Below are 72089 nucleotides of genomic sequence, written 5' to 3'. Positions count from 1 at the left end.
CACTGGACAGCAGCCTTGATGTCTGGGTCATACATACTGTCGGCCCAGGTCTCCGTGAGGAAAATAATGTCAGGATCATACTGGGACTATAGAAACAATGGGATGGAAGCGCACTCCCTACTTAAACTATTCAGAAAAATCATACAAATTATACTCTGTTCTTGTAAAGGTGCTGCAGCGTTGCACTTGCTGCCATACAAGTGCTAGGGAACTAAATAAAAAACGTACCGCCAAGGTTGGCAGGTCACGCCGCGCACTGTGCTTATATGGTCCTTCAAGACTTATGATAAAATACTCAAGATCAAAACATAAACTTAACAGGTACAATGAATCAAGCCAATATTGTCACACAAAATGCTTAATGTATTCTTTTATGTGCATCATATATCTTTAAACCAAATGCTTAGATTTGTTCAAAATGACCAAGTACATCTGGTTCAAATGAAAATTGTACATTCAGTGATAATAACATAACATTATGATGTAATCTCATCTGGTTATGTCTTCATAGTGATACATAACATGATCAAAATTATTGATGAAGTGAAACTTTTGTTTTGTTAAGTTTTGTTATGTTATGTTAAGTTATGTTATGCTATGCAATGGTATGCAATGCTAGGCTATGTTTTAATACCAGCACAAACCCATGATGTGGCACCTATAATGTCAGCACCACCGAATGCTGTTGCACAGACTTCATCCTCGGAATGCCTGTGTGCCGCCCAGCTCTTGTGAAGACGTTTCCTATCAGCTTGTTAAATCAACAAGCTGATAAGAATTGTCTTCACGGCAGCCGTAAAGCAGGCCATGATGTCCGGAGGGGCTGTCAGAAAAGCGGACAGGGCGGCAACGAAAAACCCTCCTTTCCATTGGGAAGCCAGCGTTTATCATAAACGCTGACGCTACCCAATAGAAAGGAGGAGCGGGGCTTACAGTACCCTTTTTCTTACAATATCTCTCGCAGAGGCGGGGCAGCGTCGCTGCCATGCCCACACGCGAGACCTAAAAAACAGCAGTATGTGATTTCTGTGATGTTTTGGCATTCCAATATCAGGAGCGGTAAAGCTTGGTATTGTAGAAATAGCTGAGCATAGCTGAGAACATTGAGCCTAATATAGATCCATCAGGGATCTGTGTAAGCATTCTTGAATTTTTTAATTGAAAGGCCCACGCGTAGAGCTGAATGTCAGGTAAGGATAAACCCCCCTTCTCCCTTCTTCTACGTAACTTCTTCCAAGCAATCCTAATCCCTTTATTAGGCCAAATAAAATAATGAATTGCTTGCTGGATACTGTGTATGGTAGTTTTGTTAAAATGTAACGGAGGTGAATTAAATATGAAAGTGATTTTCGGCAGGATACTCATTTTTACCAGGTTGACTCCCTAGAATCGTAAGGGGCATCCAATTTTTCATGAATTGAGTTGTCTCTTTGAACACTCGTCTTAAATTTGTGTTGGCGATTTGATTGATGTCCTGGACTATTCTAAGACTGAGATATTGTATCTCCTTTTTAACTAATGTATTGCAGCTCACTTGATTCCATATCATAGCCTCGGTCTTAAGTTCGTTTACAGAATACTCCGATATTCTTCCAAATTCTGTCACTATACGAAAAATAATGGCTAGAGACACATCCTTGGATCAACATCATGTCTAAGAGGAAAAAGCAGGGGTGGGTTCTCCAGGGTAGTGGGAGCGGGGGGAGGGAAGGGTGTCACAGGGAGGGGAGCATATGGAATAAAACATAAAAAATTCCTCAATCACCTTAGTCTTAGTTGTTACATCAAAAATTATAATATCAAAGATATGTCCATACAGGTATTAACTTGGAATATCAATGAAGTACGAGTGAAGGACCAAAGAGCTACACTACTCCAATACCTAAAAGACTCCCCTGTGCAAATATTGATCCTACAAGAAACACACTTATTAAAAAAGGAGTGTCTAGACATCTTTGGGAAATTAAGATGGGTCCAACAATTCTTTTGTACAGATCAAAGTGGGAATATCAGGGGAGTGGCCATAATAGTAAAAAACAGACAAAAGTCTGGGTAACACGCACAAAAACAGATAAAATAGGCAGATGGATCATTGCGGAAGCTAAAATCGATACTAAATCATTGACCTTAGTAGGCTATTACGGCCCGAATCACGACGATTGTGAACCATTGACCACCCTCTTCTCTAATCTTTTACATTTTTCTGGTCCGATAATCATGGGAGGTGATTCTAATGTTGTATTGGATTTAAATTTGGATAAATCAAGCAAAACTAGAACTATACCAACCCCAAATTCATGTGCTTTATTAAAAAACTTGATGACCCTACATACAATATGCAACCTTTGGAGAGAAAGAGCAGGGACCACACAGGGAATATCTTTCCACAACAAACAATATGGCAGTAGGTCAAGAATTGACTACATTCTTGTGGATTGGGGTCTTAGGGAAGATATTCTAGATATAGAATGTAAGGCGGCTCACTTATCGGATCACTCTGCGGTACTCTTAACTCTAAAAAATAGTAGTGAGTGTGAAGAGATTAGGCGGACATTAGATCGAACTATACTAACAGATAATGATGCAACGGGAAAGCTTAAAGCTGACGTTAGAAATTTCATAGAGATCAATATTGGTTCAGCGTCGAATGGAATGGTGTGGGACAGTCTAAAGGCCTATATAAGGGGTAAAATCTCCAGCATAACTACGCATAGAAATAGGACATACAGAAGAGAAATTTCACAATTAGAGGAAAAGATGAAAAACATAGAACTGAAAATAAAATGATCTAAATCAGAGGAGAACAGAGAGGTGTTGGGAAAGCAGCTACTACTTACGAAAAATCTACTATCAGAGATTCTCCAATTAAGAGTAAAAAAAAAGGTGGGCGACCAGTAAACTGGCACACTTTGAATATGGTGAGGGAGCAGGAAAATGTTTAGCCTGGAAAGTTAAGACAGAAGGAAATAGGAATAGGATCAAGGAGATTAAAGAAGAAGGGTCTGGAGTCACACTAAGCAGGGAGACGGAGATAAGAGAAACCTTCAAAAACTTCTCTAGTGATTTATACTCAGAAGGATTAGAAGATATTGTAGGCTCCGAGGTAGATGATTGGCTTAACGAATCCATTAGCCCTATAGATTCTACTCAACAGAATATTTTAAATCAGGCAATTAGTAGGGAGGAAGTAGTAAAAGTAATACAATCCAGTAAAGGAGGTGGAGCGGCAGAGCCAGATGGCATTCCGATTGAGATGTACAAAATCTTAGTTGACGAAATTGAGTCCCTCTTAACATCAGTGACAAACGAGATTTTGAGCCAGGGAATATGTTTACCTACATCATGGAATGAGGCCACAATCACCCTCATTTTGAAACCGGGGAAAAACCCTGTATCCTGCGAGTCTTATAGACCAATATCACTTCTAAATTCAGATTATAAACTTTTCACAAAAATGTTATCAGACAGGTTAGCTAAAATTGCGGGGCTTATTATACATGAAGTCCAGAGAGGGTTTGTAAAAGGGAGATACTTACATGAGCTCTCCTATGAGCTTGTTGGGGCTATTGATCTTGAAACCTGCTCAGGTACACCGTTAGCTATAACAACAGTCAACACCTCTAAGGCATTTGATAAGGTTCGATGGTCCTACCTGTTCTCTGTTTTAAAAAGTTACAATTTGGGTGATAACTTCTGTCAAGCTATAAAATTAATGTACAAAGACCCAGTAGCAAGAGTATTGGTCAATGGCAGATTATCTTCCTCCTTTAAAATTCTTAGAGGTAGAAGACAGGGTTGCCCCCTCTCCCCTCTAATATTTAATTTATATATGGAACCCTTGGCTTTTAGAATCAGACATTTAATAGACATTTCACCATTCTGTCAGGGTAACTGGTTTAAAGAAGTGTCATTATATGCTGATGACCTTATGGTATATTCCTCCAATTTTGATGAGAAAAAAACATAGCATAACAAAACACAACAAAACAGCATAGCAAAACAAAACATAGCATAGCATAGCAAAACATAGTATAGCATAACAAAACAAAACATAGCATAATAAAGCATAGCATAGCATAACAAAACACAACAAAACAGCATAACAAAGCATAGCATAACAAAACACAACAAAACATAGCATAGCATAAAAAAACAGCATGGCATAACAAAACATAGCATAGCATAACAAAACATAGCATAGCAAAACACAGCATAGCATGACAAAACACAACAACACATAGCATAGGATAACAAAACATAGCATAGCATAACAAAACATTGCATAGCATAACAAAACATAGCATAACAAAACAAAGCATAGCATAACAAAGCATAGCATAACAAAACAAAACAGCATAGCATAACAAAACATAGGATAGCATAACAAAACACAACAAAACCTAACAAAGCATAACAAAACAAAACATAGCATAACAAAGCATAAGATAACAAAACACAAAACATTGCATAACAAAACAAAGCATAACAAAACATAGCATAACAAAACAAAACATAGCATAGCAAAACAAAACATAGCATAGCATTACAAAACAAAATAAACACAGCATAGCATAACAAAACACAACAAAACATAGCATAGCATAACAAAACATACCATAGCAGAACAAAGCATAGTATAGCATAACAAAACACAACACAACATAGCATAACAAAACATAGCATAACAAAACAAAGCATAGCATAACAAAGCATAGCATAGCAAAACAAAACATAGCATAGCATAACAAAACATAACAAAACATAGCATAGCATAACGAAACATAGCATAGCAAAACACAACAAAACATTGCAAAGCATACCAAACATAGCATAGCATAACAAAACATAGCATACCAAAACGAAGCATAGCATAACAAAGCATAGCATAACAAAACAAAACAGCATAGCATAACAAAACATAGCATAGCAAAACAAAACACAAAAAACATAGCATAGCATAACAAAACACAACAAAACATAGCATAGTATAACAAAACAAAGCATAGTATAGCATAGCATAGCATAACAAAACATAGCACAGCATAACAAAACAAAATATAGCATAACAAAGCATAGCATAACAAAACAAAGTATAAAAAACATAGCACAACAAAACAAAACACAGCACAGCAAAACACAACAAAACATAGCATTACAAAGCACAACAAACACAGCATAGCATAATAAAACACAACAAAACATAGCATAGCATAGCAAAACACAACAAAACATACCATAGCATAACAAAGCATAGTATAGTATAACAAAACATAGCATAACAAAACACAATAACATATAGCATAGCATAACAAAACATAGCATAGCATAACAAAACAAAGCATAGCATAGCAAAACATAGCATAGCATAACAAAACACAACAAAACATAGCATAGCATGACAAAACATAGCATATCATAACAAAACAAAGCATAGCATAACAAAACAAAGCATAGCATAACAAAACACAACAGCATAGCATAACAAACCATAGCATAGCATAACAAAACAAAGCATAGCATAGCAAAACACAACAAATCATAGCAAGCATAACAAAACATAGCATAGCATAACAAAACATAGCTAGCAAAACAAAGCATAGCATAACAAAACAAAACATAGCATAGCATAACAAAACAAAGAGTAGCATAACAAAACATAGCATAGCATAGCATAACAAAGCATAGCATAACAAAACATAGCATAGCAGAACACAACATAGCATAGCATAGCAAAACAACAAAACATAGCATAACAAAACACAACAAAACACAGAATAGCATAGCATAGCATAACAAAACATAGCATAGCATAAAAAACAGCATGGCATAACAAAACATAGCATAGCATAACAAAACATAGCATAGCAAAACACAGCATAGCATGACAAAACACAACAAAACATAACAAAGCATAACAAAACAAAACATAGCATAACAAAGCATTAGATAACAAAACACAAAACATTGCATAACAAAACAAAGCATAACAAAACATAGCATAACAAAACAAAACATATCATAGCATTACAAAACAAAATAAACACAGCATAGCATAACAAAACACAACAAAACATAGCATAGCATAACAAAACATACCATAGCAGAACAAAGCATAGTATAGCATAACAAAACACAACAAAACATAGCATAATAAAACATAGCATAGCATAACAAAACAAAGCATAGCATAACAAAGCATAGCATAGCAAAACAAAACATAGCATAGCATAACAAAACATAACAAAACATAGCATAGCATAACAAAACATAGCATAGCATAGCAAAACACAACAAAACATTGCAAAGCATACCAAACATAGCATAGCATAACAAAACATAGCATACCAAAACAAAGCATAGCATAACAAAGCATAGCATAACAAAACAAAACAGCATAGCATAACAAAACATAGCATAGCAAAACAAAACACAAAAAACATAGCATAGCATAACAAAACACAACAAAACATAGCAAAGTATAACAAAACAAAGCATAGCATAGCATAGCATAACAAAACATAGCACAGCATAACAAAACAAAATATAGCATAACAAAGCATAGCATAACAAAACAAAGTATAAAAAACATAGCATAACAAAACAAAACACAGCAGAGCAAAACACAACAAAACATAGCATTACAAAACACAACAAACACAGCATAGCATAATAAAACGCAACAAAACATAGCATAGCATAGCAAAACACAACAAAACATACCATAGCATAACAAAGCATAGTATAGTATAACAAAACATAGCATAACAAAACATAATAAAATATAGCATAGCATAACAAAACATAGCATAGTATAACAAAACAAAGCATAGCATAGCAAAACATAGCATAGCATAACAAAACACAACAAAACATAGCATAGCATGACAAAACATAGCATATCATAACAAAACAAAGCATAGCATAACAAAACAAAGCATAGCATAACAAAACACAACAAAACAGCATAGCATAACAAACCATAGCATAGCATAACAAAACAAAGCATAGCATAGCAAAACACAACAAATCATAGCAAGCATAACAAAACATAGCATAGCATAACAAAACATAGCTAGCAAAACAAAGCATAGCATAACAAAACAAAACATAGCATAGCATAACAAAACAAAGAGTAGCATAACAAAACATAGCATAGCATAGCATAACAAAGCATAGCATAACAAAACATAGCATAGCAGAACACAACATAGCATAGCATAGCAAAACAACAAAACATAGCATAACAAAACACAACAAAACACAGAATAGCATAGCATAGCATAACAAAACACAGCATAGCATATAAAAACACAACAAAACAGCATAGCATAACAAAACAAAGCATAACAAAACATAGCATGACAAAACAAAACATAGCATAGCATAACAAAACACAACAAAACATAGCATAACATAACAGAAGAAAACATAGCATTAAGTTTGATAAACTCATAGTAGCGGGCTAGCTAGCTTTAACGGGCAGTGACTGTAAATAACACGTCAACCCAACAGCTGTCACTTACTCACCTTTGCTCTTGTGTTGAAGTGGCTTTGTTTATTAAACAGTGCCCATATTTATACTGTTAGCACTTTACTTGTTTTTATTGCTGTGTTATGTAACGCGGACGTTCACGTCTGAAAGGGAGCGTGCTTTGTATTGTGGAAGGGAGTATGTTCTGCTCTTCAGGAGCTCTTCTAAGATTCTGTTTTTGTGTTTTTTAGAATAGTTTAGAAACCGTGAAAGAGTGATCAGTACAGTATTTGCTGGAAGTGTGGTTCTCATGGAAGCTTCCAGTTAGGTGTACTTTTCTGCACCGTCACCCTGCGACGTGTGCCTCGGTTTCGGAAAGAGGCTCTGCTCACTGGCTCGAGCTGGATTCTCACAGAAATTGACACTGAGTGCGTTTTTACGTCTGACGTTTCTATTTACAAAGATAATGGTGCGCTCAGTCAGCACCTGAACACAAACCCTCCTCTTCTTCCTTCTTCTAACCAACCAGTGCTTAATTAGAGCTGGGTTCTACTGTGAGCACAGAAAATGTCCCGAAACCATTGTTTGGCAGTAGAAAATATAAAATAACAAAAAACTGCTATTAATTGCGTGTGACACCTCACTGCCCCCTCCACTCTGCACTATTGATAGCTGAGCCATTGGTCCAAATATACAGTAAACGCGCACTTAAAATACAATCTTAATGTCCTTTTAAGCGAGTTTCGTGAAATAGCTCCACTTGGAGAAACAGCTGTCGATTCTGGATTTGTTGGGTGCACAACAAACAGTGACAGGCACATGCTGATGAGCTTTGCGGGGGTCAACAGGGGGTAAAAGACATTGGGCCAGATGTAGGAAGCGGTAACTGCCGAAATTACCGAATTTCGGCCGTTACCGACCGGAATTAGGCTTTTCAGATCTAGGTGGCCAAATTGTAGGATTCTGTAATTTACCAAATCGGTAACTTAAGGAATCAGTAAATTACCGAACTCCTAACATACCGATTCGGTAAATTACCAAATCCTTAATGTAGCGAGCACTCAAGTGAGTGCTTTTTACATTTAAGGATTCGTTATTTACCACCAACTATTAGTTGGTGGGTAATTCCGAATACCTTTCAAAAATCAATTTTTAGCTTTTTATTCAGTGCCATGTGGTAGACATACATGCCCTTGAGCATGTATGTCTGCCACATGTGCACCCATGCACTATGCAGAGGTGCAACAGGGTGTCAATGTGACACCCTGCCACCCTTGTAGGTCTACCCCATATTACAGATTTGATATTTACCGAATCGGTAATTCTCATTCATTCCTATGGGCCTTCAGGCCCATAGGAATGAATGAGGAATACTGATTCGGTAAATACCGAATCGGTATTTACCGAATTTTACCAATTCAGTAAAATTTAACAAATCATTACCTACATATCATTTACCAATTCTAAAATACCGAATCAGTAAAATTCAGTATTTTAGAATCGGTACATGCTATTTACCTACATCTTGCCCATTGTCCTTTACAACGCCATTACTTGATTAATGCTTCACGAAGGGGAAAAAAAACAGTAACATTTTCAATGCCAATAGCTCAAAACAATGTCATTGTGAGACCTATTGCATTGTAAATGCTTGTTGTTATTTAAATGTTGCAAGTGATTCTGATATTTAATCGCTTAGGAACACATTTAAGCATCATTTTAGAATTTTTTGTCACAGCTTGCTGCAAGGAAAATGTTTATCTATTGCTGGTGTTTGCAATGACCATATATACTAACACAGGCATTAATTAAGTTATTTTACTACCCGGTAACTTCTAATTGGCTTTCAGAACAGCCACAAGCAGCTGTATTCAAGTGTAAAGTGTATGTACATTGTGCCACAAGATGTACCTGTAACAAGAAAATGCGAGCTAACATAGAAGATTCACTTTTCTCCTCATATTGTATAGTTGAAACAAACCTTTACTGGCTCTGTACAAATTGATTGTATACATCTCTTCTCTTGATGTGACCAATATACTGAGGAATTGGAGCAGCCTTCCTATTAACCAAAGCCAACATTTGGTCTTTTTAGGAACTTGAATTGAGCTTCATTGGATATTCTTGCAGGTTGGAGGAACTTATTTATTCTTCATCTAACTTTGAACATACTGTCATTATATCATGCCACATTTTGGTCCTTCTACTGCAATTGTTGCCAATACCATATCTTTACTCTAACTTTTTGGTGTTTCCTTTACATATCACTATGGCTAATGATATTCACTCTGCTAGATCTTCTGGATCTGGTACAAAACCAAAGAGGCATAGAAATCACCCGCCTTCTCCCATACATTCGTCTCAGAATCCTGTTTTGGACTCTATATTAGATGAAGTCTGTGGTCTTCAACCCTTTATGTCCACAACAAACGAAAAACTAAAACAGATTGAGGAGAGATGGATTGTTATGGAAGGCAAAGTACTGCAATTGGAACAACGTGTTAGCGACCTACAGGATGTCTCTGCTAAGATACCTTTATTAGAAAAGAAAATTCACAACCTAAATTTCCATACTGAGGACCTTGAAAATCGGAGAAATAATTTACGCCTTTATGGTCTGCTGGAAAACATTGAAGGTCAAGATATGGTATCATTTCTACAAAAGTTTCTTCCAGAACTCCTAGATCTCCAAGTTTCAACAAATCCCCTCAACATACAAAGAGCTAATCGTCTGGGATGTCTAAACCCTAAAGCTACTAAACTACGTGGAATCATAATGCTCTTTCTTGAATTTACCGAACTAATGCAGGTTTTGAAGGCTGTAAAACTCAAACGTCGTCTCATTTGGTCTGGTCATAATCTCTTCATCTCTCAGGATATTTCTAATGCAACAAATGCACGTCACAAAGAATTTCTTGCCTTGCGTCCTCAGATGAGACATCTCACCGTCCAGTATGGAATCCTCCATCCATGTCTCTGCAAGATTGCACATAATGGTCAGTCACGTTCATTTGATGATCTGGAAAAACGTAAACTCTATCTTCACGATCTGTCATCGAACGTAATGGATACTAATGTTTGACTTTTCTCTTTGTTAGAAATGTCACTTTGAATTTACCATACATGTTTACTCATTGTTCGCAGAATATTTGTTTTCTCCTCATTTTCATGAGGCTCTTCTTTTCTCCTCCTCTTTGTATTTGCTTCTGAGGTCCATGTCCTCTGGCGTCACTATGCTCTTCCTCTCTCGACTTCTTTTCTTTTTACAGATCTGGATGTTATTCCTTGATCTGTTTGCTTGTTTTTCTCTTCTGTTTCTTTTCTCCTCTTTGTCCCTTCATTTTCTTTACTTTTCTCATTGTATATCACTTTTAGTCTTATGTTTTGGTAACTGCTTGACTTTTAATAATACGTCACATTTTCTCTCATTCTAACCCTTGCTTTTTGATACCTACTTCTCTTTTCATAGTATGTCTTTCTTCTCATATATTGAACAATATCTTTCCATTTTTTCTCTTGTTACTTATGCAGTTTCGTGTCCCTGTTCCCTCCTGTACCCCATACTCCAGCGTCATGGTTAATGTGGTCTCATGGAATGTTTGTGGTCTTGGTCATCCTATCAAACGTCAAAAGGTATTGTCCCATCTAGCTAAACTTAACACCCAGGTGTTTTTTTTACAGGAAACCCACTGTAATGACAAAGAATCTCTTACATTTTTTTTCTCCTGCTATTGATCGTCATGGTGGTGTTGCTATATTGTTTCATAAATCTATCAATGCACAGATTCTCTCATCAGATTGTGATCCCTTAGGTCGTTGGGTAATGGCTGATGTTATCATAAATAAAAGACAAATTACCTTCTTTAATATTTTTGGACCTGTAAAACCAGATCCAGAATTCTGGCAATCTATAACATTTAAATTATTATTTGAACGCAATTCTAACATTGTGGTTGGTGGTGGTTTTAACAACTGGTTAGCCCCATTTTCAGACAGACAATCTAAATGCAAATTTAAACCAGATAAAACTCATAAATCATTTCAATCAGCCAGTTCCTCCCGTCCACTATTTGATACATGGAAAACGTGTAATCCAGATACCACAGAGTTTACTTTTTATTCTCCTGTACACCACATTAGATCTCGCATTGATTATATTTTAATTTCCAAATCACTGTTACCTTGTCTCCAAACATCTGAAATTGGTTCTATTTTTGTTTCTGACCATGCTCCTGTATCTACCTCTATTGATCTGTCTATCTCCACCTGCACACAAGGTCGATGGCACTTTAATAACCACCTCTTATCAGATCGTACTTTTATGTCAGAAGCCACATCCTTTATTAAGGAATATTTTGTATTCAATAATTCGTCTGATACATCATTATATAACAATTGGGATGCATTTAAAGCATCCTTTCGAGCCTTTTCTATTGCATACTCTTCAAAGACAAAAAACCAAATGAATGGTAAATATGAGGAAACGCTAGCTCGTATCAAAACATTAGAACACAATTACTACTCATCCAAAGCCCCTTCTTTTCTACAAGAATTAATTAAAGCTAAGTCCACCCTAAATCAAATAGTTAGTACAGATGCCTGTAACATCCTCCTTAAGAATAAATCAAAATATCACGGAGGTCAAAACGAAGCAGGGAAAATGCTAGCAAATTATTTAAAAATCAAATCAGAACGTAAAACTATCGGACCTATTCACTCAGAATGGGATAACTCACTCCTATCAACTGACTCTGATAGTATTTCTACATTCCAATCATATTGCAATCTTTATATACAGAAACTACTAATCCCTCTGAAGAAGACTTTACCTCTTTTTTCCGAGATGTTCCCAAACCTAAAACCTCCCCGGATATTTTCAAACAACTTGAGGAGGATATTTCTCTTCAAGAATTATCTGATGCTCTCAAATCCTTGAAAAAAGCAAAGGCCCCCGGCACTGATGGTTTTTCAGTGGACATATTTGTAGCCTTATCCTCAATCTTTAACCCTAAATTATTAGAACTGTTTAACTCTTTCATATCCAACTCTCAGGCCTGTGGCTCTTTTTTGGAAGCCCTTATTATTGTAACCCCTAGGCCAGATAAAGACCCATCCTTTTGCAAAAGTTTTCGTCCTATTTCACTAATCAATTATGATTGTAAAATTTTTGCAAAGATCTTGGCTTCTCGATTAGAGAAAGTTATACCCTATATCATTAACCTGGATCATGCTGGATTTGTTAAGGGGCGTCTGGCTCCAAATAATGCTAGAATGTTTTCCAATATTCTGGCTCTTAGTAAAAAATATCCTTCTCCACTGGCAGCACTATCTTTGGATGCAGAAAAAGCCTCCAATCAAATTAATTGGGATTTAATGATTCATACACTAAAATGGTTTGGATTTGGCCCAAAGTTTATCTCATATGTCAAATTATTATATACAAATACAAAAGCTTGTGTTTTTGTTTATGGTATTTTTTCTCCATATTTTTCGCTCCAAAGAGGTACTCGTCAGGTTTATATCCTCTCCCCGTTACTTTTTTTATTGTGTTTAGAACCTTTTTTGGAACGCATCAGAAGTAATCATCTCATTACTGGTTTTAAAATAAAATCCCATCAAATTAAATTGTCGGCATATGCAGATGATGTTCTTATTTATATGTCCAATCCTATATCCTCCTTACCCCCTTTCTACAGGAGATCTCTGCATTTTCTAAGATTTCAAGCTATAAATTACATTTTTCTAAAACCTAGATTCTACACTTAAACCCTTCATGTTACAGACATATGTTTGATTCGACCAACTTCACATGGTGTCCTCAAAAAATTAAATATTTAGGCACTTGGTTCTTCTCTAGCATTCAAGATACATTACTCTATAATTTTACTTCCATAAAACATAAAATTACTAATTTGTTGAATCTTTGGTCACCTTTATTTTTATCATGGTGGGCAGGCTCGATACAATTAAAATGATGATTGATCCCCAGATACTGTTTTTATTATCTATGTTACCATTCAAAATCCCTAAATATTAGTTTACTTAGCTCAATTCGTTATGTATTACATTTCTCTGGAATAATAAACATGCACGTATTGCTATATCCAAATTGACTCGTCCCAAGAATGAGGGCGGTGTAAGATTTCCTGATTTCGAGATGTACCATAATGCTTTTCGGATTCGTCAATTTTACGGTCTATCTGAAGATTATCAAGATCCACCTAAATCTTCATGGATTAATGTGGAATGTTCGTTGCTAAACGATTTTTCAATACGGGATATTGCATATATGACTAATTGTACTTTTATTTCTAGATACCCAATTTTAAACCATTTTCAATACCTCTTGCATACACTTTTCTTTTAAAAAGTTTGACCAATATCAATCCTTTTTAGCCTCCTCACTATGGTTTAATAGATTCATTAAGTTTTTTTACAAATCATTCTACTACAAACAATGGAAAGTAAAGGGCCTTTTTTATGTCATTCAAGTGATTGTTAATAATGTGATTTTATCCTTTCATCAGCTACAAGAGTCTTTTCACTTAGCCGACTCCTGTATTCAGCAGTATAATACTTTAGCTCCCATATTACAAGATTGTCTACAGAAATTTCTTTCTCACCCAACCCCGACTTCTTTCACACCTGATACTCCTTTATATCACATTTTTACTGATACTATTCCTAGTGCCTCCTTTATATGTACAATATTATCTACACCAGATGGCACAAGGAGTAAGTCAAAGATTGAAATGGAATGGGAACAGGATCTATCCCGGATATTATCTGTATTTCAGTGGGACAGGTTCTGGCAAAAATTGTTCAAGACTTCCAAAGCTGCAAATATCACGCAATCTTTATATTTTATTTATAATAGAGTTGTTCTTACTCCCCTAATTTTACATAAATTCAACCACTCGATCACATCAAGTTGTTGGTCTTGTTTTAATGCTGAAGGTTCTCTAATTCATTTATTATTTTATTGTCCTAAGGTGTATACTGTGTTCTTTACCTTCAATAAAAATTATTTAACAAAAAAAAAGAATTCACTCTGAACTAGAATGAACAGGAAAAATAGAAATTACTTGCTTTTTATAGTGTTTCATACCCCTTGTAATGCTCATCACTTTATCCATCTCAAAAGAGGAGGGATATTCAGCCTTGCCGGGATTCCTATCTGTGACCTTCAGAGCACTGCAGATGTAAGCAATGAACATTATCTCAATGAGCCATCTTCCTGGCATAATGCCCCCTTGCTTTCACCTAAAGAATTCTAAAGTAAAACAGTAGGACTTGAATGTCCACAATTGGTAGAGATGGTTGAATTTTTCAGGGATCTTCTATTGGCTGTCCGAGACATATATGCATTCACATGCTGGACCGTCTTGACCTTCTTATGTGCCATAATTTTATTTATGCGGATGCAGGTGTCCCGCATTATATTACAGTCAATTTGCAGATTCAAATGGAGTTGGGTCAGACTCACAGATGTGTTGGAAGAAGAACTCACTTGTCCTCTATAGGTGTAGAACTCTCTGCTTATAATTAGGTCATAACTTGCAACGGTGGGTTCATGCAAGACCAACAGTGTTTGAAGCAAAGCTGGTGCTGATGTTGCAAATGTATTCATAAATGGCATCCTGGCTGTGGCTTTAGTGGTTGGTGCATGGGATTCATTAGTTTGCAGGAGCTCTACCTTCAGTCCAGGAGCCTATTTGATGATCTTCAAAGAGGTGGCATAGAATGTACCACTAAACAAGTTGCTTGTCATGAAGTGCACCACCTTGAGTCACATGTGTGGGGGTAGATTTGTCCTCTTTGTGCCCTTCCCTGATTAACCACCAGCTTGTCTGTACATGTTTCTCATGTTGGTTCTTTTGGTTCATGTGCTGTGTATTCTTCTGTAACCAACAACTATGCACAGAAGCATTAAGGAGGTTCAAATCCATTTTTTTCAAGTTTTTTCTTGATTGCTTGTTCATATGTGACAATGTGTTTATTTGTTGTCTTGGCTTTGATATGGAGCTGTGTGTAGGATGCATCTTGAAGCAGATGATGACTTCCGTGGATTAATGCCGATGTGAGCATGTCCGTGTAGGAGTATTATGACGGGTAACTAGTTATTTTATGTTAGGGCGTGGGGAGGCGCATCACTTTGGTATCATTTTGTTGGCTACAGAGGATTAATTTTAACCTGTTTGTTCCTACATATTGTCTTTTGTACTTCGCATGCCAATATTTGTTGTAGTTTCCTTCTTGCTGGGTGTGGTCATGTCTGCACACCAGTACCCATGTAGTGCATGATTTTGGGGGATTCTGATCGACATTGTTTCTGAAGAGTTTCTTTGTGAATGATGCAAATGAACTCCTTCAGATAGAAGCCTTAACACCATGGGCAGATTCACTAACATGTTGCCATAGGATTCCATCATAAAAGTAATAAAAAACATACGCAAAATGGTTCCTTGGGATTGACTTTCCAAGGCAAAACTTGTTTTTCCCTGGAAAGTTGTCTGAAAGTAATACAAAGCAATGCTGCTGCTTATCATTATTTTGCATCAAGAAGGTGTTCCATGGGTGTTAAAAGGGCATTCATCTGTAACCTGTTTTTTTTTCACAAAACCCTATCTTCTAACAATGTTAGACAGGAGTTTGTGCCAAAAAAGAATGAATCTTTGAGACAGACACTTTTCTGCCTTTGTATGTGTGCTGCAGTGTACAGCAAACTTCCACAGTGAGATATGTTTCAAAGCTTGTCAAAGCATAGTATGTTGTACTGCAAGGGTACCCTTCCAGTGCAAAACCATGTTAACCATTACTCAGATACTTTTACATTCTAGTACAAAGGTGTGTGTGTGGTCCTAGGCAGCCCAAGCGTGCACCAGTGCTAGAGAAGAGAGCAATAACTCAATATATTGATAGATATGGTGCTGCCCTGTTTCTCCCTATCATGCAGTGCTGCGCAGCAATTTAAGTTGCTGCACTGTGTTGCATGACAGCTTTGTAAATCTAACCCCCTGCATGAGAGAGTAAATATAGACAGAGTGCACAACATAGTCTATGAGATGCTAGAAGGACATGTAAAGAAGGAGTGAACCATTCTGTTGACATCTTCTGTGATCCCAGAGCCTGCTGGACTCACTAGCAGATATATTTGTGTTGGTTCCTGCCTGCTGCTGAACTTCCAGAGGAGAGATCATTTGCTCAAAGAGAGGCCATTGCCATCCTTGATGTTGGTGAAAGTAAGCAATGGAAGTTCCCTAACTTGAAATGACCTCTTACAGGCATTTGCTTACACCCCACTGTGGGATAAAGGGGTGTAAACAATGTTTGAAAGTCTTAGGGATTGTTTATCGGTATTCTACTATAGGGTCCTAATTTTATGTTACATCTTATCATGCTACACACACTCACGCTTTTAAATACAAGGGCGTATCTGTACTACTGATGTTACTCCCAGGCTGGTGCAAGAACTTTTGAAGCTGTTATTGCTATCCTCCAGAAGATGTGCGGAAGCTGACAGAGCTTGTTAGACCCAGTCCAGGTTACCTCCAAAACAATCTAAATACCACTGGAATTACTACCTAAGCCTAGCCAAACTATCATTTTGCAGCTACTGACAATTTTCCTGAAAAAGTGGCTGTTTGTGGAGAATCACAGAAACACTAAGGGGACTCTACCTATCAGAGACAAAATGAACTGAAGTAGTCCATTGGCTGGCTGGTATAATAGCCAAACCCACAAACCTACCATGCCAGATCGCTTATGATTAATACCAAGGTTTGTATAAAAGGTAACTTGAGAAAGCTGTCAGAAAGTACAGCAGGCACTGGATCTGATAGTATTTTTGGCCCAGAACTAGGTTTCTGGGCAAAGATCGATTACCTGTGGATCAACCTGGTTTTTCTCCTGATTGATGTCCCGAAAGCCACATAGGTCCAGATTTATCATGGGATTAAGTTGCCTTTCCGTCACGCAGAGTGTCGCAAGGGCAATCAATCCTTAAGTCAAATTTACCAAGCCATGGAAGGCTTGCGTGGCTCTGCGTTGCTTAGTAAATTTTCATTACACTGTGCCGGGAAGCCATTACAGGGATAGAGTGTGGGTGTTCCCATGCGTCCACTTATGTAGTTTGGCATATTCACATTTTTACCAAGACTCATAAATCAGGGAATGAGTCAAAGTTATACGCATTCTGCAGCAGACTAAGAAAGAGAAAAACATCTCAAACTATTGTTTTTGTGCAGGAAGGTGTCTTGGGTGTCTTGCTGCATTGTGATGCATCAAATATTGATAAATCGGGCCCTGATCGTAGAATCCGCATCAGGTGTGGTAGCGCCTGTATTCATGTCTTACCCAGAATAAGCAGCCTTTGAGCAATATGTAATGTTTGCTTTGTGCAGCCTTTCCTTATGGCTACTAAACAGACACAAAAGGATCATATTATATCAAAGTAATAATACGCATCATGACTTTGGTGATGAACTGGTGCAAAGAAACAGTTCTCATTTTAAAACTTCTCTCAACCTTTCTACCTTGCTAAAACTTCACTTATTTATTTTTGATATGCTAGTTCACGGACAAAAAATTCAAAATGTTTTTGCTGTGGTTGGAGGACAGTAGAGAAAATACTGCTCGTTATATGTCTACTCTGCAGCTGTCAAATGAGTTTTTTCACAGGAGGAGTAGCAAAACAATAAACAATACCTAGATGCTTTTATACGCTGACATATGAAAGATATATAAGCCCTTCCTCTAACTGTTCAGAATCTGAGTTTTCTGCTGTCCTTTTTTATCAAGACAGTACATAAATGTCAGGCCTGCATATTAAAAATCGTGTAAGTATGTTACTTCATTAATAACCTTTAAAATCCACTAAGTTGAATGTTGAAAGCTATCTTTAGCCATAGTTGAAAAGTAGCACAGAGGAACAGGTAGCAGGTATCCTACCTCCCAATCCATGGAACAACTTTTATTATTATCATATTCAAATGTACTCATTTTGATCTTGAAACTTGTAGACCTAGACTTTCAACTAGGTCTGCAATGGGAACATATACATGAGGTGGATAAGAAAAGCAGGGTTTGGCTAATTCCGCATTATAATTACACTTTTGTGTTACGTCGAGTAGAAAAGTATAGCAAAGTTTTTATTATCAACTTTAATGACCAATAAATAAGTCAGAGCAGTTCTGCCATAGCATTTATTTTTTATGGTAATTGTGTTGAAGGTGGCAGAGTTGGTACAAATAACTCATTTGAACTGTCAGAACCTCGACCAATGGTCACTAACTTTCTCCATCATGACTTTGCCCTCTTTCTGTGGCTCTTCTCAAATGTGTGAGGTCCTTGGTGTATGTTACCCATATCTAACAATGAATGTTGCTCCATTACCCAGAAGTGTATACACCCGTCCTACATTATCCAAAGGAGCATCCACCAGGAGCATTATAAATTATGGGGTTTCTTATCATTTATAATGTCCACAAGGAGAAACCCCAGGAAGCAAGGAATCATCAGCATCCAACTATTTTGTATCTTGAATCCTCCTATTTCTCCCAGCTGCAGCTTTTTGCTTCTGTATTTTCCTCTTTCATAAAGCCCATTGTTCATATTGTCTCATGATGGTGGAGCATCTCTAGTCCTAGCCCGCAGCCTCATTGCTTTGCGTTAAAGAATAAGAGCCTGTCTTAGAGTTTGGTTATATATAGAGGACATGGTAAATCCTTCATTGGTGAATTCTCCACCATTAGAGTATCTTCCACTGAGATTACTTATGCTATGTAATGGCAAACATTTTGCCAGCAAATCTTCCACCAGTACAAAATCTGATGATATTAAATTTACCACTCCAACCACAAATCATGGGATTTTCGGTTATTGCCCAACTCTAAATTAGACCCTATGTCTGAGAAATCATCATAAACTGATAAATCCTGTCCGTTCAGATGCCATGGGCTGCATCCTTCAAGCAGAACAATTTGAGGGGCCACAGAAAATCCCCTGATTTGCAGATAAAGTGGTAAATTCTGTATTGGAGGATTCTCCACTGGTGAAAAATCTGCCAGTTGAACTGTCACAATCATTGGAATAGTGTGGCGTCTTCAATCCCACCAGAGGATCTGTAGTCATTAGAGAGTCATCTATTGGAGGATTTAAAACATACTCCATAAATTGGATGATTGTTTTCAAGTTCCACTAACCTGAGGATCCAAATCTGCAGGAGTGAAGATGACCCAACCAATCCCCCAGAATAAGCCCCAACACTCAACCCAAGAATACAACGAGTGATGGCAACTGCTCCTAAGGAGGAGAATGTAGAACAGGAGACCACACTGGATGGAAATGGTCCTTGGGATATCACCACAACCAAACAGCACACAATTTACTCTGTGTATGCCCTCTTTATCTTACAGGTATTTTCTGGAAGAACAAAGACACACCTATTAGTGCTCAATAATGTTCATAACCCAAAACCCCCACACAAACAATATCTGTGTGCCAGACTCCTCCAACAACACTCTCCATGTAAAGACTCACGTAGGTATCATACAGAGAAGAGCTAACCTCACTCGCCACAACACTTTCAGTTCCAGGTATAAGGGGGTTCAACAAAAACTACTCCTACACAGTTTAAAGCGTAGCAATATCAAACAAAAATAGTGTTCACTTTTTTAGAAAAGGGAGAAAAGAAAAACAAATAGCAAAATCACATTACTCTTCAAGTTCCATATTCCTTTCATCAGTGCTCTGTCCTTTATATACAAGCCCCAACGTAGAAAAATCTAAAAAACAAAGGCCCCCATTAGGATGGCGGGCGGACTTTGCCCGCCCACCATCCCTGTGGAAAACAGGACCGCCCGCGACCTGAGCGGCGGTCCCGCCAGGCCTATTATGATGCGCCCGCCACACTGGCGGGCGCATCATGCATTTTGAACATTGCGGCGGGCGGTCTGAAAGCACCGCCCGCCACAATGTTAAAAATGGATGGCACGCATTTGCATACACAAACCGGCAGGCACCGTGCGGTGCCTGCCGCTTTGTGTATGCAAATGCAGGGGGGTCCCACAGGTACCCCCATGTGCACCCCCCACCTCGACTTCACCATGGGGGCCCGCAGCGGGCCCCCAAAGTAAAGAGCGCATGCCTTTCTGTGGCGGCAGCATTTGAATAAGGCCATCATAATATGGCTGGCGGTGTCTGATAGACACCGGCAGCCATATGAACCCTTTTCCGCCCCAGCCGCAAGGCGACCGGGCGGAAAAGCAGCGGACGGTGTTTCCGTCCACCGAGGTCCCTCCCCATTGAAATATGGCGGGGGGGAAATAGGTGGCGGGCGGTCAAGGATGTCGGGCGGATCGCCACCGCCTGCATGGCGATGGCGATGCGCCCGACATCCTAATGGGCCCCTAAGTGTGAGATGGAAAAACGCTAGTATGCGTCTCCCCCGAACCAAAAACCAGCTACGTGGCTGCAACAGAAAAAACAGCAACAGCAATGATCTGCGCTCAATGACGGTGAAGGGTAAAGGGGCAAATGGGGGAAGGGCAGCACAATGCTGCAATCATCAGGCCATGCAATTGCCAAGGCTAGGGTTAATACAACGAAATGTTGGATTTGTAGGAGACGGGAGAATGTCCACACATGGATAGCTGAAATTGACAATTTCTCATACTGTGTTTGACTGGGGCAAGAGTGAGAACCTTTTAAAGGATGACCCACAACTTTTTGACTTACTGAGATATATTCAGCAGTGTTTCAAGACTAGGTAGTCATTCAAATCTGCAGGTTTTGGAGTGTGCCAGCTACCCATAGGATTTGATTCCATTCAGGCCGAATCATTTTGTTGCATACAACAATGTATATGTTCAAGACATTTGGTAATGCTTGATTGACTATCCCAGTCAACAACAAACAGGATTCGAATTTGGGTTAGAAGTGGATCTGATAATTCTGAAACAGTTGCATTAGTGGACATATGCAAATGTTGAGCAGTGGAGAATAGAGAAAAGAACCATCTGGCACACAGAAAGCCACCTTGCGTGTTTTTTAACCTAAGGAGCCAATCTCCACAAGCTGCACCTCTTGACTATCATCGGTGAGGAAGGAGCAGATCAATTTCAAGAACTGGCAAACTCTTATTCCAATCTTTTGTGAGCAGTGGTGGGATTTACCCTATTGTAAACTTGCTGGAGATCAAGTAGCATCAGGGTGGCTTGATTGCTTTCATTCACAGTTGCAATAAATTCAACTCTTCTGTTTGTTAGATGAGTTTCAGTTCAATTCTTTGATTGAACATGACAATATTGTGTTCAATGTGATCTTGTGGTTTTCTTGTTACCTCTTTTTCAAGGCCTTTAGCAGTATACATTAGATTTGAGACTGGATGGAAATATGATAAGATTTGGCTGTTTATTGTGGCATTCTTCAACACATTGCATTAGTTCACGATCACCCTTTTAGAACCTTTTTAAAACGCCGTGACGTTTTAGATAATATGATTTGAAAATGTGATTTAAAATATATATTGAGTTTAATGGTTATAAAGGCTTTTAAATGGAAAGGGACATCTCTTTGTCTGAAAGCTCACCTTGGAGGTGCTTGGTTGCTTACAAGCTTAACTTGCTCCATGACTTGGGCTGTTAGCAACCCATGTAATTAGAGCTATTGACACTTTACTAACTTTTATCCACATGAACCCCATTTTCAGTAGAGGAGGATATCGGAGGTGCAGTGTATGAAGTGTCCTTTAAAATTGTAGAATAAAACCCCTGAGGGTGTATCACAACCGTGTGTTCTGGCACAGAGTCCTGCACCTGTTTTTATTACACTGCACTGTCTAAAACACATAACCTTAACTCAGAGATTACCACTGTCCCTGTCTGAACTGCAGATGGCACAGATTGCAAAAAGGGAGAGACAATCAATGCTCCCTATTTATGAGATGTGGTATGCAATGTCCTAATAGCAGGCAGCAGCAGTACTTTGGGCCTGCCCACATGTATAAGATACAGCCCCTGAGGGTGCAGTGAGATCCTGGTGGAGTGTTCAATGTTACTCCTGAAAGCAATCCTGTGGATGACATTGCCCGAGCCGAATGCAAAACAGTGCATAATTTCTTATGTTTTGATTTTTCATTATTTTGTAAGCACATCACTTTGGGAGTGCTTGAAAATGGTGCAGTTTTGTAAATCAACAGTCACAGGGAGGAAATGTGTAATGTTAGCAGCTGGACTCTTACCGCAAACAGTAAAACTGTCCTGAAGATAATCTCACCTGCCTCCCTCACTACCTAACTACACTTCTAAATCCTCTGAAGTCACTCATACTCCAGAGGAACAGGTCTACACTAGAAGTAGTTACTTTTCAGTGGATCTAAATAGTGGTTCAGTAACTAAATATCAAGGGACAGAATATAGACTGCCCAAAATATCGACTCAAAAATATCGAGGTACCGAATATAGAATGCCTATCTACAAACAGGTAAGTACTAAAATATCGAGTACAAAATATAGAATGTTAAAATATAGTTAACTAAAATATCCAATATTTTAAATGTATTACAAATAATGTAAAAGTAATTAAATAATAAACACAATTTAATAAAACAAAGTTAAAATAATGTAAAAAAGCTTAAAATGTAAAAATAGTAAATGTAATGTAAAACATTTTTAACATATATTTACTTAAGAATATTATAAAATAATTATTAATCTTAATTATAAAATATTTAAAACATTATTACAATATATTTACATATATATAAATAAACCTATTATCTGAATATAAAAATAAATAACATATTATAATTTAAATAATTAAAGTAATACTTTTTATGTTAATTAATAATTTACACTACATTAAATATAACAACATTAAAAACATTACATAGCTAAGGGAATCAAATTAGTATTCACACTCCAACAATTGCAAAAGTAAATAATTTGTTGGTTAGTGGGAGGGTAAAAATTACTATTCCCACTCCAGTGAGTGCAACCGTAGGGAAAATGTTGGATAGCGTAGGGGTAAAAATTACTATTCCCACACCAGTGAGTGCAACAGTAGGGAAGGCATTGGATAGCGTAGGGCTAAACATTACTATTCCCACTCCAGAGAGTGCAACAGTAGGGAAAGTGTTGGATAGCAGGAGGGTAAAAATTACTATTCCCACTCCAGAGAGTCCAACAGTAGGGAAGCGTTGGATAGCGTAGGGGTAAAAATTACTATTCCCAGTAGGGAAAGCGTTGGATAGCGTAGAGGTAAAAATTACTATTCCCACTCCAGTGAGTGCAACAGTAGAGAAAGCGTTGGATAGAGGGCAGGTAAAAATTACTGTTCCCACTGCAGAGAGTGCCACAGTAGGAAAAGTAATGATTTAATATTTAAATATAAATGAATTAATTAGCAATACCAATTAAAATTAATAAAAATTAATTATCAATCACAAAATATTTAATATTTAATTAATTATAAATACCAATACATATTTTGTTATTAAAAATTAATTACCTATTAATAATTATTTAACAATCAATTAATTTTCAATACCAAAAATGTAATAAGTAATAAAAAAATATCAATTAATAATTAATTAACAATACATTATTTATCATTACACACAAATAATTTCAATTATTACTTAATTACAATTAAATGACTTCACACCCTATTCCCCTATAACCCACAACATACTCCAAATAATAAATTAATACAATTAACATAATTATCAATTAATAAAAATTAATTACCAATTAATAAAAATGAATTGCCAATTAATAATTAATTAGCAATAAATTGATTAGCAATACAAATAAATTAAAATTAATATTTACTTAATTACAATTAAATTACTTCCCACCCTATTCCCCTATAAACCCACATCCCGCAACAAATAATAAATTATTACAATTAACATAATTGTCAATTAATCAATTAATACAAATTATTTTGCAATTAATTAAAAATAATTAATAATTAATAATTAATTAACAATCAATTAATTATCAATACATATAAATAAAAATGATTTACTTAATTACAATTAAATTACTTCCCACCCTATTCCCCTATAAACCCACAACCCGCTACAGAACTAAAACGCTAAATTAAATTAATCATTCATAAAAATGTATATTTCATTTACTATAATTAAATTACTTGCCACCCTATTCCCCTATAAACCCACAACCCGCGACGGAATTAAATTACGCAAAAAATAAATAACATTTACTTTTAAAAACTAAACATCCATTACAAAAATTATATATAATTTTAACACATATACAAGCATACATAACACTAAAAGAAAATGTGATATTATGGAAAACGATATGTTATATTCGATAATATGAAAATCGATATTTCTTACCTTAATGTCGATATTTTATCCAACTATATTTTGGTAATTAGATATTCTGGCCTCTCTATATTTTTTATTCGATATTCTGGCAGGTCGATATTTCAAATTCGATATTTTGCGTGTTTACCCTAAAAAGTATCTTTGAAGACTCTCCAACAACAGGTCAGTATAGAGGCTACTTTCCGTAACTTTTAATCCCCCTCTAGAGATCCAATAGCCTACTAATCCTCAATCAGCAACTCAGCATCCGATACATTGGGGACAGGGCCAGACTGGGAACGTGAACTGGCCCTGGCAATTAAGTCTGTCCGGCTGCGCAGGGGTGGGGGTTGAGGGGGGGTTCGCTGGTGGGAAACAATGCTGATTCTTTTGGTACAGGGGGCTGGATATTGCAACACTGCCGCAAAACCGGCCCCCTGTACCAAAAACGGCCCCCACCAGTCTAAAACCGCCTCCTCCCTTCCGCCCCACCCGGAAAATGCCCAGTGCCCGCTACAGCCAGTCCAGCCCTGATGGGGGACATAACAGCTAGTATCATGTTGTTGTGTTCTCCATGTGTAGGACAAGAGCGCTGCACTATCACCTGCTATGTATTGTACACACCATCAACAGTGGTGGAGTTGAAGGCCAGTTTTCTCAAGACCCTGCTCAAACCACAGTTGTTGGCGAACAAGTCCAATTGCACTCTCCAACACACATACCTTCAGCACACCAAGAAACAATCCACCAAGAGGTAAGGGCAGGAACTGCAAAGTTCAGTGAAAATCCCTCGCTTGCCCATCATAAAGAAAGAGGCTGTTAATCAAGTTGGTTGAACAGTAAAAAATAATGTATTTCTCCTCTACTTCAAACTCCAGATAAAATATATTCATCAGCAACCATCACCAACTTTTCTCCCATCTTCATGGGCTTCCACTGGGTCATCAGACCTCCAGACATTTTATAAGTACTATATACTAAGTACTATATACTACTCATTAATAATCTACATCTTGTGTGGTCCAGCCCAGGTTCCGTAACATTTAATTCAATTGTGAATTACAATCAACCATTCGTACAATTAGATAATCTGCTGTTCCAATGACATAGAGTCGTGTAGTGAAGAATGACATGCCGACATTGACTAAATAGCTAACATTATCCTACTAAGATGTTTAATGTCGCAAGGCAACAAAGAAATTACAATACCAGCAAAAACACCGGTTCAAAACTGCAGTTGACTCGGATACAAACCTGGGCTTCAAAATATCTTCTTAAGTGGAGTCAACTTAACAAATTAGATCAATAAGCATCAGCTAGAACAGTCTAATGCGTAATGTACTACAGGGAATTGCACTCGCAAAGTCTTCAGTGTGCAAATGTTCAGGATATGTGAAGGCAAAACTCACAATGTACTAAGGCGTTGCACAGCGCAGTGAAGCTCAGCAAGCCACCTATCTGCACTGTGTGAAAGGGCAGAAATGTGCCGTATTTAACATCATACAGCACATTCCTGTCCTTTCCTTGATCTGGTGCCGTTTTCGCTGCCTAACACCAACACAGGACTCCTTGTGCTGTAGTGTAAGCGTACCTGCGTTATAGCCCTTCCTGCATGAAAAAAAAATCCTCAGAGGCATTTTTCCCTGCAGCACACATAGAAAGAGGAAAAAACGAGCAGAAATAAAGATATTTCTCCTCGTTACACCTCACCTGGGGAGGAGTGTCATTTTGACTCATTCCCAGGTCTACCAGTAATGGTAAATCTGGAAATCCGCCGAAATTCATGGGTGGATGTGTGGGAACACCCAGGCCTCACCCATGGAGCGCCTCCCTGGGGCAAAGTAACACAATTCAGTGATTTGCGTCACTTGATAAATCTAACTTAGTAGTTAGTTCGCCCTTGTGCCCCATTGCATTTTATTTATTTATTTATTTTGAAAGTTTTATATAGCGCGGACAAGATCTTTGCAGATATCAGAGCGCTTTACACATAAGGGGTACATGAGGGAGCATAGTCACACAAGTAAGTCAGAGGAGCATACAGTACAAATAAGTGAGGGCAAAGCCAGTCATGTAAATCAATAATACAAGTAATACAAATACGCAACGGGGTCAAACAAGTAGTACAGATCGGTGCATATTCTTTAAGGAGACCGAATTAATAGTTCAGGTGTATTTTGCCATGAGAATAGCTTTTACTTCTTTCTTAAAGAGTGTAGTGGAAGAGATGAGCCTAGTTTCGGGAGGGAGTGAGTTCCAGATTCTGGGTGCCATTCCTGAGAAGGAGCGTTTATAGGTTTTTTCCTTCCGGAATCTACGAGGTTTCAGCAGAAGATTGTTTGTGCCTCTAGTGTTTCTAGCGCCGCCAGAGATTGTCAACTTTTGAGTGAGGTAGCCGGGAGAGTTCAGGTGTACCGCCTTGTGAGTCATGCAGGCGATTTTCAGATGTATTCTGGCTTTAAAAGGCAGCCAGTTCAGGGATTTCAAGTCAGGGGAAATATGAGAGTGCTTTTTTGACCCAGTGATGAACCTCGCTGCAGCGTTTAGAGAAGCTCTTAGGGGTGCGGTAGTAGTTAGAGGGAGTCCGCAGAGGGCGACGCTGCCATATTCTATTCGAGGGATGACTAGTGCTTGTACTGCGGTTTGGAAGTCATTGGCTGGGAGGAAAGGTTTAAGTTTCCTCAGGGTATTGATTTGGAAATTCGCTCCCTTAGTTGCCTTGCTGATGTGTTGCTGCATGTTGAGATTGGTGTCGAGGGTTATGCCTAAAGATTTTGCTGAGTCCACGATGGTGGGTTGGACATTGAGTGCCGTTAGGTGTTTGAGCCAAATTTGAGTGGTGGAGATCTTCGCTGGAGGTGAGATCAGAAGGAACTCTGTTTTCAGAGCATTGAGTTTGAGATGATTATCGGCCAGCCAGGATTGGGTGCTTCTGATCGTTGAGTTCAGGAGCAAAATGTCTTTGGGGGATTGTAATTTGAGATAGAGTTGGGTGTCATCGGCGTACATGTGAAAGTGTAAATTGGATGCTTGTAGCAAGGTGGTGAGAGGTTCCATCACTAGGTTGAACAGAGTTGGGGATAGGGAGGATCCTTGGGGGACGCCCAGCGTTACAGGTATTGGCGAGGACATCAGGTTGTTGCTCTTGAATTTCTGCGACCTGTTGTGGAGAAAGGAAGTGAACCACTTGAGAACAGTTCCAGATAAACCCATTCTTGTGCTTAGTAGTTCGAGTAAGTTCTCATGTTTAACGGTGTCGAATGCTGAAGAGAGATCAAGAAGGATGAGGAGGCAGGTGTCGTTTTGGTCTAGCATTTGAAGTGCGTCGTCAATTATGTGAGTCATAGCAGTTTCTGTACTGTGTCCTGCTCGGAAGCCTGATTGATGAGGATTGAGGAGATCCAACTGTTCAATGTGTTTAGTCAATTGTAGTTGTACGCATTTTTCCAGCAGTTTGGCGAGAGTGGGGATATTAGTGATGGGACGGTAATTGTTCAGATCAGAGGGGTCGGCTGTAGGTTTCTATAGTAAAGGTGTGACTTGTCCAACTTTGAGGGAGTCAGGTATGGTTCCTTGTTGAAGTGAGCTGTTGATAATTCTAGTCCAGAGTGGGAGAAGCAAAGGGGTAAAGTCTTTTACAGCGTTAGCAGGAAGGGGGTCTGTGAGGTGATTGGATGGTTTCAAGGTGCTGAGCAGTTTGCCAATTTCCTCTTCAGAGTATGTGCCAAAGGTTGACCAAGTAGCATTGTTTTTTTGGTTCAATGGGTGCTATGCAGTGGGGTTTGGAGTAGAGGCTTGCGTCAATGAGGAGATCGCTCTTTATGTTGTCAGTTTTTTGGATAAAGAAAGCAGAGAAGTCTTCACAGGAGGGAGCTTCGCGCACAGTGCTGAGTGGTTGGGGTTGTTCCTTGGATTGTGTTCTGATTAGCTCAAACAGTTTTCTCTGACGGTTTTTTGCTTGGTCGAGCTGGAGGCTGAAGAAGTCTAGTTTTGAGCGTTTTATTTTCCTGAAATAGGCGTTTCTCTTTTTCTTCAGAGTTTTTAGGTGCAGTGCAGAGGGAGCTGATCTCCAGGTGCGTTCTGCCATTCGCATGTCTCGTCTATCCTCATTGAGACTTCCGTCATACCATGGGTTGGAGATTTTAGTAGAGACTCTTTTTAACTGCATAGGTGCAGCCTCATTTATTATTGAGGTCATAGCGTTGAGGTAGTGGTCAGTCAGTGATTGAACGTCCTTAGCGCCGGTCGGTGGTAGTAGGAGATTGCAGCTGTTAGGAGGCAGAGAGCTTGGGTTGAGTTTTTTCAGGTCTCTTTTCCAGACTTTGGGCTTGGAGGATTGAGCCGGGTTAGATTTAACTTTTACATTGATGAAGAATGTGACAATATGATGATCTGACCAGTCACAGGGTTGGATAGACTCGAGTTGGATAGAGTCCTCTTTGGAGATGATAAGGTCGAGGATAGAGCCTTTCTCGTGGGTCGGGCTGTTGCATATTTGGGTGAGGTCAAGGGCATTGAGGAAACTTTTAAGACTATTTACCACCGCGTCATTGCGATCGTTCCAGTGGAGGTTGAAGTCGCCAAGGTATATTTGGGTGAGCTGCCGTCCGGAATTGGTTGAGATCATATCCATGATTTGTTGGGAAAAGGTGAGGTTGTCTCTGGGTGGGTGGTAAATGCTGTGTAGAGAGCATATCGGTTTGTCCCCACTGATAATGTCGAGGCGCAAGGGCGAGGCAACTATTTGATAAATATGGCCCAAATTGTACATAATGATTTGTATATGGGCTTGTGGCTTGCAGCGTCCACATTACAACTTCTTTAGAGTCAGAATGTAATGTATCAATGGATTGCAACCTCAGCTTCAGTACAAACCACTGATTGGAGAGGAGTGCTGCAGCAGCCAGAGCGGCTGACTCTGGAGGGTGGGGCTCACGGTTCGATCACTGGCGGCAGCTCAGCTCAGCATCATGTGACTCTGGGCAATAGCTCACTTCATCTCCTCGACGGTCCCCAGCACAATGAAACCCATAAGGGGGTGATATACGTGCGCTTTGCAAATAGGAATTTTGACTTATTATTGGATACTGACACCCAAAAGGAGGTGGTATACATTCCCAAAGGGGAAGCAGTCCCTGAGGGACAGCTACCAGTTCTGTAAGTGAATGTGAACTTTTTGCATTAGGGGAGCGCGCAGCACACCATGTGCCGCTGCATGCTCCCTTCGATAGCCTTTTGAATGACTGTTTTAATGTGATTGCAGTCCCTGACCTTTTAAGGGAAAGTGGTTGAGGGATAGGGAATTTGCAAAGGCGAATGCAGCAATTCAGGTCCCTCTTGGACCTCCATCGCTGCATCTGGAGTCGTTCAGTAGAATTCGCAAAGGGAATACCGCTTTAATAATATGCATGAGCGGCATTTCTGCTGATCCTACTGAATAGGTATTTTGTGCTGCAATTATGGGCCATATTATCAAGAACGGCGATGCTATTATCGCCATTTTAGCGGCAGGCAACTGCCTGTAAAGCGGCGATAGGGAGCTTGATAATATGCCCGAGAGAACTCCAATAGAAGTCCAGGTTCTGGTGTGAAGGACATCAAACCTAGGCTTCTATTGGAATTCTCTAGGGCATATTATCAAGCTCCTTATCGCCGCTTTCCAGGCAGTTGCCTGCCGCTAAAATGGTGATAATGGTATCGCCGTTCTTGATAATATGGCCCTTAGTTGATAAGAATATCAGCCAGAGCACAAAAACATCCTCTCATGTGTATCGCAGATGCCCTGCAACCATAGCACCTGAACACAAAGCGCTATATACCATGCACAAGGGTGCATGCTTACTTTGCTCCTATTGTCTGTGTTAAAGCTCGACAAAGCGAACAACATGTGACATGTTGGAGCTTCTTAAAAAATATCATAAATAAATAACATTCAACAAGTGAGTAGGTGAAGAAGGCATGGATATTTTTTAACAAACCCGTATATGCAAATCAGTACATTTGTACCGGGTTGTCAGAACAGAGAAATATATCAGGCAGTGAAAATAAAACCGGAATAGTTAGGACAAAGGAGGAGGATGAACTCTATTTACTCAAAACATGTTACTCTGTCATTAACTGAAGAATGTCCACAAATAGAGGCCTGTGATTCTAGGCCAAGTCTGGATTGTCTGCGTCTGGCGCTACTGGGAGAGGTTGTTTTTGACGTGGGTGACCATATGCAGATATGTTCACGGTTCTTTATGTCTCTGCAGCTTCCGTGATGTTTGTTTACATGATGATATCTCGTATTTATTGAATTGAACTGAAAACTGATTGGCCCCGTACATAAAACAATTGATGATGGAAAAAGTGAAAACTGTAGAATAGATTCCTATGAAATACAGGCAATATTTAGGAAATAATTCAAGCGAAAAAGGCAACGCTTCACACATAGAATTACAGGATAACACGACTTTTCGTAAAGAAAATATTTACAATAACCAAGGTCACCTCTGTGTTTTTTCAAAGCAATGATCATCGCGCTAGAACGGTGCGCTAAAACAGTTTCATATAAGGTAGGGTAGCCAGGTTAGAGAGAAAAGTGCAATATATATAACAACACCAAACTGTCCCCTGAGCTAATTTCTATTCACTCAGCACTGATTGCTTTTCAAGTACCCAAAAGATAAAAACACATGATGTAACTTCAGTTTATTTCCCTCACAAATCCATGTGGATGTCCCAGGAGAGACGTGCTCCTTTATGCACTATGCCGGTATGCGCATGCGCAAATAAATGCATCTGACAGGCTTCAGCATTAGCGCAAGGAGAGGGCGACTGAGACCATAATGTGGTCCATTTGCAATGTATTCTGATTCACAAGGTAGTGCACCTCAGTTTTCACGCACCACATCTCACCTGAGGAGCCAGAGTGCTTGCAAGCGAAAGTGCACTGCATACAAGGCTCACTGTGTGGTGCTCAGGAGCATTGTATCACTATCCACGCCCAAGTATAGTGCAGTTTCACAAACAACATATACTTTTACAACCATCCATATGATATTTCTCCAGTGATGGAAGAATAGGTACTGTCAGCCTTCATAGGCCCACAAGACTTACCCATGCGGTCATGGATGAACAGTGCAAAGCCAAAGCAAAGCCAATAGCATTAGAGGTTCACCTGTACACCTGGTCGCTGAACAGCTGACCCTCCCTAAATACAATTGCCCAATTTGTGAAAGAGTGGTCTTGCATAAATATTAGTAGGCCTCATCAGAGGCATTAAAAGTGAAAGTCTATCGAAATAATTTTAGTGGCACTGGTTTCTATGGTCTCTCTGGAATATTTAGTTCCTTTGACAGTGAATGTACCTGCATGCCATGCCATTGGCAGCAGCAAGCTACGGTGGGTGAATTGCTGGGCCATAGATGAAGGGGGGGCACGCCCATGACACCTTTGCTCTCTTTATCAATCCTTTGAGGGCTTGCGAAGGGGGCTGGTTTGAATCCCAGGTGTGGAAGTGCTGGCCTGCATTGGACTGTGCTAGAAACTAAGGGGGCTCATTATGATGACGGAATGACCACCACCACCGGGTCGGAGGTGAGGTCCGCCGGCCCTGCGGACCGCGATTCTCCCAGCTCCATATTACGATGGGTGGGATTCAGACTGCGACCGCGGCAGAGGCAAAGCCTGTCTGCCACGGAACTGCCACAGGCAATCGTTACGATTGCCCGGCGGAGCGGTCTGCATCCACAAAATGGTGGCGGTGCCTTGCAAGCACCGTCCGCCAAATTATGATGAGGTCTCCAGCCAGCCTTTCTGCTGTGGTGCAACCACCCTTGAACGGCAGGCAGAGTTTGGTTTTGGGGGCCAGTTGTGGGCCCCCTTTGTGTTGGGGGAGGTGAGGGTGCACTGGGGGGGTACCCATGGTACCCCCGACATTTCACTGCACCAAGTGGCAGGCACAGTGTGGTGCCTGCCACGTCGTGCAGTGAAATGCACAACATGCTCATTTTGACATCGCGGCGGTGCTGCTGTCAGCAGCCACCGCCGCAATGTTAAGGGTGCGGAACAGAACCGCTGCGGTGGGAGTCCCATCATAATAGGGTATGCGGGACCGCCGCAACCGTGGCGGATGGTACCGGTTTCCACCACCATGGCGGACGGTGCCAGTCCGTCCGCCATCGTAATGAGCCCCTAAGTGTGGGCTTAGTAACCTTAGCGACTTGAGAGGTGAGCTTGTTGACTCCCTGAAGCTGCCAGGTCATCTGTAACCTGCCCACCTACCCCTTTGACTTTCCATCTTGGTGGGGCAGATCGTTAAAGTACTTTGAATATGTGCTGTGGTAGTAGTTAAGAGTCTCAAGCCATTATTCAAGGAGGGGGTATACATGGTTTATAATTTGAACAGTCTGGTGGTTCTATATAACAATTTAGTACATTGTAGAGAAACAATGCAAAGCAAAATAAGGCATTGTATTTTCAGTAAAAGGAAAGTCAAGGTGGTTGAAGCATTTTCTGTTGATCCGGTGTGTGTGCAAACATTCGCTTTGCATAGTCATCCAAAAGATTTGTAATAGGAGACCACAAAATTGAGTTGAAACCTGTGTCCAGAAATCATGAACAATGGGACATTTGAATAGTAAATGCTTTAAATCAGCATGCTCTAAGGAACAAGTCCAACACGTGTCAGGAAGAGTTGGATAATGCTTGTGCAAGACCACAGGAGATAGGAGGAGTCTTGTATATAAATGAATGTGTTTGTGTGGTGTTTGCCACTCTAGAGGATTTTCTAATATTGTTCCAAATGATTTTCCTGAAGGGGACAGACCACTCTTTTTCTAAATCATGTTTCCAAGATATCTCTGTGCTTGTTTTGTCTCTATCAGTGGTGAAAGAGTGTAGATGGGAGTAAATAGTAGAAGCTTTAGGAGTTGTGGTCAGAAGAGTACGTGGGCGATTAGCAGGGACTGAAGCAGAAAGAGAACAAGATTGACATTGAGCATAAGCATTGGAAAGAGCATCTTTTAAGAGTCGAAATTTATGTTGATACGAGGGGGGAAGCCAAAGCGATTACAAGTTAGTAAAAATGATATAGGGGTATTATGATCTATGAGTTGATTAACCCAAATTAGGCCCGTTTTCTCCAGAATTTCCAGTGTATGGGCTTATTATTAACCAGCATCTACCTGTTATGCCAAATAGTAGAACTAAGAAATGTGTGAAGTTCTGTGGAAGCATAAGACAGTATAGATTCTAGCAGCTTACTGGTTTAAGAATAGGAGTGGAGACTGTTTGTGGTTTGTGAACGAAAGACAGGTATTCTTGAAAAGGGAACGGGGAAAAAAATCTAATATGAGGATTGTCGCAGTAAAAAAGTCTTATGGTATTTTTAAATATCAGGGGAGTTTATTCCACCCACAGATTTTGGATGTGTAAATTTTAACACAGACATACAAGGATTTTCATTACTCCCAAGAAATGAGGAGAGTATGGAATTTATCTTTTTAAAGGATTTAAGCAGTATAGGTAATAGTATATTAGAGATAGTATATAAGATAACGAGAACTAACATCATCTTAATAAACATCAAGGTGGCCCCACCAAGAGAGGTATAAGGGGTGCCATCTACCAAATAATGTAGGTGACTTATGGATACCTTTTTCCATGTTTAATGATACAGAATTTTTAATAGATCGAGTGAACCATAATCCAAGGTATTTAATAAGTTGAGAACTCCACACAAAGTTGGATGATAACATATCATGCTTAAAAGTAAATTTAGTTAGGGGTGATATTTCGCATTTGTCACTATTTAACGTAGAACTGCACCAAAACATATGAAGTTACTTTGTGTGGAAAAGTTGGGTTTGAGGATTGACACTGTGGGAGATGAAGCAAAACATCATCAGCAAGGGCTGCTAATTCAACATGTTGACTATCATAGGTAAATTCATGGATATCTTAATTGTGCCGTATTTTAGATAAAGGTTCTAGTGCCAAATTAAAAGAAAACGTGAAAGAGGGCATCCTTGGCAAACGCCTCTACCCAAAGTAAAGTATGGAGAGGTGAGGCCATTTGCAGAAATGCCTACTCACAAGGATGTATAAAGAAGAGAAATCAGAGAAATAACTTTTAGTCCAAAGCCATATCATTTGAGCTTTTGAAACATATAAGACCAATAGACTCGGTCAAACGCTTTCGCTGCAACTAGGGCAATTGCTGCTAAGGGTTCAGATAGGTGAGAGGCTTTTGTTAGACTGTCAAAAAATAGGCGATTATTATCTGAATTATATCTTCCCCTAACAAAGCCTGATTGTTCTTTACCAAGGAGTCCAGGGAGAAAGGATTCCAATCGTAAGGCTAAAGCTTTTTAGAAATTCTTATAATCAATGTTAACAGGCCTCTAATTTTTGCAGTAATGAGAGTCTTGACCCTCCTTTGGAATAAAGCAAATAAGAGTGTCTACAAAAGAGACAGAATATTTGTGTGAATGTGAGAAAGAGGTTATGGGAGCGTGTAAGTCTGGAAAAAGTAACTGAGAGAAGTGTCTAAAATCCATCCAGACTTGGGGCTTTATCCTTTTTGAGTATATGCAATGCAGTATGAGGTTCAGTTTGTGTTATATCAAGTTGAGTGTCAGAAAGCTTCTGGAAACTAGAAAGGTATTGAATGATGTCAGAGGGAAAAATCTTCTGGCATGTAAAGTTACTTATAAAACCAGGCAAATTCATCTTAGATTTTGGAATCTTTATGTTTTGGTATCTGTTGTGCATCTATGATTGAGTCAATCTTAGGTTTGTTATTTTTGACTTTAAGATAGTTTGCTAATAGTTTGCCAGATTTATTTTGGACGCCATAACATTTTGCACTTGATTTAAATAAACAAATAGAAGCATTTTCAGTACATAATTATTTAATTATTTAATTAAAGTTTGGTCGTAATGAGTTCTGACAAACACTCAATAAAATTTAGCTATAATGAATGGGGGAGAAATATGTTTACTCTCTTAAAGTGGGGTTACAGAGACTCCATGCATTTATTAGATTTCTCTGTTTGAGGGCTTGAGGGCTTGGACAAAAAGCTTGGACAAAAAGCTTTTGGTCTTTATTTTGGAAATTTTTAGCTGTAGAGATTCGATTGATAAATGGGCTACACTTTGATTGCAATCCCCCGCAAAAATAAAGTTGTCATCAGGATATTGCATGAGTTGTTGAGCAAGCTGAGACCAAAATTGACAATAACATAAAATGTATATTTGTAAAGTGCACGTATCACCCAAGGGTATCAAGGTACTGAATAACAAATGTTTAATGTTACCCAACTCAATGGTATTTATTTTATCAACCACAGAAGAATGAAAGGCTGAGTGGCCCCACCAGTATTTTAATCTGTGATCATGAGGTTGAACGTAGACCCCTACAGTGGATGCATTACTCCACTAAGCTACCAGACCCGGTTTACAATCAGTAGTGGTGGGACTGTAAACATTGAATCACTTTCTGTGAGGTGCGATTCCTGAATACGTTTTGAGAAATGTGTCAAAACAAGTTGTTACTTAATTGGGGAATTTAAACCTCTGCAATTCCAAGAGACAATTTTTAGAGACATGAAAGCAGTACAAAGGAAAAGATCAGACCAGACATATCATATGAGAAGCTAGACAATGACCATGTAACAAGTGTATTCAAGAAAATGGCAAAAGACAGCAAAATGAAAGTGAAGGGAGTGAAGGGGTAATAAATTAAAAAAGGACAATCGGAAGAGAAAATAAAAGGTTGAAAGAGGAATAGCGAGGTTGTGGATCAAAGAGGAAAAAGAACACTAATGGGATAATGAAGAGATGAAGAGAGAATAAAACATACCTATACAAAATTCCCAAAAAGGACAGGGGTGAGATCACATGGAACAGATGGTACATTCGAACTCCAAGGGAAAGGGGCACAAGGAGGTTCGCAGTACATGAGAAAAGTAATGAGGACAGCCACAAATAAGATGACAATGCCTGTAAAGGAGAAAAAATAGATAGTAGAGCAATACCTATAACAGTACTTCTAAAATACAGAAAACATTATAACTAAGTATCAACATAGTTAACACACAAACATTTGTATTCAATTAATTAAGAACATAAAAGAGAGTATGTTAGGTTAAATAGATTAGTATTTAGATTCTCCAGATGTATTCATACTCTCCCATTTTGCAAATGGTGATGAAGCTCTTCAATCTGGTGCATTCTTTGTAGGTGGTTGTCTTATTTTTTTCAAGTTACTTTAAATAAGTAAGGTTGAAACAAGTCAAATCAAGTACCAAGAGAGTGACGTGCTGGTCTCATACTGAGAAAGTCTCTGCCTCTGTCTGCAGTAGCTTTGGCATAGTCTTGGGAAAAACACAAAAAAATAGCTGACCATGAAATGCATTTCTTCAACTTGGCCACTGAAAGAACGTTAAGTAAGTCAGTATATATCAGGAGATAAAGGAGAACTCCTCTTGGTCATCTAGAAGTGGCAGCAAGAGCAGGTTGATAGCCCAATCTATGGGCACATTGGATATTAAGTGAAGTTCCTTCTGGCATGCTCTATATTTTAGGAAGAAAGGATTTAAAGAAAGAGAGGATCAATCAATCAATCAATCAATAATAGCATTTGTAAAGCGCACTACATACCCGTAAGGATCTCAAGGCGCTAGGGGGGGAACACTGCTACTGTTCGAAGAGCCAGGTCTTGAGGAGTCTCCTGAAGGTTAGGAGGTCTTCGGTCTGCCGTAGGCTGATGGGTAGGGTGTTCCATGTCTTAGTGGCGAGGTGGGAGAATGATCTGCTGCCGAGGGTGTGGTCTGTGGAGCGGAGCTGGTAGGCGGGGGTGTAGTCGGCTGTTGAGGTACTCAGGTCCGGTGTCGTGGAGTGCCTTGTGTGCATGGGTGAGGAGCTTGAAGGTTATCCTCTTGTTGATAGGGAGCCAGTGCAGGTCTCTCAGGTGGGGTGTGATGTGGCTGCGGCAGGGGATGTCAAGGATCAGGCGTGCAGAGGCGTTCTGGATGCGTTGGAGCTGTTTCAGGAGTTTGGCTGGGGCTCCTGCGCAGAGTGCGTTGCCGTAGTCCAGTCTACTGCTGATGAGGACCTGGGTGACGGTCCTTCTTGTTTCATGGGGATCCACTTGAAGATCCTGAGGAGCATGCTGAAGGTGTTGAAGCAGGAGGAGGAGACGGCGTTGACCTGCTTTGTCATGGAGAGTGTGGAATCGAGGATGACCCCTAGGTTTCGTGCATGGTCAGTGGGTGTAGGGGGTGTTCTTAGTGCCATCTTCGACCAGGAGTCGTCCCAGGACGAGGGGGTGCAACCGAGGATGAGGACCTCCATCTTGTCCGAGTTCAGCTTCAATCAGCTGTTCCTCATCCAGTCGGCGACAGCCTTCATTCCTTCGTGGAGGTTGGTTTTGGCGGTGTGGGGGACCTTGGTCAGCGAGAGGATCAGCTGGGTGTCGTCGGCGTAGGAGATGATGTTTAGTTTGTGTCATCGGGCGACGTGGGCGAGTGGTGCCATGTAGACGTTGAACAGCGTTGGGCTGAGGGATGAGCTTTGGGGTATGCTGCAGATGATCTCGGTGGCTTTGGAGCAGAAGGGGGGAGGTGGATGCTCTGGGTTCTCCCAGTGAGGAAGGAGGTGGTCCAGTCCAGGGCCTTCTCTTGGATTCCAGCGTTGTGGAGGCGTGCTCTTAGTGTGCAGTGGCAGACTGTGTCGAAAGCAGCTGACAGGTCCTGGAGGATGAGGGCAACGGTTTCTCTGTTGTTAAGCAGGAACCTGATGTCGTCGGTGGAGGCGATGTGGGCAGTTTCCGTGCTGTGGTTGCTGCGGAACACGGACTGGGATGGGTCCAGGATGTTGTTCTTTTCGATGAAGCTGGTCAGTTGTTTGTTGACGGCCTTTTCTATTACCTTTGCTGGGAACGGGAGCAGGGAGATGGGTTGGAAGTTCTTGAGGTCCTTGGGGTCCGCCATGGGTTTCTTTAGTAAGGCGTTGATCTCTGCGTACTTCCAGCTCTCCGGGAAGGTCGCTGTCTCGAAGGAGATGTTGATGGTTTTCCAAGAGGTGGGGTGCAATGGTGCTGCTGGCTTTGTTGAAGATGTGGTGTGGGCAGGGGTCTTTTGGGGATCCGGAGTGGAAGGTGTTCATGATCTTGATGGTGTTGTTGTCGTTGATATTGGTCCAGATGCGCAGGCGGTTTATGTGGGTGGTGGTAGTGGGAGCGGGGGTTTCGGCGGTTGCCGGGGTGGTGACGGCATCAAAGCTGTTGTGGTTGTCTGCGATCTTGCGATGGAAGAAGTTGGGCAGCAAGTCGCACAGGTCTTGTGACGGTGGGATGTCGTTGGTGTTGGAGCTGGGGTTGGCGAGTTCCTTCACGATGCTGAAGAGCTCTTTGTTGTTGTGTGCATTGTTGTCTATGCGGTCTCTGAAGGCAGTCCTTTTGGCCAATCTGATGAGTTGGTGGTGTCGACAGGTGGCGTTCCTGTGGGGTGTGTGGCTTTCCGGTGTTCTTTCGCGGGTCTAGTTTTTTTCTAGTTTTTGGCAGGTTCGCTTGAAAGCCTGGAGGTCTTCGGTGAACCACCTGACTCTCTTGCTGGTGTGGGTGTTGGGGGGTCTTCTTGAGCGGGCGAGGATGTTGGCGCAGTTGTTGATCCAGGCTGCAGGCTGCGACGTCAGGGTCAGTCAGGTCTGTGGGTGGGCTATGGGCGAGGGCGGTGGTTAGCTGGTCCTCGGTGATCTTGCCCCACCTGCGGCGAGGCATCTGCTTGGTGCGGTGGTGTGTGGTGGGTTTCGGGAAGGTGAAGTGGATGCAGCGGTGGTCAGTCCAGTGGAGTTCGGGGATGTATGACGTTACAACGCATACTTTTACCACGCATACCTTTACAACACGGTTTTTACCACGCATACCTTTACAACGCATAGCGCTTAGAGGTGCTGGATAGTGGTAAGTATAATTTTCTATTCCAACTCCAGTCCCCGTGGACACCAGGGAAGGTGTTGGATAGAAAATTAAACGTATTCCCTATCCTAGAGCGCCCCCCAGCGCAATGCGTTGTAATGGTTTGCGTTGTAATGCCTGCGTTGTAATGGTATTGCGTGGTAAAAAATGCGTGGTAAAGGTTGTATACCAGAGTTCGGTGGTGCGATCGAAGAAGACGTGGGTGCTTGCTGAGAAGATGGGGTCAAGCGTGTGGCCGGCGGAGTGCGTGGGTGTTGTAATGAGTTGTCTGAGTCTGAGGTTGCCGAGGTTGTCGATCAGGGTGGAGGAGTTGGCGTCGTTGTTGTTCTCAAGGTGGAAGTTCAGGTCCCTGAGGAGGATATAGTCTGTGAAGGCGAGGACTTGTGTGCTGATGAAGTCGGATCCGTATCTTCAGTGCCTTCAGTCAAGCCATAAATACATAAGTTGTTTCTCCTATTTTTGTTTTCAAGGTCTTTGAATAGAGGAAACTTGTGCCTGAAGGGTATTCACTTTAAGGCTAGTGGTTTCAAAAGACATTATGTGCTGCTCAACTGTAGAAAGTCTTTCCTCCATTCAGGACCATCTGTCACTGAGGTGCGTAGTTTAGCGTTGGTCTCCTCTATGTGTGGGTGCAAGGCCTCCAATAGAAGATCCATGGATACAGTAGGAAGAAGTTTTGTGGGGGAAGTTAAATCCTTTTTAAGACGTTTGGTGGATGCTTTCCCAGTTATCAGAGGTAAAGGACACACACTAGAATTTGAGGAGAAGGAAGCCATAGTATTTTCCATCTTGGAGAACTGGGAGAAAACAGAGGAGTTCTTGACATATTTGTGTAAGGAGCACGTTAGAGGTAATTTAATTTTTTTCAGCCTTCCCATACAGAAGTTAAACACAAGAACAATGTAAATGGAGAAGAACACAGGTGTTGTTCCTTCCGTGAAGATATACAGTTCCATGAGCATACCAAAAGGATCCGAACACTCCTGGCCGTGTTACGCGCTCTTAATGTTATGATGCCAGTTAAACTATAGATATTGCAGAGGGTAACAGCATGAGCATTGTAACACAGTATCTAGTCAATTTGTAATGATTATAAAAGCAGGGGCCGATTCAGTGAACTAATCTGAGACAAAATCCTAAACTTTCTAATTTTGGTATTCACAGAAGGCGCTTAAGATTTTTTGGTATTCACAGAATGCACTTACGACTCCTAACTTTACGACTGCACTCGGGCCGGAATTTCCACACCCAGACCGTACTCTCCGTACCTGGACCGTACTCTCCGCACCCAGACCGTACTCACCGGCTAGGGCCGGACTCTCCGGCTAGGGCCATACTCTGCAGCTCAAGCCGTAAACTCCGACTGAAGCCAGATAAAGTGTAATGAATGGGCCAGACTGCAATTTTTACAAAAAGGAACATTAGGAATGTGTAATAAATGGTAGATAAGGTCATGGTTTTCTCCTTTGCATCATGGTACATACAGGGCACAATTTGCGCTCCCCTAAGGTCCGGGTGCGTAGAGTACGATCCAGGTGCAGAAATTCCCGCCAGAGCGCAGACGTAAAGTTACGAGTCATAAGTACATTCTGTGAATACCAAAAATCGTAAGTGCCTTCTATGAATACCCAAAGTAGTAAGTTTAGGATTTTATCTCAGTTAAGTTCCGTGAATCAGCCCTTTTGAATTTATATTCCTAGTAGAGTTACCTCAAAGTAGAGAAAGGTACAAGGGATTGTGGTCACTGAACCCAGACTGAGGGAAACTAAATTGATATTAAATTGTGGATTAAGCACAGAACTTTCATAATGACTAATTCCAGAGTTAATGTTTTTAACAACAGTTACTTTGTAGCACTTGATAACTATTCAGACAGTTTAATTCTTATTTTTTAACCATGAATATTTTTATTGTAAATTATGTATATATATATGAAATGTGTTCTTACCCTATTTAAAAAATGGATTTTTATTGTTACTTTATATTTTACTATGCACTTTTATGGCCCATTGTGGTCGAAATAAAGTTATCAATGATGATGATATTAAATTAAAGACATAGAATGGCACAAATATAAAATCTATGATTGACCTGGAAAGGTGGGTGGCAGCCTTTCCAAACTCATCTCCGCAAATCTACTGAACAGCGACATTAAATGGTGTTTATTGAGAAGACTATGCATAAACTATACTTGGGTAGAATACTCCGAATGCAAAGAGCAATACGGTAGGAAAGTCTGAAAAAGTTTGGAACTGGGAAATGGACCCCTACAGAAATTAATATAAAAATGACCCAAAAGCATAGGTGCAAACGAGCAGGATAGCCCTCCATGACACCATCAATAAAAGAACAAAAAGTATTTCAGTGAACATCATTTTTATCACCCTGCTTAGCATTTTAAAAATTAATCAACAAGAAATTAGAAACTTTCACTAACTTAATTAAAATAGTGTGAATATTGGATGAGCCTGTGTGTAGCTCCTCAAGTCTGGCATTAAAATTGAGCATATTCAAATTAATCAATCCTTCCTTTGCTTTGCCAAAAGGGGTGGGGATAAAAAAAAGATTTATATCAATCTAAATAAAAGGGATTAATAATCACCCAAGTCTACTGCAGACATATTAAACTGATGCCCTTAAAATATGTAATCAATAAAGGATCAGACCTCTTGAAATTAAGGCCAGCAATGGTCCTCCTTATGATCTTGACATAATCCTGGGTAAAATGTACCTCATGTGAAACCACTGCCAAAGGCTCTGTTACCTACCACTGCCCAAGCACCTTCCCCTAGGGGAGTCAGTCTCTGTCATTTACAGAGGCTAGAGGTTGAAACCTATTAGAAGGAATTAGCAGGAAAGATAGGGGTGGATGTCAAAGTGTGAACTCCCCCGCATCCTCAAATCACACAATAGAGGGTTGGGTAAAACAACAGGTGCAGGCTTTTAAAGAAAATGAGGGGCAAAATCCTTATAGCAGTAGAATTACAGTTAGGGAGAGAAAGGTACGCCGGACCCCAGCTGCCACTCCGGGTTCATTAAAATTAACCACAACCCAGTCTCCCTTTAAGTGCTTTGCACTACCCCCAATGCAACTGACATGTTGTTTTATATTAAAATGTTGCAGCAGGCAATGATCTACCTCCAGATGACCACCTAGCCAATGCATCAGTTTATGACTAAGATGAGTTTCATTTTCGCTCAAGCCATCTCTTAAGAGTGGGATATTACCCAGAACAACAACATAGGGGTTGATTATGATGGATGGCGGTGAAACCACCACTGGCAGCCTGCCGGTGGCAGTTTCACCGACATCGTAAAGCACTTCTCCGCCCGCCAAATTACAATGGCGGGAAGTGTACTGGTGGACGCAATGTCCATCTGCCACAGGTCCGCTGCAGGCAATCATTATGATTGCCTGGAGGACCCACCTTGCATCAACAATATGGTGGGGGTGCCTAGCAGGCACCGTCCGCCATATTATGATGCTGCCGCCCCACAGCCGGTGTATGGCGGTAAAACCTCCATTTACAGGCTGGTGGGGATTGCATTTGAGGGCCCGTAGCGGGCCCCCTTGTGTTGGAGGAGGTGGGTATGCACTGGGGGGAGCCTAAGTTAACCCCCCTACATTTCCATGCACCAGGTGGAAGACACCGCATGGTGCCTGCTACGTGGTGCAGGGAAATATAGAATTCATTAAGATCGTTTGCAAAAATGTAGTTGTTTACAATATCGATTTTTTATTTAGTGTCATGTATGTTATTATATATTTTAAATGTATGTGATGTATTTTTTTGTAGAAGAATTGTTTATGTTTTTTAATATATGTGTTAAATAGTTAGTATTTATCAATTTATATTTTTATTAAAGTTTGTGTTTTTTAGTTCCGTAGCGGCTTGTGGGTTTATAAGGGAAAAGGGGTGGGAAGTTATTAATGATAATAATGTAATGATTATTTTTTATTTATTAATATTTATTTAATTTAGATTTAATAAATAATAATTTAAATTTAATAAATGATAATTGTGGGAAGTAATGTATTATTAATTAATTAATAATTGGTTGTTAATCAATAATAATTAATTAACAGCTAATTAGTTATGGTAATTCTGTCATTTGTTTTGGTGCGTGTTGTGGGGTTTATTGAGTTAAGGGTGGGAAGTAGTTTATTTTTAATTAAATATTATTATGTTGTTAATTAGTGTTAACTAATTAATTGAAAATTAAATATGGAAATTGTGTAATGAATTTTAGGTGAGGGTTGTGGGGTTTATAGGGGTAAAGGGAGGGTAGTGATTTAAGTTTAATTAATTAATAATTAGTTGATCATTAACATCAATTAATTAATTAATTGATATTTAATTAGGGTAATTGTTTATTTTTTGGGTGTGGGTTTCAATTTTATAGGGGTAAAGGATGGAGCGTACATTATTTTTACTTACTTTATAATTAGTTGTTAAATACTATTAGTTTTTTAATTGAAAAAAGGGTTTAAATGTGTAATTAATGCTTTTACAGTGTAATTGTATGTGTGGGTTGTGGGGATTATAGGGGTAAAGTGTGGGAAGTTAATTATTTGTATGAGTTTTAATTTGTTTTTTCATTAATAATATTACTTTAATTGGTAATTAATTATGTAAATTGTGGTAGTACATTTTTTTAAACTTAGATGTGGGTTGGAAATTATGTGGTGTTATAGGGTAGGAAATAAAAAAACTAAATATATATAATAATTAATGCTTTTGTTTTTGAATTTTTTTTAATTAAAAATATTTATCTGTTTGAAATATTTTATTTTTTTATTTAGTATAATATTTGTAGGTATTTGTCATATGTATTTACCATAATAATATGTTTTATTTAAAAAAAAATAATATTAAATACATGTATTTTAATTTGTGACATATTTATATACATATATTTGTTATTTATTTTGTTTTTAAATAATATTTTCTTGTCATTAATATTTTGTTTTTAATATTTTGAAGTGACTGGAGTAGTAATATTAATTGTTGCCCCTCTGCAAACCAACAGTTTCCCTACTGATGCACTGATTGGAGTGGGAACAGTACATTTTAACCCATCACTATCCAACACTTTCCCTACTTTTGCACTCATTGGAGTGGGAATAGTAATTTTTACCCCTCCGCTATCCTACACTTTCCCTACAGTTACACTTATTGGAGTGGGAATAGTAATTTTTACCCCTCCGCTATCCAACACTTTCCCTATTGATGCACTTAATGGAGTGGGAACAGTAATGTTTACCCCTTTGATATCCAACACTTTCCCTACTGTTGCACTTAATGGAGTGGGAATAGTAATTTTTACCCCTCCGCTATCCAACACTTTCCCTACTATTGCACACATTGAAGTGGGAATAGCAATTTTTACTCCTCCACCATCCAACACGTTCTCAACTGTTGCACTGGCGGGAGTGGGAAAATAAAGTTTAAAGATTTTTCAATAGTTTCATATTTTAGTTCATATTATAATGTTTTTTATTAGATTATGTTATTGGTATATACATATATATCCCTTTTTATTTATATATTTATACAATTATAGAACAAATTAAAATTACTTGTTTAACTTTTTTTAATTACGTTTGTTTGTTAGATTTGTTAAAATGTATATTTAATCTAATTTCTTTTTTAAATTAATTGTATTTAATATATTTCAAATGTTTTGTTTTATTTTATATAATAAAACAAATTGATATTTTGTACAACTATATTTTTTACCTCAAAATATTTTCTCCGATATTTTTGTACTTCCTTGTTTAAGTTTAGGGAGTTGATATTTTTGCATTCGATATTTTTACCTCCATATTTTTGCATTCTATATTTTTGAGGTTGATATTCTTCACAATCACCCTCCCACCCCTTCACCCCCCCCGAAGTCCCCATTTCAGTAGGTCCCTATATTCAAGAAATTGCCCCTGTTGAAGATAGATTACAATTTAGAGATAAGTACCCGCCCAGCTGAGCAGCTTGTTAAGGCCGTTTCCATAGTCTTTATCTTTTTTAGGCAGGCAACACAAAAACTACTCTTAACCTTGAGCGCAACCTTACAATAGAACTTCTTGAATAAATTGCGAAATAAAGCACCATTCATGGATGCCCTGGCTTTAGATTCACATTTAGAGGTCTTAACAGAAGCATGATTTGACTGTACATTATCTTTTCTCTTCCTTTTGGGAGCAGTGAATTCAATTTCCCAACATGTGCCCCCAGTTAAAACAGAGGCCCCAGTTACGTGATGTAGAGCTGCCTGGAACATTACATGGGTAACCTTACTGTAGTGAGCCACCCGGGACCACCCCACAGTAGCACGTTGTCCCGGATCTGCATCTTGTACATCTTCTAGCCAGGTGTGGCAAGAGGCTATAAAATAAGAGAGTCCTGGACGGCACGTGGTCTTTCATCTACACCAGCAACCTGTGTGTACATGCCTCCTTATTGGTGTATGTGGGGCCTATTACAAAACTGGGTGTCTGCACTGCCAGCATCACTCTGCCACACTGGCGATGAGGGTCCTCCCACAAGTGCCCCTGCCACCTCCTGTGACCAAGCCCTGGCGACACCCCGCAGGTCTGTGCCGCACCCGAGCAGTTGCCTGGGTGGCGCTGATCCTGCTTCCATGCGACTGCTGCATTATACGGTTCACCCTGGGCCCCACCGAGAAGGCTGCTGCCTCCTTGCGCCTGAGCACATTGCCCCATGGAGCCTTGACCCCAAATGCTCACATTCACCTTAACTGCCAGCGCTGCTCCGAGATCGCAGCCTGTCTGCGGTCCTCCCGGCGGCCTTGCACCACACCCAGTCCACCTCACACCTCAAGGCTTCACTGAGGCATGTTAGACGAGCCACACCCATTCCAGAACAATTTTGCAGAAGTCAGAAATGTTCAATGCCTAATACACACGAGCGTGGGCAGCACTTTAGATGACACTTACCTGTAGTGAGTGGGGAAGTGTAAGTGTCATCCACATATTGAACTCCATATAAACACTAGCCAAAGGACATTCCCCAGAGGGAAAAAAAGAAAAGAAAACCTAATAAAAAAGGAAAGGAGAGGACAGGAGGCAGACACTTCAAAAGAAGAGAATTATATACACACAAAAGATAACATAGAGAGTATGAAGACAGCACAAGAGCCACCTCATAAACAAAAGGGCAGGCACGATGCACCTCATTACGGTTTTGAACCCATCAACTAGTGGGCATCTCACACAACACCCAATCATGGCTGATGGCCCAAATGCAGTAATCCTGCAAATACAACCAAAGAAAAAGTTTACCTCACAACACATGCTAGTAGCCGTGCACAGCCATTCAGTGAGCCAGCCGACCCTGTGCCAGCATCGCCCCACTAGAAGACATGAGTATGCAAGATATGAAATCTATAAACTGTTCAAGCATCTCCCCAATACCAGTGTGGAAAACGACTATGATGCAGCAGTGAGAGCCCTCAATGCACATCTTGATCCGGACTTAGAGCGTTTCAAACTCCGCCAAGCCCGCCAACTGGAAGGGGAATCCATAGACACCTTTTACGTTCGCCTGCACAAATTAGCCAGTATGTGCACTGCAGTTAACCAATCAAAGGAAATTAGAGAACAAATCATCCAAGGGTGCACAAACAAGACATGCAGAGACCTCATCCTGCGGTAAACACACATCAGCCTAGATGACAAGCTCACTATGACAAGGTCCCATGATTATTTAGCCACGAGAGCCACCGAAAAGGACATTGCCATAACCCAAAATCCCAAGAAGGGCCCTGCCATGAAAGTAGAATGGGCCGATGCACTACACATGAGAGGGAGGACAAACAGACCCAGAACGCCTGGTCCCCCACCAACAGGGTCCTCTTTCAAGTACTGCGGCAGTAAAGAGCATCCCATAAACGACTGCCTGGCACAAAGCCTCATGTGCTCGAACTGCCCAAAACTGAGTCACTTTGTGAGAGTGTGCCAAAGAGGCTGCAGAGAGAGAGAGAGGCACCAGAAGGAGGTGAACCCCCATTAGAGCAGTAAGACAGCTATCCCTGAGCGAACCAAACCACAGGGGGCAGCCAAATACCAACACAATCCCAATCTGGAGGATTCGTCATCGGAAAACAAAGAGGAAGCCTTCCTCATCTTGTTCACTAATGATCTCAAATGACACTCAAGGCTGCAGCCCACAAGCGTGGTAAAAATCACTGGATCAGAAGTTAAGGCTCTAATAGACACAGGAGCATAGTTGAACATGATGGGCATCCAGCAATACCGACACCTTCAGCCCAGATCCACACTGGCTCCTTCCAATACCAAATGTTTCACATACCAGAGTCAATCTCCACTACCCCTAAAAGGGTGCATGGCCGTGATCATGCGTTCAGGTGGCCAAGAAATCCTAACGATGTTTCACGTGGCCAATAAAGGAGCTGGTATGCTGATATGCTGCTAGGAAGCCACTCTACAGAAGACTTAGGACTTGTGTGGTGCACATTGAACATGAAAGCGTACCTGATTGATGGGATGCTGAACCAATTTCTTGAACTATTCAGTGGTCTGGGGTGCCTGAAGGCCCCACCAGTCAAATTATACATTGACAAGTCAGTCAAGTCCATCACCCAACGCCATCAACATGTGCCGTTTCATCTCAGACCACTAGTTGAACATAAACTCGACAAGCATGAAAGCTAAGGTGTAATTGATAAGGTATCCTGGCCAACAACCTGGGTGTCCTCCATGGTGATCGAAGAAAAGCCAAAACAACCAGGAAAAAACATTTTTATATCAACATGCGGCCATAGAACGGGAGAGGCATATCATGCCCACAATGGACAACGTTTTCGGCAATCTAAATGGGTCACAATGTTTCTAAAAATCTAGATAGCCGAAAAGGACCAGCTGGTCCTCTGGGAAGAGAGCGATACATAACAACCTTCTCCATGCACCTTCGGCTATGGAGGTACAAACGGTTAAACTTCTGCATATCTTCAGCAGTTGAAGTATTTCAAGACACCCTACGACTAACATTGTCAGGTCTCCAAGGTGTCATGAATGTGAGTGACGATATCTTGATTTATTCTACAACCACTGAGGACCACTACAAACACCTTCGAGCCACTCTCAAATGCCTCTGGGAACACGGGGTCAACCTGCACAAAAAAAGTGCTCTTTCTTTAACATATCCATGAAGTTTTTGCATATGTCTTCAATCAGGAAGGTGTGCAAGTCAACCCTCACAAATCGCAAGCTATCAAACAAGCCCAAGCACCACATCAGAAAGCGCAGCTTCCTAGGCATTGCCATATACTGTGGCAGATTCATCCCCAACATAGCGACAATCACTGACCCTCTGAGAGCCCTTACCAAGGTGCCCCCTGGACATGGGGCCAAAAGGAAGAAGAGGGATTCCAAAAATAAAGACAGTCCTCCTGAGTCCTCCTAAGCAAGACGACGATGACCTACTTCGACCCAAAGAAAAAGACCAAACTACTACTCGATGCAAGCCCCGTAGGCCTATAATCCTTGCTTACCCAGGTGGGTGGAACAAGGGAGGTGGTCACCATTGCTGTTCGCCAGCAAAGTAATAAGGGTGTGCTGTAAATTCCACTCCACCGGTGGAGTTTGCTGAGTTTTTCCACACCGCACTTCCCTTGGAGGGGCTAATTTCGTCAAAACTTCGCCAACTATGATGTAGCTGAGTTTACTGGCGCCCATACCCCTAATTAGAAATCTAGGTGAGGTGCATGCCAGAGATTCTGAATTTACTCTGAGATGCTAGACACTGAGAATGAAATGTACTTCCCTTGCATGGTGTCTAGTCTTCTGAGCGGTGACATCATAACTGGTAGAAAACTTTGAAATAATGCAGCAAAATGAGTCTGAGACATGCCTGATTATAAGATGGCAACTGTGTAAGACAGATGTGTGTTTCCTCTGTGTATCTCGTGAGACATCTGTGCACTTCTGGTGGATGCTAGTGACGGAACAGGAAAGGGATGTGATTTTGAGATGAAATTGGTGGCTGGTTTGATGAATGGGATTATCAAAGGAAGATCCTTGCATGCTTGATTACAGGTAAGCAGCCGTAAGAACTGTGGCAAATGACTTGCAAGAATAAACCATGTCTGTTTATTGGGAGATAGTACAGACTGCAGATTTCGATGCGTGCACTGCATCCCCAAATGCGATGCAGTGCGTGCAACGAAATTCGTTTGATTTATTTATGTTTACTTACCTGTAAAGCTCCGTAATCCATAGATTACTACTCCCCCACCCTGCCCCTCCCCCTCCCCACGTCACCACCTGCAGGTACACCCACTACAGACCGCGGCTGTCGAGAAGACAGCATGCATTTAGATGAAACACAAACTGAAAGCCTAATGTTGCAATGCCCTGTGCATTCCCCATGAGCTTGCATTCCACATGCCCTGCTGCTTGCCTCTGCCTGCTCTCATCCTCCTCAGCAACAGCTTGACTTGCTGTGTCATCAGTAATAATATATAGCTCTTTCAAGAGCAATCAGCTGTGCCGCATTAATAAGCAGCACCTGAGAGGCAGGCAGACACACAATGTCTCCATGAGATATCTGCGTTTTGGCTGTGTGTATCTTTTCAACAGCAGCAACTTGCCCCTTTATTGCTCGGCGCCCCTCAAGAATAAATGTCATGCATATTTTGCTGTACACTGGTAAAAAAAATCGTATTAGCCTATATATCATGCACATACTTAGTCTAACCTTGTTGTCTTCCTGGCATGATCCGGACTTAGAGCGTTTCAAACTCCGCCAAGCCCGCCAACTGGAAGGGGAATCCATAGACACCTTTTACGTTCGCCTGCACAAATTAGCCAGTATGTGCACTGCAGTTAACCAATCAAAGGAAATTAGAGAACAAATCATCCAAGGGTGCACAAACAAGACATGCAGAGACCTCATCCTGCGGTAAACACACATCAGCCTAGATGACAAGCTCACTATGACAAGGTCCCATGATTATTTAGCCACGAGAGCCACCGAAAAGGACATTGCCATAACCCAAAATCCCAAGAAGGGCCCTGCCATGAAAGTAGAATGGGCCGATGCACTACACATGAGAGGGAGGACAAACAGACCCAGAACGCCTGGTCCCCCACCAACAGGGTCCTCTTTCAAGTACTGCGGCAGTAAAGAGCATCCCATAAACGACTGCCTGGCACAAAGCCTCATGTGCTCGAACTGCCCAAAACTGAGTCACTTTGTGAGAGTGTGCCAAAGAGGCTGCAGAGAGAGAGAGAGGCACCAGAAGGAGGTGAACCCCCATTAGAGCAGTAAGACAGCTATCCCTGAGCGAACCAAACCACAGGGGGCAGCCAAATACCAACACAATCCCAATCTGGAGGATTCGTCATCGGAAAACAAAGAGGAAGCCTTCCTCATCTTGTTCACTAATGATCTCAAATGACACTCAAGGCTGCAGCCCACAAGCGTGGTAAAAATCACTGGATCAGAAGTTAAGGCTCTAATAGACACAGGAGCATAGTTGAACATGATGGGCATCCAGCAATACCGACACCTTCAGCCCAGATCCACACTGGCTCCTTCCAATACCAAATGTTTCACATACCAGAGTCAATCTCCACTACCCCTAAAAGGGTGCATGGCCGTGATCATGCGTTCAGGTGGCCAAGAAATCCTAACGATGTTTCACGTGGCCAATAAAGGAGCTGGTATGCTGATATGCTGCTAGGAAGCCACTCTACAGAAGACTTAGGACTTGTGTGGTGCACATTGAACATGAAAGCGTACCTGATTGATGGGATGCTGAACCAATTTCTTGAACTATTCAGTGGTCTGGGGTGCCTGAAGGCCCCACCAGTCAAATTATACATTGACAAGTCAGTCAAGTCCATCACCCAACGCCATCAACATGTGCCGTTTCATCTCAGACCACTAGTTGAACATAAACTCGACAAGCATGAAAGCTAAGGTGTAATTGATAAGGTATCCTGGCCAACAACCTGGGTGTCCTCCATGGTGATCGAAGAAAAGCCAAAACAACCAGGAAAAAACATTTTTATATCAACATGCGGCCATAGAACGGGAGAGGCATATCATGCCCACAATGGACAACGTTTTCGGCAATCTAAATGGGTCACAATGTTTCTAAAAATCTAGATAGCCGAAAAGGACCAGCTGGTCCTCTGGGAAGAGAGCGATACATAACAACCTTCTCCATGCACCTTCGGCTATGGAGGTACAAACGGTTAAACTTCTGCATATCTTCAGCAGTTGAAGTATTTCAAGACACCCTACGACTAACATTGTCAGGTCTCCAAGGTGTCATGAATGTGAGTGACGATATCTTGATTTATTCTACAACCACTGAGGACCACTACAAACACCTTCGAGCCACTCTCAAATGCCTCTGGGAACACGGGGTCAACCTGCACAAAAAAAGTGCTCTTTCTTTAACATATCCATGAAGTTTTTGCATATGTCTTCAATCAGGAAGGTGTGCAAGTCAACCCTCACAAATCGCAAGCTATCAAACAAGCCCAAGCACCACATCAGAAAGCGCAGCTTCCTAGGCATTGCCATATACTGTGGCAGATTCATCCCCAACATAGCGACAATCACTGACCCTCTGAGAGCCCTTACCAAGGTGCCCCCTGGACATGGGGCCAAAAGGAAGAAGAGGGATTCCAAAAATAAAGACAGTCCTCCTGAGTCCTCCTAAGCAAGACGACGATGACCTACTTCGACCCAAAGAAAAAGACCAAACTACTACTCGATGCAAGCCCCGTAGGCCTATAATCCTTGCTTACCCAGGTGGGTGGAACAAGGGAGGTGGTCACCATTGCTGTTCGCCAGCAAAGTAATAAGGGTGTGCTGTAAATTCCACTCCACCGGTGGAGTTTGCTGAGTTTTTCCACACCGCACTTCCCTTGGAGGGGCTAATTTCGTCAAAACTTCGCCAACTATGATGTAGCTGAGTTTACTGGCGCCCATACCCCTAATTAGAAATCTAGGTGAGGTGCATGCCAGAGATTCTGAATTTACTCTGAGATGCTAGACACTGAGAATGAAATGTACTTCCCTTGCATGGTGTCTAGTCTTCTGAGCGGTGACATCATAACTGGTAGAAAACTTTGAAATAATGCAGCAAAATGAGTCTGAGACATGCCTGATTATAAGATGGCAACTGTGTAAGACAGATGTGTGTTTCCTCTGTGTATCTCGTGAGACATCTGTGCACTTCTGGTGGATGCTAGTGACGGAACAGGAAAGGGATGTGATTTTGAGATGAAATTGGTGGCTGGTTTGATGAATGGGATTATCAAAGGAAGATCCTTGCATGCTTGATTACAGGTAAGCAGCCGTAAGAACTGTGGCAAATGACTTGCAAGAATAAACCATGTCTGTTTATTGGGAGATAGTACAGACTGCAGATTTCGATGCGTGCACTGCATCCCCAAATGCGATGCAGTGCGTGCAACGAAATTCGTTTGATTTATTTATGTTTACTTACCTGTAAAGCTCCGTAATCCATAGATTACTACTCCCCCACCCTGCCCCTCCCCCTCCCCACGTCACCACCTGCAGGTACACCCACTACAGACCGCGGCTGTCGAGAAGACAGCATGCATTTAGATGAAACACAAACTGAAAGCCTAATGTTGCAATGCCCTGTGCATTCCCCATGAGCTTGCATTCCACATGCCCTGCTGCTTCCCTCTGCCTGCTCTCATCCTCCTCAGCAACAGCTTGACTTGCTGTGTCATCAGTAATAATATATAGCTCTTTCAAGAGCAATCAGCTGTGCCGCATTAATAAGCAGCACCTGAGAGGCAGGCAGACACACAATGTCTCCATGAGATATCTGCGTTTTGGCTGTGTGTATCTTTTCAACAGCAGCAACTTGCCCCTTTATTGCTCGGCGCCCCTCAAGAATAAATGTCATGCATATTTTGCTGTACACTGGTAAAAAAAATCGTATTAGCCTATATATCATGCACATACTTAGTCTAACCTTGTTGTCTTCCTGGCATTGCTCTGGTATCAGCTATTCTGCAAAAAGCCAAGTAACATTGCATGGGCGATAGGTTTTGCTCCGTGAAACGAATATAGGGGCATATTATCAAGGGGGTTTATCTCCGCTTTTTTGGCTTTAAAAGCCAAGAAAGCGGAGATAAAATTATCTCCCTATTACCTAGCTGTCGCTTACACCAGTTAGCGACAGCTTGGGCCCCACTTTGCATGTCAGTGATATTTATCACTAATGACATGCAAAGTGGGCGTGCCAAGATGTTAGCGACTGGAAACAGTCGCTAACATCGCTATCTCCTATTACCAACTTTTGGAGATATTCGCGCTAAGAGCGAATATCTCCAAAAACTAACACCTGCCCTGAGCAGTTCTTAGCCATGTTATCCAATAGGAGGTGGATAACATGGCTAAGAGCATTAGCTCGGTAATGCATGAATATCGCTGACTTTTCAGCGATATTCATGCATTGTGGCCGTTTTTTATCGCATTTGCGATAAACCTTGATAATAGCAAGGTTTATCTGCGATAATTTCTGACGATGCTTAGCGTTAAAAAATTTGTTGCTAAGCATCGTTAGCGATAAATATCGCTTAACGTTGGTAATATGCCCCATAGTTTCCCACACTTCATTTCTTTCAAAGACTGGGTCATCATAATTGGTTAAACTAGCAGAAGGAAATTTTTAGTTTGACATGGTTGACTGCAAGGGAATATGTTGTTTAGGACAGTCACTTCGTGTTCATGGAGCTTCGCGGAAATTTGACTGGTTTTTCAGTAACTCTGTGGAATTCCAGAGTGAAACTCCACGAGCTCCGCCCAGGGTTACTAAGTACTCACTCAGAACAAAGCATGGTATGCACAAATTGAAAGAGAAGCCCTACCCATAAAATGGGCATGCAGACACTTTTACTTGTACCTCTGTGGAAGGCCCTTCTGAGTGGTCACTGATTATCAACAACACGTCACCCTATGCTGCAAATCAAACGCTGGGCCATCCAGCTTCAACACTACCACGTGGAATTAGTCTATTGGCAGGGATTCAAGAACCCAGCAGACTTCCTCTTACCCCATCTACCCCAAGTCATGGAAGGAAGCGATGACTGCATAGAGGAGATAGAAGCATATGTTTGCATAGTGTCGCAAAGAGCCTGCCCGAAAGCACTCAGCCTACACGAAATTGGAGACACAACAGCTTATGATGCACTACTGATGAAAATGAAAGGCACCTTGAAGAAAAACCTATGACAGGACTTCCTACGCGTCGCCAATGACTGGCCTAGGTCTGATAAAGAATGTCTCACAAAACTATGGAGGGCACTCGACAAACTCAGTACCACGCAACATGGCCTTATGCTGCGGGGTCACCGTCTTCAACATCAAGTGACAGTGATGCAGCGCTACTCCAAAAATAATTTCTGAAACCATATCACTTATCCCTGAAACACCGGAGCATACATTCACTCACCAGTGGGGCCCATATCACCGTGAGTTGCACACACACAGTCTCCTACCTCACTCTAGGGATCAGTGAATTTCAATGGAGAGCTGCTGTATCATAGCGAAATTTCTAAATTAAAACTAACGTTTACACTATTTACATCTGCAGTTTTAGAGAGTTTACCATGGTTTTATCATCAGGAAAAAATACATTTAGACATATCGCCATAAGGGTCGATGGGTCTGCTAGTAAGGAAATTAGGCGTAGGAAAACTCGAGACCAGCTTTAATTTCCAATTTATGTAATTTTATTAGAGTAATTAACATGTCTAAAAGTTTCCTTTCTTTCTTTATTTTCTTAATCTTTAAATGACATTAAAACGAAAGTTTTTTGTTCAAACAGTTAATTTCATTTATTTTAGAAAATTTCAGAAAATAACGATAGCAATATTTAGGTTCAGAACGCAAGTATTAGCAAAAGTCAGATAGTTGCCAAAGTCCATTCTCCTAACTCACTAACTAAATCCCTCACTAAAGTGCCATTCCTGCAAAGAAAAATCATAAGTCAAGAAGAGAGTTCTTACATCACAGGAAAATCAGAAATCCGGCAGCATCTTGGGAGGAAATCAAGAAGACGTTTTTTACTCGGTAAAATCAGCACTTTTTATACCTTTTTCACTAGCTCTATCTATCTAAAAGAGTAACTTTAAAAGAAAAGTCGAGTCCTCATTGGTCAGTTTAGGGGTGGATGAGCATAACCTCATCTCTACATTATACAGTTTCATCCTGTCAGGGTTTTTTTAATGCTCCCATTGTTCCTTCAAGTCCGGCCTAGTCGAGTTTCCTTAACTCGCAACTTCAGGCATTATTCTCACGTTCAGAACCATTGCTCTCATCATTTGGCAGCCATCTAGACTTCCAGGCCACGGTGGCCTTGAACCGCCTTCCGCACAGGCCCAAGCAGCTCACATTTATTTGTATCTCTCCGGCTGCGCATGCGTTCTGTCTTTGGCTGTCACAGTAAACTAGTGACTCCATTTTGTCACAGGCCTCTCGAGTCAGAATGGGAACTATCATAGAAACAAACACAAATAAACGTTAAATTTTGAAAAATAGCCTTTCTGTTTACCTCCCCCCTTACTAAGGTTTCCCCTATTAGTAGTCACCTAGCCAATAAGCGACACTTATGCATAATATACTCACTTTAGGTCCCGTTTCTAGCCACAAATACATAAACAAAAGCACATTTATGCTTCATTCAATTATATCAATGCAGCATATTAGTAAAGAACACGACAAACTTACATAGTTAGTTAATTATAATTGCAACATAAGCAGAGATTAGTTTCCCACGTGTTCCCAAGTTGGTTATTCTCATGCACCACTCTATTAATTCAGATTATATGTTATCGAAGTGTGACTTCACAAGGGGTATACAAAATTTTGTTTCTCCACCTTGCTCCATCAACAGCACTAGCCAATGGTGGGCATCAAGGCACCACAAAGCTGAAGTCTAGCATGCAGGAAAAGATGTGGTTCCCTCATCTTGAAGCCACATTGGAGGACCTGGTTTGAAAATACACTAGCTCCCAGGAAGTCCCAGCACCCATCACAACCTCCTGGTCGAAGGTGAGCTTAGACTTTGGATGTTTCCCAGATGGGAGAGTCACTTTATTCCTGGTAGACAGCTACTTGAAATATCCAATTGTCAAAGTAGTCGACTCAATTGCTTTTACCAATGTTGCACCAGTGCTAGAAAAACTCTTTGCAGTCTTTAGCCCTTCAGAAGAAATCAAAATGGGTAACTGGCCACCAAGGGTCGGCGTTCAAAGAACTGCTTGAACGTCTAGGGATAAGACATCGACATTACACCCCAGTGGCCACAGGTGAATGGAGAAGCTGAGTGCTTGATGCACACCAGGAATAAGATCCTTAGGATCGCCATGGTTGAAGGGGTTAACCCTGAAGTTAGCCTCCAAAGATTCTTACTAGAGTATCAAGGGACATCATCATGCACCACAGAACACCCTGCCTGGTTGCTAATGTTCAATGGGCCCATGAGGGATATGATGCCATTCCATCCAGGATAGTCACCACCGCCTTATAATCCTGTGCGTGTGCAAACCCGGGGCAGGAAGAACAATGCATGCTTAAGCCTGAGACGGAACGTGACTACATGACAGATAACACCAGGTGACAAAGGAATTATCAAAGACCGGAGGACATGGGTGGAAATTAAGAACACCTTTCGAATCATGAGTGTGGACTGTACTCAATGTAGCTGGCACCATGGTCACTGCCCGTAAGGCAAGTAACAGAGTCACTAGAAACATATCACGGCTTAGGAAAGTTGATCTCTCAGACCAACAAGAACACAAAGAGAAAGAAGAAAGAGCTGTGATGGACAACTCAACTAGCAATGAAAGACCCTGCAGTGCTACCCCAAGCAGCCAAGTACCAGAGCGAACCAGCAAGAGTGAGAGAAATTACATAGACTAGAACACAAGAGAGACACCAGACCACCCATGTCATCAGGGGCACATCCTCAGACCGAGTCCCCAGCCGAGCCAATGGCTCAGAGACTTTGTATGTCAATTTAAACTGTAAAGCTCAATACAGAGTTGGGAAGGGATGTAGTGAGCCACTCGGGACCACCCCGGGGTAGCATACTGTCCTGGAGGTGCACCTTTTACATACTCTGGCCAGAGGCTTTAACATAAAGGAGTCCTAGTTGGCACATGATCTTTCATCCATGCCAACAACGTGTGTGTGCATGTCTCACTGGTATCTGTGAGGCCTATTACAAAACAGGATGTCCGCGTTGCCACTTGCCAGCGTCACCCTATCACACTTACCAGGCTTCTGTGCCTACTCAGGAACAACTCCTTATTGCATATTAGAAGTCAGGGGCAGTTTAGAAAGAGAAACCACATCTGTTGCAGCCAGCAGACCAGAGGAATGCAATGCCAATTCTTCCTTTGCTGAGGTAATTTCCTCATTCAAAGCACCCACCAGCAGAGGTCAAAAAGGTCGTTATAGAAGACTTTACTCTAGAGTCAACAATATGAGGAGGCAATCTCACAATTACTCATGACAAATAATTACATTTTGCGTCAACAGTGAAAGAGGGAGGCCAGCCTACCAGCAATTACACAGCAGTGATGTTATTGTTATTGTAACTGGAATTTATGGTTATTGTTAACTGGGATTTATAGAGCGCATGCTACCCTGGAGGAAGCAGAACGGATTGTAACAAACAAGAAAAGGGAAGATCTACTACACAAACAAATGAAATCCCCCACCAAAAGGGAAGTGTTCGTATTAAAATACTCAGCACAAGCTCCTAGGATCAAGTCTATCATACGCAACCGGTGGGAACTGGTGGACAATGAACCAGACTTCAAAGGTATCTACCATGGCTCTCCTTTATTTGCACACACTCGCTCGCATAATCTTCGTGAACTGTTAAAATCTCCTAGAGCAGAATAAAAGATAGTTCACAAGGGAATGAGAAAATGATATAACTGCGGAAAATGCGGGAATGTTATGGTTGGTAAAGAATTTAGTCATCCTCAGACTGGCAAACTGATAACCCTCAGACACACGTCTGATTGCACAACGGAAGGCGTGGTTTACGCCATTAAATGCCCATGCGGATTAATTTATGTTGGCAGAACAAGCAGCAAAATAAAGACACGGATTATGGAACATAAAAGTCGGATTTGTAATAAGAATATGAACTCTTCCCTAGTCACACACTGGGTAAATGCATCGCACACCATACCACAATTGCGTTTCACTATTTTGGAACATATCACCACACACATTGGCATGGACTTAAATACAGCGCTAGCACATAGAGAGACCTATTGAATCAAAATGTTAGGGACCATAATCCCTGGGGGCCTCAACGATCATTATGAACTCCTTTGTTTCCTGTAATCATTTACCATCAAATTACAAACCAGATTGTAAAGGGCTTGCATCTTTGGGTTCTTTTATGCTTTTCCTTCTTTTCATTCACATTTTCTTTTTCATTCATATAACCGGATTATATTTCATGCTCTTGATTTAGTTGTATCTTTTGGTGAGCTTGCGTAATTTTAACCCTATTTGGTTGCTTCCGTGAAGAGATTGGACTCGATCATACTTCTAGCATAGTTACTGTTGTCAATAAAGTTTCATTGCCGTTTTCTGCAGAGGTGACGCATCTAGTCCACTTTTTGTTTCTACGTCTGATGATATGGTATACTCTAGGAGCCGTCTTTTGTATCAAGGCTTTTGACTATAAACAACGCGTTAGGTCGAGGGACCATACGTGTTCTCAGAGTCACTTCCGGAAAGGGGACGTCGGTTCGTTTGTTTCATAAGGTGAGGTTTGTACTATTGTTGCATCATCTATGGAAAGGATTGTAATACACTCGGTTTTAATGCGAGTGTCTTTTGTTTTGTTTTTACCTTACCCAGAGCGATGAATGCACGGCATTTCTGCCATAGACTCGGGACGTTAAACACCGCTATTGCGCCGAGGTAAGACTTGAAAAATTTGGTGGTGACAACACGATCAGGTTTGCACTCGCGACTGAGGAGGGCTCATGTTAACCTTTGTGTATTACAGAACTTGACACTGTGGATTGACAGATTGAATCATTTTGTGAGACGGAACCGCATATAATCGGTATGTACCAGAAATCCTTTAACAGGCAGATTATTTTGTGTGCTTTAATAGAACACACGGAATTCATTTTGAGCGCTCTCGTTGTTTCATAGGTGGCCTTATTGAGACTTCAGCTTCAGGTACTTCTATTGCCGCATGGCATTGCTCGTTGATTTTTATGGCATGACTCTTTTGGCACATTCTCAGTAGTTTCCCTTAGAGACACGATAGAAGAACTACCCATATGGGCTCCTCTGGGGCTATGTTTCACTCTAGCCATTTCTCAATCTTCCTTAACTTTGTCATAGATGAGGCCTTATTTTCTTTCATTTACGCCTATTCTCTTACATATTGGCTTTTTTTCACATGCAAGTCCTGAGCATGTTCACCACTGGTATATTTGTAACAACTACATTTATTTAATGATCGACACACTGAATTCACTTTGTTTTGTGTTGTAGATTCGGATGTAATTCATCCAGAAGATTCAGAATATAGAAAATGTTAATAACACACATGTTTTTTGCATGCATATCCCCTGATGAAGGGTTCAGGATGAACCCGAAATGCATTGGGTGTTGTTTTTGAAATTTGTTTTGAACTTTCAATTCGTGATTTGATTTTGTGTTATTGTCTTATTGTTATGGAAATTTGTTTAGGGAGTGACCTTTCATACACAGAGAACAAAGCACTCCAAAGAACCTTTTGTTGTTTATAATTGTTATGGTACAAGTAAAAAAAGACAAAACATTTAATGTAACTGTACTATTTCATGTTTATTGCATGGTAGTTCCACATAGAATTTTGAGTACATCTTGACATAAGCAAATAGGCATTAGTAGCCACTAGCAGTGCGACACGAAGTCCTTGGGTTCCAAGGACTCCTTCTCGATCATTGTATTACCGCTCAGGGAGCAGGGTACTCTCCCCGTTTTACGTGGACGCACGCACAATACACCTTTACAACCCTCTTATTAAGGTTTAATTCAATTTTACACAACCAAACACAGGTGTGCAGACCCACCCTTGTATTGTGATCTGCTGTTAAGCCATGGCGACCACGCCACCATACCGCAGGTGGCTGGTCCACGGGCTCTGCATTTTTTTGGGCCTGCTCATTGATCATCCTCAGCGAACAATCCACTGGCCTGAAAAGTACTACACGTTGTGAACGCCCAGGGTCATAGCTTCGGGACCAGGGGGGGAGGGGATGTTACATCCCTCTAAAAAATGTATTCTGCAATAAATAGTTGGTTCAAAGTGCTTTCAGTCAGGTATGGTGATGTGTCTGTAGGATTCCACCTGGGATTTTTACATGCCCACACTTACACACAGACCACACACAAACACACACACACTCTCTCTTTCTCTCTATCTCTGTTTTGAAAGCCTTAAACATATTCATTTGTTTGAAAAATATTGTTTTAAGTATCCCTAACAATCTTCCCTCCTCTTTCTTTCCACTGCCCTTCAAGCCCCCCTCATTTCCTGCTTTTCATATAATTGTTTTAACAAGATGTCCCAGTGTGATTGCTGGGGAATCTTAAGCTTACCCCACATTCGAACTTACTAACCATGCTATACCCCTGTAAATGCCCGTCATCCCCGTCAACTTGGCAAGTCTCCCTGCTCAATAAGATGTCATTCAGGATGTAGGCCAACAACAAAATTCATCACTGGCAGCTGAGCCACATCAAGCTGCACAACTCAGGAGCACTGCATGGAGCAAAGAATAACGTCTCACGAGTGGATGGGGCAGCTGGCAGCCCCTTCTCACCAATCAGTGATCCTACTCTGCCTGCCACAGATACAGCATAGTGGTGTGTGTAGATGGTGCAGCTCAATAACTACTTTAGAGCAACATAAGAACCCCACAGTGGGGTGAAGAGGGCCTTACTTCCTCGTTATGCAGGAGAAATTATAGCTAAATCATACCAAATATGCCCAACACAGGAAGAACCGAACATTGACAGAGCAGTTGCTGCCCTCATGCACAGATAAACCCACAACGAAACCGTCATTTTAAATGATTCAAGCTGTGACAAGCACAACCGCAAGAGGGAGAGTCCTTCATTGGCTTCTAAGCTAACTTTCGTGACCTCGTCAGCGCGTGCATAGAAGATGACCCAACCAAAGAGGTGAGGGAACAGTTAATATGAGGTCTCAGGTTCTCTGTACTCCACAGACAAGTCCTAAGAAAACTGGGAATGAGACTGGACGCCATCCTCATGCTCAGGTCACTCAAAAGGATGGAATCTGCCCTAATAAAAGGTCTGTCAGAGGAGAAGTGCAAGAAAAACCCACCATCGAGACAAAAGTAGTTTAAGCCATTTGAGGTAGGTGCAGCTCCAGAGGTGGAGCAGGCCCTGCAGTTACAATAAAACTGATTTTCACCTTTGTGGGTACTGACAGTTCAGTATAGACTGTTCCCAGGATCAGCTGGGTCAGTTCCTTATTTGCACATAGTGGGCTTCTGTTAAAATAGTGGCACAGTGGATACAAATGTTGAGTTAGAATGCTACCCCAAGCGATTGCCTGTGATTGGGCCATTTGCAAGTATTCCTCCCATCACCTTTTGTCTTTTAGATGTAATGCCCAAGGTGGCCTATGGTACGCCAAGCTATGGGTGCCTTCCTCGCTGTGCCACAGGATCGAAGTTATGCCTCACTGATGAAAGTTAACAAGGATATATCTCATCCAGGAATACATGTGTTGCTCACTGGAGGAGCCTCACCTGGCAGTTGTAAATAAACTGTTTCCACAAGGAGCAGGTTCAATACTGATCTGCATCAAGTAGGCCCCTATTAGAATGGCATTGTGGCTGAAAAACATTGGGTTAAATGGTACCCCTAAATATTACCAGTGGTTAAACTATGTGCAAATATTACTTCCATCAACTCTTGTGTTTTTATGATCTACTGATCAACACAAAGCGGTCCAATGCCCTTCCCAAGGCTAGGCATGTGCTAAATGTGTAAATCTTAATTATTTTGTGAGAATGTGCCAAAGTGACCACAGACAGTGAATCTCACAAAGACTAGCTACCACACCAAGACTGGTGTATGCTGTATCACTCGATCACAGGGCCAAGAGCACCACCTACTACACCAAACCCAGGGCAATGAGTAAGATGAAGAGGATGAAGAAATCTGCACCATAGCGTTCACCAGCTACCCCAACAAGGCGAAAGTACTGAAACCAACCATCCACTGAGGCATCAGTAAATATGATGGGATTTGTTGATATCAAAGACAAGTTCCTTTTAACCACTTTAGAGAACACCAGAATAAAAGATGGATGATTTGAGGTCCTGGTCATCTCTGCTTACCTTGAACCTTTCTACTCTGACCAATGATTTGTTCTACCTTTAAAGAAGAACCAATGTAAACTAATGTAAATGGCAACTGCTAGGAGTCTGATGTCTGTGGGTGAAAGATACCAAATGAGAAGATCTGTCTTATGCTTATATTGCAAGCTTAATGATCATTTGAACAGAGCTTGTGCTAATTGCCCAGCAAATAATGGAGGAAAACCAGAGCTCTAGTATAGGAGAAAGAGATGGGCGGTGAATGATTCTCTTATGTTTGATCTTCTTTTATAGAATTGCACTCACAATTATTATTCTCTCTGACAGTCTTTCTTCTATCAGAGGATGGAATTGTGAATCAAATGTTGGTGCTGCTTGGGTGCGGTGCTTCAGGGAATAAATGTTCGTGATGGGTGGCCTCAGTAGAATTGAATTTCTTGAGTTTCAAAGAAAGTGCCTGAGCATGTATAGACTGTTAACAGAAATCTTTACCGTCTGGTCCAGTAAAAGAAAAGAAAATGACTTTGATGGTTTCTATTGGCAATTGTAAAGAAACACTATCTATTGACATTATCACTTCGGCCAATCACACAGAATTGTTTTGGGTACCATGACTACCCGGACACAGCCCATGTGTAAACTGGGCTAATAGAACAATTCCCATATCGTCTCAATTTTGCCATCAGCCTTTCTTGTGGAGATTTTTTTATTCCTTTTGAAGAAATCCAGGGTTGAAAAAAGCGGCCAATGTGTTGTAATATAGCCTTATAGCCCGCCGTAGAGGGCTATACCGGCTATTAAAGCCCCTCTCCAGCGTTAAAGGCCCCGAGCCAAAGGCGAGGGCCTTTAACAAGAGAGAGGGACTTCAATAGCGGTATAGCCCATCTACGAAGGGCTATAAGGCTATTAGAACATTCTGTCACTAGAGGAAAGAATGTTCTAACAAAACAAATAAAGCCTTTTGAGAGGGTGAGGAGATTGGAATCCCCTCAGGTTCCCTGAAGCCTTTGTTCACAGCCAGAGCTGTGAACAAAGAAACATTGGAATGTTGGAGCTCCAGGCTTATACCAGCCATTATAAGCCCAGAGCACTCCATTGTTTCCAAAGGAGCTCCCAACATTCCAATGTTCTAATACTGATAACAGCAAAATATAGAGACTATGCAGATAGTTTTTAAAAAACTGAGTTTGCCACCACAAAGATAATTTGATTGTGCCATACATATTTAACTGGTGAATCATATTAGATTTTGGAGGATATATTCTTTGTCCGATAGAGAAAAAGAGAAACTTAAAGAGTATCTTCAGGATGAGTTATTATTTCAGTCTTCTTCACCATCAGAGGCTTCATTGTTTTGTTCCAGAAGAAATGTAATGAATTACAACCCTGAATGGATTATTGAGAACCCACGAAGGTAGCAATCAAGGAAAGATATCCTTTGCTCTTAAATAAGGACATCTTGGGGAGTTGAAGGTGCCACAGTCTTCACTAAGCTGGAATTGGGGAGCACTTATCATCTGCTTTGAATGACTGGAAGACTGCCTGTCATGCTGTGTTTGAGCATTCTGAATATTGGGCCACATCCTTTCCATTTTGCAATGCCCCAGCACGGTTTCAAAGATTCATGGATCACAAATTTGCAGTGTAAGAATGTGCCCCTTTTGCAAGGTCCCCCCTCACGCCTTGCCTGACATCTGATGCAATCTGACTTGATATGCCCTGGGTCCCTGCAAATCAGGTTCCATGGGCCTGTGTTATTTCCCAAGACTGTTCCTTTGTGCCCACAATTGACACCTCTATGGCCACAGATAATCCCCTTGTTAAAGGTACCATGGGTACCAAGGACACTGTGACCAAGGAAGGCCTTTAAGGGCTGCAGCACCTATTGTGCCACCCTCAGAGGCCCTGTACCTTAACACCCACACACTGTCATTGCGGGCTGCATGTTTTGGTTTAGAGCAAAGTGAAGCGTCAACATGCCACACATCCCTGTGTGCCATGCCTGCAACCCACGTCCGGAGGCCTAGGTAAGGCACCCCTCTTTCAGGATGCACTAGCCCTCAGGTGAGGGTACAGTGGCATGAGCCCTGTACCCCTACAGTGTCTAAGTCCATTCATAGATATTGTAAGTGTAGTAAAGCCATGTAGTGTATATGGTCTGGGAGTTGCGGCCTGTGCACCATTAGTAGCCTGGCTAAAGAGGGTATGCCAGAGCTGAAAGTAAATCATTTAGACTCAAAACTGTACTGAACAGGAGCCCCCAAAATAGTTTTGGCCCAGGGCACCCAAAATACTTAACATGTCCCTGCCACCACAAAGTCTGTCAGACAACATTGCACTGAAGTGAAATAGACAACATCATTCATTTATTATTCGTTCTATTTTTATTAAGCATAAGCCCGACGTGTCCTAAACCCCAACTGCTTCAGGCAAGCAACTTATCGTACCACTAAGGAATTCTCCATTAGGTGTTTGTTCAACGCCCTCTCTGTGGACTTTCAACTTTGTCTTCAGGTCCATAACAGGTTGGTGGGCAATTATCCCATTATAATGCTGCCTAAAACGTTTGTTAATGATTTCTAGAGAAGATTTGTTTCTCGTGTACCAGCTCTGAGCTAGGGAGTGCTCGAAAAATCTGACAACACTGTCTCCCTTACAGTCCCTGTTTTGGCTGAAAATGTCTGCAGAATATTCAGCTTTGAGAGAAACTGCTATCAAAACTCTCTTGCCTTTCTGCTCGTCCTATTTATTGGGTTCTCAGCACTTGGGTATTAAAGAGTAGGGGGCAGATTTATAAGCGCCCTGCGGCACCAGTACGTCACTTTTCGTGACGTACTGGTGGCTCTGGGGCACTAGGGGATCCTCCATATTTACCAGGACGGGAAAAGCCACCCGGCATGACTTTTCCTCTCCTTGTAAATATGGCTCTTTCACATGCAGCACTTTATGTTGAAGGGTTGTTCCATGGGTATTGCTGTGGGTGTTCCCACGTAACACCCATGAAACAAGACATATCTCCAGATTTACGAGGAATCGTAAATCTGGAAATGTGTCTGAAGGCTACGCCACCCTAGAGGGTGTTGAAATGTTTTAATATTTTTCTTTTAAACTCACAAGAATTGTCTTTGTATGAATTTCTTTGGAACCTACTTTTGTAATTTTTACTTTTGTGCAATTATGTAAATTGTATTTTTAATGTTCCTTTTATGGTTTTCCTTTGTGAAAAGCAGAATAAAGAAATTTATATATACTGGTAGTGTCATCAAGTCCTGTGTCGCCCTGGGTGCTTGCTCTTCATTTGAATCTGTAACAATGTCATTTTCTGAGCCAACTGTTGGAGCAACAACTGCAACTTAAGATTCAGCTGTTCGATCAACTGCTGCAGTGACAGAGGCTATAATGCTGCGACTACACTGGGGTAGCAGTAGAAACAATAAGTGAAGCAACCTAGGACTGCCGTTGTTGCAGCAAGGAGAATGTGTAAAGCAAGAGGAACAACCATTAGAGCAGGAAGATTAGGAGCAATTGGAGTAGGCAAAGGAGCAGCTACAAGTGCAGCTGAAGGAGCAGAAACAGTCACAGGAAAAGGGGAGAAAAAGAAGCAGAAACTGGAGCAGACACAGGAACTGGGACACTTGTCACCTTAGGCGCAAAAGCTGAAGAAAGCTCTGGAGTCAATGTAAAATTTCAGCAGGTTTGACCTCCCGAAATGTAATTAAATGCGTGAATTTAACAAACACACCAAGGGCCCGATTTAAGACTTGGCGATTGTACAATCCTCTGTCAGGGCAATGGAGTAAATGACTCCAATGCCATCTCACAGGTCCTGATGATCAAATTTTGAAAAGTGCATCGGGCCGGCAGACATTTTAAGAATTGACAGGAACCGCCCTCAAGGCTGTTCCGGCAAATGTATTGTATTTTTGCGGTAGGGCTTTGACAAACATGACAGGACCAAATGGCAAAGTTACAATTTGTTTTTATTTTCAAAAACAAAATCTAAAAGCTGGATTTTGTTTTTGAAAATAAAAAAATGCCCCCATACCCAAACTCCCCACCCCCCACTCCACCGTTGGAGTTGTCTCCCATGGCATCCCTTACCTCCAGGATTTTCCTGGTGGTGAGGACCAATGTAAACTGACCTGTATGTCTACCAATCTCAATTAAGTGGGCGAACATAATGCTCAACCTCTGTCGGGTTGAGAGGCCCTCAAAGGCCATCTGCACTTAAATTTGGTGGGTTGACCATTTTGTTGCCAGAAAGGGCACTCCACCAACGTTGTAACATCCCCTAAGTAATTATTGAGTGTGGTAAACTGTGCAACATGGAATACCGACCCCTATGTAAACAAGAGTTTGGAAAACTCTGGCCTACTCATAAAAGTCAGGGCCTTAAAGGATAAGAGGAGGTGTTGCACAAGCATGCCTTATGTCATTTGAAATAATTTATTTCAGGGTCAGCGAAATCTGAAGGGCGATCTTAAATCTGCTGGAGGTATTCATTTAGTTTGAAATTAACCATGCACACTCTAACGAGTGCTAGCAGAGGCCCTTCTGTAAGTGCACTATAAATAACGCAATGTTATTTCTTCTCGCATAAATGCAAATTTATTTACAACCATCCCAAAAATTGAAAATCAAAAAGAAATGCCAGATCATAAATTGTGCAGAATGGGTATGTATTGAAAAACCCAACAAACAAATTGAAATGTCTGCGTGTTTTAAACATGGGCCCAGTTTTGATTCTCATGGCTGATCTTTAGCCCTCAAGGTTAAACCACAGGAAAACAAGAACGATTAACACTATATTGTCCCCCGATCTTTAATTTTCGAAGAATTACAATAATTAACCAACCTTGTTAGTTAATTAAGACGCATAAAATGCAAAATAATATATTTATAACGACAAGGTTTCTGTTCTGTTAGATTTGAACATTTTAAAAACAAAGGCACCAGATTCTGTGTCTGCATCATTTTCACCGAACAAAGCAAGCATGTGGTTGCGCCTGTCGCGGAGTATAGTCAAAAGTTTAAGAAAAATCACGACTGTGCATGCAAGCACAGACCTACCGGCTTTGAATGGGCTTTGTCATACAGTTTGAACCACAATGAATATATGCATAGGGAAGATTTCAGTGATGAATGACGCTACTATTAGAGGTCCGATCTTGCATAAACTCAGGTCCATGCTGAGGAGTCTACAGAGCAGAACACAGGGGCAACTCATGGACACAGATATTATGCAGCTAGCCATGGGATGTGCATAAACGTCCGCCATTATCGCAGGTAGTAACCCATATGAATGGGGATCATGTAACCTGCCGTTTTAACAAGCATGTGCAATGCAATAAGTCTCGCAATTGCGAGATTTTGCCTTTTATTTATGTGTTTAGAAAACCTGCAATAGAGGGGCGTGGCTAAGCGCCCGATTCGAATGGCGGTGCGGCGGTAGAGCTCCGTCCACGCCAGAGCTGACTGGCGGTTCGCGCTCACCAATTTCCACCGCAGGAACAGCGCCAGACATGGGACAGCGCCAGGCTTCCAGCGTGAGGACTTCTGCAGTGGTTTGAAGCCCCCCTTTCCATTTCCGTTCCGGTCGCGGCTCTGAAGCGGCCGCGACCGCCATCTTGTCTTCCACAGCGGAGCTGCTCACCGACGCGATCTTCCTTCGCGTCTGCCTTCCAGCACCATGCAGCTTCCTGTTTTATCCTCATCTTCTCTACCACTATGGGGACAGCCTTTTAACCGACTCAGGTGACTCTTCTTTGCTCTTTGGCTCCATAAATGGAAAACATTTGGTTTTTCGCATTCTCCTCAGAACGAGCCGCCATTTTGTGATGCACTTCTCTTATTTGCAATCCTATTGCGCTCTATAATAGGAGTTACTTTTCTCCTTTGGCCATTTTGATATTTTTCTTGTGTCACAATATACATTGACTCTTTTTTGGCTCTTTTATATGACTTCCTGCTTTTCTTTTTGGGCGCTGTTTGCTTCTACTACCCATTTTTGCTTCTTTAGACTTTGTTCGTGCGTCTTCTACAATCCTTTTCACGCACGCTTGCATGGCAAATAATCCCAGCAAGACCCCTAAGCGCAATTATATCAAAAATTCCAAACTATTTTCAGCGCTAGCTCACTTAGAAGCTTCTACATCCCCTGGCGCCTGTGACTCGCTGTCTACAATGGATGCTCCTTCACAGAACTCTTCTAAAACCACTCCAAAGAGATTAAAGAAGAACCCCCCTTCTCCCACGACACCCTCCTCAGCCATCTCCATGGAGCTGCTACTTGAGGAGATTAGAGCATTACGCCCATACATGGAGGAGACCAACGCCAAGTTGCAAACGCTTACCGACAATTGGTCTCAGATGGATGCCAGGGTCTCCACTGTGGAAAAATCTGTCTCAACTCTTCAGGAATCAGCCATCAAAATTCCCCACATGGATACGCAGTTGTCCTCTCTCCAGAAGCAGGTGGAGGACCTTGAAAATAGAAATAGACGTAATAATCTTCGTCTTTATGGCCTGAAAGAAGGTAGCGAGGGGAATGATCCTATCACTTTCTTCAAGTCCTTTTTGCCCAAGCTTCTGCACCTACCCGAAGGCACCACGCTAAATATTCAGCGTGCCCACAGGCTTGGCCGACTCCCCTCTTCTACTTCTCCAACTGCGAAGCCTAGAGGAGTCATAATGTATTTTCTGGAATACACAGATCTTTTGAAGGTCCTCTTGGCTGCTAAAGCTTCTCAACGCCTAACTTGGTCTGATTCCACCCTTTTCTTCGCCCAAGACTACGCCAAGGCCACTGCAAGTCGACGTAAAGCCTTCCTGGACATGAGAGCAGAACTCCGATCTATTGGAGCAAGATATGGCCTATTCCATCCTTGTTTATTCAAGGTTACCCACAACAATAAGACCACAACCTATGAAGATCCAGTACGACTTCGAAGTTTCCTCAACTCCTGCGGTCCTGTTAACATGGAATTCTCCAGCTCCGGTTCTTCATCCTCATTTCCTCCGTGACTTTTCACATTGTTGCCCTTGGATTTCCTGACGCTCTGTTACCCTTTTTCTCCCTGTTTTCCTCGTTGCACCGATTGTTACTCCTCAACCTTGTTCATGACTAGTCCTTTTTGACTAGCTGACCCATTTTGCTGTCTATTGCATTTTTGACATGTTTGTCTTATTCTCATTGTTTTCTCTGTGATATCTCTTCTCACCTAACTATGCTGTTTTCCTTCTTTTGCAGATCCCTACTCTAGCGCCCCGTCATGTCTACCTGGCTGGACGTTTCGTTGCCCCGTTTCCTGCCCTTCGTTGGTTGGCCTTACCCCCCTCGTCTCATCTTCGTTTTCATCCCTTTCGTCCTCCCTCCAGATTTTGTACCCTTATTTCTTCACCCTTGTAAGTATCTGCCCGTTCTCCCTTCCTAGTTTTCATTCTCCTCATCATCGTTAGTTGGTTTTGTCTAGTTGAACCTGTCCTTTTCATGTTTCTTCTTCATGCTCTATTCCTTTTTTTATTCTCTTGGTTGTTTTCGTTTCTCTCTTCTCGTCATTTATTCACTGCATTTTCTATATACTTTCTTATGTTTCTCTTCTCTATTGACTTCTCTTCCTTTTGGTTCACTTTTCTCTTTCTCTCTTTCTCACACCTCAATTATCCTGCCACATCGTTCTTTTTCTTCTTCTTCTTCATCAGGTTTCTCGACATTGATTTCCTTGCTGTTCTCTCTATCTGGCTCTTTTCCTTTTCTTCCTATTCATTCCATCAGTTTTCTCCATTTTCTCCACTGACTCTGTTTTCCTCTGTGGTCTTTTTTTGCATTACTTTTGCTAGATTCTCCTTTGAGCTCTCTTCTCTTCCAACACTTTCTTCTCTTCCTTTCTCCATTTTCCTTCTCTTTTTTTCCCCCTTTTTCTCATTTCTCATCATTTATGAGGCTTTCTTATGTTCCTTATTTACACTTTCCCTTCCCAATTATTCTTGATGTCAGTACGCGTTGTTTCTTGGAACGTTAAAGGTTTACACTCGCCCATTAAGAGGCAAAAGATCCTTTCCCATTTAGCTAAATTGAATGTAGATGTCGCCTTCCTGCAAGAAACCCATTTATCTGATACCGAGGCTGCTAAACTCCAAAGAGGTTGGGTGGGAAAGGTTTTTTCAGCTCCTGGTGATGGCAAAAGAAATGGTGTTGCTTTGTTAATCCGAAAGTCTTTTTCCCATTCTGTATTGCACTCCGAATCTGACCCTGATGGCAGATGGTTATTTGTTAAACTTTCCTCAAAAGGTGTCCCTTTTTCCCTGCTTAACGTCTATTCCCCCACAGGTGGGAACCCTATTTTTTGGAATGCGTTTGCCTCTCGTATTACTGAATGTATTGATGACAATTTCATTTTAGCAGGCGAATGCAACATGCCATAGGATCCCTTTTTGGACAGACACTCCAAATCTTTTTTTATTCCTAACAAATCCCATAAGCTGTTCACACACGCCGTTTCTCAACATAATCTAGTTGATGCTTGGCGAATATGTAACCCAACCAGTAAAGAATTTACATTCTACTCCCCGGTTCACCACTCCCAATCACGTATTGACTATATCTTTCTCTCTCACCATGTATCCCAATCCCTCACCCACGCTGAGATTGGCCCCATTGTTTTTTCTGATCACGCCCCAGTCCTAATTCAGATTGATATTCTACCCAAATCCACCGGCCCTAAGAGGTGGCGTTTCAACAATACCCTCCTCCTCGATCCCAAATTTACTGCCTCCTTTATTGAGTTTACTACCGAATTTTTTGTCATTAACGACACTCCCTCTTTAGCCACTCACACTATTTGGGACGCTTACAAAGCTGCGGCCAGAGACTTTATCATCAGACATGTTG

Source organism: Lissotriton helveticus, chromosome 2_1, assembly GCF_964261635.1.
Source record: "Lissotriton helveticus chromosome 2_1, aLisHel1.1, whole genome shotgun sequence".
Lineage (NCBI taxonomy): Eukaryota > Metazoa > Chordata > Amphibia > Caudata > Salamandridae > Lissotriton > Lissotriton helveticus.
Note: the sequence above shows the minus strand (reverse complement) of the source record.